We start from the raw sequence: 72089 nt of genomic DNA on the forward strand, positions 1-72089 counted from the left end.
TTCATGGAATAACCGAAAATTCAACCCACCCTAAGCTTTCCGCTGATAGAGTAACTTCCACGCCTTCCATTTGATCCCCCGCCCCCACCAATACGAGTTCAATAGCACCTCAAGTCTGTTACAAATTGATTTTGGGAGCAGGAATATTTGAAGTATATAAGACGGGATGGATTGTGCAACGGCTTTGATTAAAACCTCCTTACCTCCCTGAGAGATTTTGCGCCCCTGCCATCCTCTTATCTTCCTCTGTAATTGATCCACCACATACCAAAAGGTAGCTGATCTATTTCTGCCCACGGCTGAAGGAAGTCCCAGATAATTGTCTTGTCTGTCGGCTTGTACAACTTGCAGGGACATTGCTAATTCGGTTTTCTTTTCTTCAGGAACTTTGGAGCTAAAGGAAATTTTAGATTTAGAGAAGTTTATTTTCTGACCTGAAGCAATCTCGTATTTGTGGAAGATTTCTTTGACCGTCCTGCACTCCTCTAGAGTTGCCCTGAAAAAGAAATAACTATCATCGGCAAACAGGAGGTGAGAAACCATAGGTGCCCCTCGGCTTATTTTACAACCATGAATCTGCCCAGCCACCTCAGCCTGATTAATAAGTGCAGTGAGACCCTCCGTACAGATAATAAACAGATATGGTGACAACGGATCTCCTTGGCGAAGCCCCCTTGACGGTTTAAAACTTGGGAATGCAGCATTTTTATTAATGATTTGATATTCGATCGTTGATACACAATGCATGATCAGCTCTATAAATTGGTCAGGAAAACCCAATTTCATCATAATAGCCTTCAAGAAAACCCATTCAACCCTGTCATATGCTTTAGACATTGATAACATCGGGATATTATCCAAGGGATCAAAGGAGATATTTACCCAAACGATCGCGTATTGAACCGGTCAAAAAAGGCCATGGCGTATCAAGCAAAGACATCCGATGGGCGGATCACCGAGACTCCGCCACACGAGATCCGTAGTCAAACCTACGTTAGATCCGCCATCACCCTTCGATCCGCCAGCTGAACAGCTGAGCCGATTCCTCAATAAAGGCAATTAATGAGCTATTAATAAGCTAACGGACATACTTAAAGGAAACAAGTAACCGCCATTAATGAAACATTAATGGAGACTTTCTAGTTACTAAGGGTTACAACTTCATGACTATATATAGCTTGCATCTCAAGCTATCAAGGTACACATTCTCACAATCCTAGAAACTCTACTTTGTCAATTCAGTTTATTCCTCCATACTCTATACTGACGGAAGCTAATCGGAAATTCTCCACTAGTCATCAATTGGTGCGGTGAACGTGGAGCCCTAACCAAATAAGGGTTTCGTTCACATTGTAAGACATGACGAGTGGAGGGTCAGATCCCACAACAGGGATTGAAACACCATCGGTAACTCCATCAACCAATCCCTTAACAAACGCTGGCTGTGTTGATTCTGAAGCTCCTACGGTGCATGGTGAAGGAAATATATCACCTGACTCATTTCTTGAAATTTGTGCGGGATCCATAGGAAGGGAGTTTGGCCCGGAGATGGAAAGCCGCTTAAGGTCGTACATGTTAATTCCCCCACTTCGACGTACGACACCAACTCCTACGGCTTCCCAATGGCAGAATGTAACCATAGGACCAAACGCTCGTGATTCTTCGTTTTTTCACTCCCAACCTGCAGATTCCACGGTGATTACTTCCGTGGCAGCCAGTGACCCGCCATTGAATCGGCGACTGTTTTCTAACAGAGCAGAGAGGAGTCAGAGGAATGATCAAACTTTTCCTGAGGGATCAGCAAACCCAAGGCTTAACATTGGCGGGTCTCGAGCTCTTAATAACGCCAGGTCTAATCCCCCAGAAGGCGGACTAGAGGGTCGGAGACATAAAAAGCGTAGGAGAACGAATGGCAGGGGACGATCAAAATCTCCATCTCGCTTAAAGCATAGAGCTTCCCGGCGAGGTAGATCTCCTCCGCCCCCAGAGTGTAGGAATAGTAAGCGACCAGTTGAGGAACCTCGTCAAGATAGGCAACACCCGCCTCCAAATCAAAGAGCTAATGGGCAGGCTCCACTAGGAGGACGTGACGGGAATGGTTCGCCATTGGATCCTTCATCTAATTCCAGTTCTTCATCTTCTCCGAGCAGATCCCCGCATAGAGGACGCTCCAGGGAGAATCCCGGGAATATAGCGGATCTAATTAAAGATGAGGTGCGCCGCCATAATGAAGAGAATATGAGACATAATCCATTCGCCAATCGGGATTCGCCCTTTATAGCATGGATCGAAGCTGAGGAAACGGATAGGCATTTTAAAATTCCTAATATCCCAGTCTATACGGGCGTGGACAACCCTGAAGCCCATGCCAGGAAGTACCGTATATTGCTCAGCCTTAACCGAGCCAGTGAAGCGGTATTATGTCGGATGTTTATCACCACGCTTGGCGGACCCGCTTATGATTGGTTCCAATCTTTACCTCCTGGATCAATTGACAGTTGGGATCAGTTGAGTAGAGAGTTTTGTGCAAAATTCGTCGGGTGCATCCCTCCAGTGGTCAAATCGCAGAAGCTTTTTGAATTGAAACAAAAAGCAAATGAACCCCTTCGAGAATATGTAGACAATTTCAACAAATTGTGTATACGAATTGTTGATGTGGATGTCTCCATGGCAGTGGAAGCTCTAGTGAAAAACACCACGTGTAAAAGCTTGCAAGAAGATCTAATCAGAAAGAAACCCAAAGATATGGCAGAATTGATAGAAAGATGCAAGGATTTCATGGAGGTGGATGACATCCGCAGGGAGTCGATATCTCCGCCTAAGAGGGACAAGTGTGAATCTCGTAGACGGGATAAGGAGAAGGACAAACATCCGGACTCGTCATCCAGAGGCAGGCGTAGAGGCTCTAAGAACAAATCGACATACATACCATCGTTTACACCATTAAACGCCTCTAAAAGCGAAGTGCTAATGTGGATAGAAAATAGCCAGCACAAGCAGAGCATTTCATACCCCGAACCAAAAGGGGGGGAGTACACCAACACGGGGAAAAATCCCAAAAATTATTGCAAGTACCACAGGAGGAATGGTCATGATACAGATGCGTGTTGGGAGTTGGCCAGGGAGATAGAAAGGCTTATAGAAAGGGGAAAGCTAGACAGGTTCGTCCAAAATGATAATAAGAAATGAGATAATGATAAGTCAAGGGATGATTAGAAAAAGAAGGCGAAGGGGACCATCAATGTCATAGCAGGCGGACCAGGATATCAACTCGTGCTAAAGAAGTCAAAGACCACCGCTCTGGATAGGGCATCACTCAATCGCCCTTTTATGGACGTAGGCCCGGAGGTTCCCCCTCACGCAGATGCTCTAGTCATTACGATGATGGTAGAAGGATGGGAAATGAAAAGAGTAATGATTGACACTGGAAGTTCGTGCAACGTCATTACAAGAGGAGCATTCGCCAAACTTATGGTCGATCCTGTCCAAGTGGAAACCACTATTGTGGACATCCTAGGAGTAACAGGGCACACAATCCAAACGAAGGGACAGGTAACGTTAGATTGTGAGTTGGCGGACGAAGATCAAATCTGGAAGGGAGATCTGGAGTTCTCCATTATAGATGGTCAATTGGCCTATAATATCATCCTAGGTCGGCCTTTCATCTCCGAAGCAGCGGATCTCATCTCCATCCGCCATCTAACCATTTACATCCCCACGGGTCAGAGGAAATCAAAAAGTTGCTCAGGAGACATATTCGGCATCCTTGATGATTCACCCACAGTCTAAAGATGAGGAAGAAGAGGAACTTGTCACCATGGCTCTGGGTGAAACAGAGATGTACCTTATGGCGGAGGAAAAGCAGGTACGAATTGCTAAAGGGCTAAGAGGTGAGATTAAAGAGGCTATTACAAAGGTTCTCCATGAGTCAGAAGATTTTTTTGCATGGAAGGATGAGATTCTCCCAGGGATTAATCCGGATGTGATCACTCATAAGCTCAATATTGCCGAAGACGCTGTCCCAATAGCACAAAAACGGAGAAATCATGGTCCTGAAAGATAGAAAGTAATAGAAGAGGAGATTGCTAAGCTTAAAAAGGCGGACGCCATCGAAGAAGTACTTTACACACAATGGCTAGTGAATGTGGTGCTAGTCAAACAGGCAAGCGGATCATACCGCATGTGTATTGACTTCACATATCTCAACAAAGCTTGTCCCAAAGACAACTACCCTCTACCGTGTATTGATATTCTAGTAGATGGGACTGCGGGACACGCCATGTATTCCTTCACTGATGTGAAGTCGAGTTATCACCAGATCCCGATGGAGCCTTCCGACAGAATCAAAACTTCGTTCGTGATGCACCAAGCAACCTACTGCTTCAAGGTCATGACCTTTGGGCTTAAAAATGCAGGGGCAACCTATCAACGGATGATGAACAAAATATTCGAAGAAAGCAAAGGTAATAACTTTTCTGTCTACGTGGATGATATGATCATCAAAAGTTCCAATGTAGAAAAACACTCGGATGATATAAGGGAGATCCTAGGTGTACTCCAACATCACAACATTAAATTGAATCTAGAGAAATGTACCTTTGGGGCGACATATGGAAAATTCTTGGGATTCATGATCAGCCAGAAAGGAGTGAGCCCAAATCCGGATAAAGTTAAAGCAGTCCTGGATATGAAAACACCACAGAACATCAGAGAGGTGCAATGTCTGAATGGGCGTATCGTGGCCTTGGGCAGGTTCATCTCATGTTCGGCTCGCAGATGTCAACCCTTCTATGAGGTGATAAAAAAACAAAAGACATTCGAGTGGAATGAGGACTGTAAGCAAGCCTTCGAAGGGATCAAGCGATTTCTCACGGAACCACCTCTGATGAGTCGGCCCTTGAAAAGTGAGAATCTTTACATGTATGTTTCAGTTACAGATAAAGCTGTTTGCATAGTCATGATCATGGAAGAGGATGGACAACAGTATCCAATCTATTATGTGAGTAAAGTGTTAAAAGATGCCGAGACCCGATACTCCAAATTGGATAAAATGGCACTGGCCGTTGTCACCACCTCAATACGTCTCAGGCCCTACTTTCAGGCACATACTGTCATAGTCCGCACAGGCATACCCATGAGGAAAGTATTACAAAAGCCAGAAACTTTGGGAAGATTGATGGAGTGGGCAATTCACTTAGGCGAATTTGATGTTCGTTATGAAAGTTGATCTGCCCTGAAAAGTCAAGTCTTGGCAGACTTTGTGAATGAATTCACTGAAGAAGGGATGAATCTCCCTAAATCTAAGGTCGAAGAATGGACGATGTATACAGATGGGGCTTCTTCGGCGGAAGGCGCAGGTATAGGCATCGTGATCAAAGGTCCCCAATATATAAAACTGCATTACGCGGCAAAATTGGACTTCCTCGCAACCAACAATGCAGTGGAGTACGAGGCTTTAATATTGTTACTATGCCTGTTGAAGGAAATCACTCCCGAGCGGATCGTAATCTACAGTGATTCCAAATTAATGGTCAACCAGGTAATCAAAAATTTTGAGGTGAAAGATGACATTCTGGCCAAATATGTTGAAGAGGTTAAGAAATTGTTGAACCACCTCGAAGCCAAAGAAACCAAGTGGGAACTGATCCATGTTCCCCGAGGATCTAACACTGAGGCTGATCACCTAGCTAAAATGGCTTCAAGCAAGGAGCATTGGGCGGATCTACAGTGCCCGTTCGAGGTTAAGACAGCACCGGCATTCGCCTCAGAAGAGGTATCCTTACTTGCATCTGTCGAAAGTGATTGGAGGTCACCTATTCGCCAGTACCTGATAGATGGCACCCTGCCGCAGGACAAAGAAGAAGCCCGGTGGACGGTAAGGAAGGCCGCCTATTTCTCTGTGATAAATGATGGCTTATACAGAAAGTCTTTTGTCCACCCCTGGTTGAAATGCATCGTGACAGCAGAGGGACAACAGATCCTCAAGGAGTTGCATGATGGCACATGTGGAGCCCATGAGGCGTCTGTCTCCATTTTGAAGAAGCCCAGGTTAGCAGGATTTTACTGGCCCACAACGAAACTTGATGCCCAAAAGTTAATGGAGTCTTATCATAATTGCCAGGTGCATGCAAATGAATCCCACACAGCTAAACACCTTCAAAGGCCCATCATTGAAGGTCGACCCTTTGCAGTTTGGGGAATTGATATCGTTGGTCCCTTTCCTCCTACCAAAAGACAAAGAAAGAATGTAGTGGTGGCTGTGGATCATTTTACTAAATGGATAGAGGCCGAAGCTGTCTCCTCTATCAACGCCGAATGAATGGTGGAGTTCGTCAAAGATAATATCGTTGGAAGGTACGGGGTTCCCCACACGATTATCACTGACAATGGAACGCAATTCAATTGTGGAGAGTTCAAAACTTTCTGTGAAAAGCTGGGAATTCAAAACAGGTTCGCCTCTGTTTACTATCCCCAATCTAATGGGATGACCGAGGTTACAAATTAGACGATCGTTAAAGGAATAAAGAAAAGGTTGGGGGAGTATGACAAAAAATGGGCGGATCAGTTAATGAGCGTCCTATGGGCGTACCGAACCACTCCACGAATGGCCACGGGCGAGACACCATTCGCCCTTTATCACGGCGTGGAAGCTGTAATCCCTGTTGAAATACAGGTCCCTAGTGACAGAGTTGCATTCTATTGCGAGGATGAAAATAGCCGAAGGTTGAAAGAAAGTCTCGATCAAGTGGAGGAGAAAAGAGAGAAGGCGTATGTATGCATGGCAGCCTACAAACAACGGATCGCAGGTTATCATGATAAAAATGCAAAGCTTGTAAATCTGAATGTTGGAGATCTCGTGCTCCGAAAGGCGGATAAAATCTAATCTATGGAAGGAAGAGGAAAGCTGGGGATCACCTGGACAGGTCCATACAGAATAATCACCAAGATTGGATCCGCCACGTTTAAAATTCAAGACATGGAGGGGAACACACTGCCACATACGTGGAACATCCAAAACCTCCGCAAATATTTCACCAGAGAATAGAATGTAATTAATGTCTTGAGTACTCTTTTTCCTTTAGTAAGTTTTTATCCCATGAGGTTTTTCTTATTAAAGGTTTTAATGAGACTCACATGTAAGACCCACTTGCTGTAATAAGGCACATCGCCATTCAATAAAAATCAACTTTTGTCCTATCAATTCTTTTTTAAGTATTTTCTTGTAGCAATATAAATATTCCAGATTAAAAAAGAAGGGGGGGGGGGGCCAACAAACGCATTCCCACACATAGGATAATGCTATCATGGCATAAACTACTTTCTCCTCAAAGATAGGAGAACAATCTCAACGGCGGATCTATCTACCTTAAAGATAGGAAACAAATTGATCCCCATCAGAGATAGAGTTAAAACATTTCTCAGACGTGAGATCTTTACACTCTCGTACACTCTTTCCAAAAAAGAGTCCAAAGTCCTAGTGGCGGATCGATTCACCTCAAAGACAGGAAGCCAATCAATCGCCTAAGGCAGCTTAACTTCCTTTAAAGGAATAAAAGCTCCAAGCCTTCACAAAGGCTCACACTCTGAGGTATGGCTGGCCACCTACTTCAACTCAATCCTAAAACCTATAGATTTACTTGCTGAAAAACATAAAGCGTAAAGTAAAGATAAATGGTTATAGCAAGGATTAAAAATTGTACTTAGTTTTACAAAGAACTAAACATCTAAAGGAGCATCCTCCTTAGCATCTTTTACACCAGATGCGCCCTCTAGTGGGGCTTCCTTCTCCACAGAAACAGTACCCTCCTGAGGAATGGTACAATCAGTTATCAGTTCCTCACTCTTATCACCCACCTTCTGAGACACTTCATCAAGGTCCTCTGGTTCAAGATAGACAAGGGGTTTACTCTCTTCGGTAGAACCATTCATCACTTTGCGAATGTGATCACGGATGAAGTCCTTGACGTTTGGGATTTTGCGATACTTGAGACAAACTTCCACGTCAGGAACCACGTACTCTGGATCTGTAAAATCAATCTCGGGATGAGCAAGTTGAACATACGCCATGATCCGCTCACCATAATAGTAAGCTCGTTCCCCTACCAGGATCTCCGTGTCCAATAAGGCAGCCTTATGCTCTTTAGCATCCTCATCTATCTTCTCCTTCAATCTAAGGATCTCAGCATCCTTACTCTCTTTAAGAGCAACAGCAGAAGCAGCGTTCATGTTGGCAACAGCGACCTCCTTCTCTAACCTTTCTATGGTTGCCTTGTCCGCCACTCCTTGAAGGAGATCCGCTTCCATAGCACGCATGCTAGTGTATACCTATCAAGGCAAAAGCCAATTCAAACAAAAGAATAAACAACAAACTGTCCCTAAAGGAGATCACTCTTTCATCTAAAAATGCAAAAAGGGATAGAAGAAACTTACCGTAAGAAGCTCTGTTTTTCCCATCTGGACATGGGCTGATCCCGAGATCTTATTCTGGCTCTCCCGTACCTCGCCTAGTTGACCAAGAGCTTCGTCCAAATCATTGATGACAGATTCATTCTTTAACGATCCTTTGTCACCATATTTGGCGAACCAGTAACCTCCTAAGTCCGGCTTCACCACCTATACAAGCATTAAAAAGCAGAAAATAAGATCCAAGTAAGAGAAGAGAAAATGATAAGATAGACGCACCTCTTCAAGCCTCGCCATTGGTTTCTCGGCTGTCATGGCATCCGCCAGTAGCTTCCCTCCACTGCTAGACACAGATTTCTTCTTCTTTGGGAGAGGAGGATCAACCATATCACCAGCAGGACGCTTCTCAGAACTCTTACCGGGATCTGCTACCTGCCCCTTCTTTCGAGCCTCCTCCTCCTTCTGTTTCTTGCGTATCTCTACAAGGGCGGGACTGGCCTTAGACAAACCCCTGACAAGGGAACAATAAAATAATCAAGGTTCAAGGAAAAACAAAGTTACCTTCATCAAGTTGTGTAAACTTCACGTAAGTGATCTGGTCCCCTTTCCGGCGGATAAAGGGAATGTCATTCATCATAAAGTCTAAGGCGTCAGCGTATGTCCAGACATCCGCCTTGATACTTTTTAGGAGATCTGCCACTTCCTCGTCACTGTCCGTCAATATACGCATGTCTCCAGCCATATACAAAGGTTTGGCATTCTAAACCGACGGAAATCCTAGTGATTCGCCCTCTCTTATCTTTACAAAGAAAAATCTTTTGTCCCAAAGATGGACATTTGACATCTTACCGCAGAAGGGCGAATAAGTTTTGAATTTAGCGAAAGTGAGGAAAGATTCGGCCTTTCACTTCGTCGGTTTGTGAAGAGACCGAAAGACACGAGGGTTACATACTACCCCTAAGTTTGAAGCTAAATAACAATCCAGAGCTTGATCTAACCAACCATTCGGATGCAGCTGGCAGACAGTGATTCCAAAGTATGCCAAGATGTCCGCCATCATCTTAGGAAGAGGAAGCCGGAACCCTCTTTCTACATGACAACTATACACAGACAAATATCCACTTGGTGGACAGGCGGGTCATTGATGAGCAGCCGCCAATTTAGTCTCGTAATTCTTAATCCATGGATAGCGATCCGCCAAATTCGCTAGATCCGCGGCACTCATACGAGACGGAGTGGACTCCGCACGTGGCGCCTTTTTCCTAGACGGGGCTGAAGAAGAAGCCTCCATCCCAGAAAACTGCCTAAAATCTATTGCCGGAGCAATGCGAGAAACGGCGATGGGAAGGTTCTGAGTCCTACTTAAACGAGTTCTATAGTTACTACACACCGAGTTACACAACTCGGCTAGGTCGCAACTGGGAGTACCTTCGAAAGAATCGGAATTTTCCGAAGAAGTAGTCAAACTAATTACAGTTTTAGAGGAAGTGGTCAAATTAAGGAGTTCGAAGGTAGACTCAGAAGAAGAAGAACTCCTAAACATTCAGAAAACAGAGCGAAAGGATTCACTTACATGAGAGTTAAAGGCTTTGAGGATTATGAACTCCGGAAAAAGCTCTGTAAAAAGCTCGAAGGAAGACGAAAGAGAAAGACGCAAATGAAGTAGAAAGAGAAAAGGGAGAGGGAAGAAGGTGTTTTCTCTTCCCTCGAGCAGCACGCCTATGACACCTGTCACCCAACGAATGGCATTGAATAGCGTGGCCATCAATGCAAATCATCATGACGGTGCGCAAAGAAGCTCAAAAGCCCTAAAGGACTTTAAAAGAACTTTAGGGGGGCTTTTGATAACATCGGGATATTATCCAAGGGATCAAAGGAGATATTTACCCAAACGACTGCGTATTGAACCGGTCAAAAAAGGCCATGGCGTATCAAGAAAAGACATCCGATGGGCGGATCACCGAGACTCCGCCACACGAGATTCGTAGTCAAACCTACGTTAGATCCGCCATCACCCTTCGATCCGCCAGCTGAACAGCTGAGCCGATTCCTCAATAAAGGCAATTAATGAGCTATTAATAAGCTAACAGACATACTTAAAGGAAACCAGTAACCGCCATTAATGAAGCATTAATGGAGACTTTCTAGTTACTAAGGGTTACAACTTCATGACTATATATAGCTTGCATCTCAAGCTATCAAGGTACACATTCTCACAATCCTAAAAACCCTACTTTGTCAATTCAGTTTATTCCTCCATACTCTATATTAATGGAAGCTAATCGGAAATTCTCCACTAGTCATCAGACATATCGACTTTAAACGTAGCATAACCTTTTCGTCCTCCTTTGCCAAGCCTTAAAGCATGGCCCACCTCATAAGCTATCATGATGTTGTCTGTAATGGCTCTTTTCGGGACGAAAGCACTTTGAGAGGGAGATATAATATGGTTGAGAACTCGTTTCAGCCAGTTAGCAATGGTTTTTGTCATAATTTTGACGAGAACATTACAAAGGGCAACTGGACGGAGATCAAATATTGCAGTTGGCGACGACTTCTTTGGGATTAGAACCAGGTTGGTCAAGTTCAGTGAAGTGGGAATAGTACCTGAATTTAGATATGATGCACAAAAAGACGAGACATCAGTCCCCAACGTCTTCCAGTGCTGTTGGAAGAAACCGGAATTGAGTCCGTCCGGGCCAGCAGCTTTATCAGGATGCATTGCAAGGGCGGCTTGTTCAACCTCTTAGCATCTGGTGCATTTCAGCCGGAATACGAGCAGCGACGGCATCAAGGCTTTCCAAATCTCGGGCCCCTTGAGATTGAAATAGCTGATAGAAGTGACTTTGAATATTCTCAGCAAGACCATTCTCCCAACTTCGATAATCACCTGCCTCATTTGTTAAACTTCCAAAATCATTTTTCTTTTTTCTAGTTCTGACAGATGAATGAAAAAAGCGAGAGTTGCAATCCCCTTCGCGCAACCACTTAATTTTGGACCGTTGTTTCCAATATACTTCCTGCTCCAATCAGACTTTTTCAAGTTCCTCACTGGTCTGATTGAATTCCGACATATCTGATTAACCCCTCGCCACTTCTAATTTTGCTTGTAAGAACTTCGCACGGCCACGAAATCTTGTATGAAACTCTCTGCCCGACTTCTGTACCTTTCCACGACATTGCTGTAGCCTTTCAGTAAAGTTTAACTCATTGGTATCTGACCAGCTTGTGGAAATCAACTTTCTACAGTCTTCCTCCAGACCCCAAGAATTCTCGTATCTGAACTGATACAGCCCTCCAGTTGTCGTCTCAGTCGTTCGTAATAATAAAGCCGAGTGATCCGATCGAGTAGTAGATATTGTTAGAATCGACGCCATAGGAAATCTGTCATGCCAAGAGGGGGAAGCCACCCCTCTGTCAAGTTTCTCCTCAATTAATTGCTCTCCTTGACGTTTTCTGAACCAAGTAAACGGATGTCCTTGTGTAAACACCTCAGATAGGCTATAATGATCCAAAGTTCCATTAAACCCCGTAATGAGCTGTATAGGATGTCTTCGCCCACCTCTTTTATCAGATACAAGGGCCATGTCGTTAAAATCTCCTATTAAGACCCATGCAAGGTCAGAGATTCTATACAAATCTTTTAAACACTGCCAGGAAAGCGCCCGCCTTCCTCTCTCCGGGAACCCATAGAACCCCGTAAGGCGCCATTCCCCATTCTGAGCAGACGAGACTCTCACATCAATGAAGTTACTTCCATACTTAATTAAACTGATTGCCATCTCCTGTTTCCAGATTAAAGCCAAACCACCTCCCCCTCTAACGCTATTGATTGCAAAATGTCTATCAAAACCAATTGAATTCTGTAATTGTAAAATTGCATTAGACCCCACCATGGTTTCCATGAGGAAAATAATGGTAGGTTTGTGGACCTGGATGAGCTCCTTGAGCTCACGAACTGTGTCGAGGTTGCCCACTCCTCGACAGTTCCAGCTGAGGCAAATCATGGCTTTCGGCTGGCCCCTTCAATGGAGCCTGCTGATATCTCTATTTCAGTCTGAATGCCTTCCATCTCTACATGTTGAATTGGTTCATTGTCTTGTCGTTTGTGTTTTGGGTCTAAGTAAACCTGACCTTCCTCCTCCATTTTTACTGTTTCCGCACTGCGAGCCTTAGCCTGCAGTCTCAGTGTCTCCAATTTCTCACTAGATTTATCCGGTCCATCATTAATTACCAAGATAGGTGCAGAATGTAACCAAGGGGATGTGTTTTGTTGGAATCGTCGGGGGGGAGCTCGTAAAAAAGCCCCATATAATGTAGGATGGTTAGGGTCTTGGAGAGCCCTATAAGCCGCACAATCTCGTTCACTATGTCCCAAGAGTCCACAATAGAAGCAAAAGTGGGGTAAACGTTCGTATTTGAAGTTCACCCATACCCAACTGGAATTAGAGGTGCCAAGTTTCATTCTGCGTTTGAGTGCCTTATCGAACATCCAAAACCACCTGTACCCTAAGATAGCCAATAAAGGCTTCCACATAATCACGCGGGTCTGTCTTCAGTACCACTCCCAGGTGTTTACCACACGCAACTGCTATCTTTTCTGATCGGAAACCTCAAGTAGGTTGTGCAATTGCACCCAAAAAGCAGTTTCATTAAGCTGTATGTTGAATAACTCTTCCTGCCTCTCCACTCTTCTTAGAACCAATAGTTTATTTTCAAAAGTCCACGGGCCTCCATTCAAGACTGCATTCACATCGAAAACATGGTTGAATTGAAACAGGAATCTGTTACTTTCTAACTCAACAATCGCCATGCCTCCTGCCGGCTTCCAAACTTTTGACAATGTCACCTTCATCCCTTCTGTGTTTATTGGTTTCTCGGTAACAAACCTTCTGACGCAGCTCCAACGCAAATCATAAACCAGGGCCGTCTCCCGCTCAGAGAGTCAATATATTAATGACCTAGATTATTAATCCTTGATTATTTTGTATTTTTTTAAAATCATTGAAATTATTTGCCACATAATGAGAGTTTTTTTAATTATTTTTATCTTTTTTTTGGTAGAAAAGGAAAGAAAAGCAAAGCAAAATAAGCAACTACACCGGGATTAGTCTAAGAAAGCTATTATTTTTATCTAATTATATTCATAATTTATTATTAATTATTAAATGAGTATGATATGCCAGATAAAGTGCAACTGCATAACAATTTATTTATTTATTTATTACTATTATTATTTACTTTTAGAAAATCCGCATAACAGAGTTAAGTTAATTATTATTTTGTTTCAAAAAAAAAAAGTTATTTATTATCTTTATTATAAAAGTTATTTAAAGGGTGTCTAATTCTCGAACTCTTTATTGGCATTTATTTTAGAAAATAGGGTTAAGGTGCAAAAATACCCCTAACGTTTTGGGTCAGGAGCAATTTTACCTCTAATATCTAAAATGGTGCAATTTTACCCCTAACGTTAGAAGCTAAGAGCAATTTTACCCCTAACATTGATAAATTGGATCAATTTGAGAAATAATTCATCAAATTGTTTTCTCGGTCATGAATCTTGTCATTTACACTTCACACGTGCGTCATTTTATAAGTAACAAATCACAAATATATGTTGGGATATGAAAAAAATAAAAAAATATACCGTCTTTTGTACGAATTAGACAAAAAAATAAAAAAAACACCGAATTTATAAATATTAATCTTCAATTTTATTATTAAATTACAAAAAAACATGAAATCCTTTTTTTTAAATACGAATGGATATGTAATTGGTGCAAAATAAAGAACAAAAATATATGTGTTTTTATAATAGTGTCTGAAATTCACTCAAATTATCAACGTTAGGGGTAAAATTGCTCTTGACTACAAATGTTAGGGGTAAAATTACACCATTTTAGACGTTAGTGGTAAAATTGCTTTTGGTCCAAAACGTTAAGAGTATTTTTGCACCTTAACCTTAACCCTAGAAAATAATATTTGCTTTTCCTTTTATGAAATAATTTCAAATTTAAAAGCTTAATGATATGAATAAATTGTATTGTTAAACACACTTTTTTATTATTATTATTTGAAAAGTTAAACACCATCTCTTAAAAGGGAATAATGTCTAAATGTAACTTTATCATTTTAGGAAAGCCTAATACATGAGTTTGTTTCCTTGTCCTATTTGTTTGTTGCTATTGTTAACTGTTTGCGGTTTGCTACTACTGATTACTGATAATAGTAGATATTAGTTGATTATTCTGTAAAAAGCAGCTATTTTGAATTTTTACCAAACACTTTTTATCTTCTATTTAGACTTAAAAAACAGTCTCGAAAATTGAAAAAAAAAGGACATTTAACTAAATTTTTTTGACTATTCTCTGAACTTTTAAAATTTCAAATGACTTTTTTTTTATTATTGTCCTGTTGTGTTCAGTAAATTCTTATTTTTTAATAGAATTTATTGGATGCAGAAATCGGGAGACAAGCTTCGTCATGTGTTATAGTTTTCGCCGCGTGTTAAAAAGAAAAAGCCAAGTAAATAATTAGCACTTTTGAAAGTTCATGGATATTTGAAGTTTTAGGATTATTGAATGCAATTGGACAAGAATAAAAGACTATTGAATGTAACTTCAAGAATATAAGGTTATTGAATGCAATTAGACAATAATAAAAAGTCATTTAGAAATTTTGGAAGTTCGGGAAACAGTCGAAATTTTGAGTCAAGTACATGATGCTACAACAAACTTGATGCAATTTTATTTTTAATGGTGTAAAGCAAGATCAATTTTTTCCTATCTAATAGAAAATTTGAATATACTGATTTGATTTGATAGTTATTTAATTGTCACATCAAATTTTCTAAACCAATTTGTTGATAAACGGAAATACTTTCGTGCATTTTAACAGGTTGTTTATAACTGTTTTAATAAGTTCTATTGTTTTTTTTTATGATTAACTTGCATCTAATAGATTCAATTATTGATATTTTGACAAATTGTCTAAACTATGTTAGTAACCAAATAAATATTTTGAACGTAATTGATGTTTGAAAAGTTCGATCTAACAATTAAATAACGAGTTAAATAATTATAAACCATCATATTTAAATTTTGTATTAGGTACGAATAAAATTGATCTTGTTCGCTAAACGTTAGTAGGGATGACAATAGGTAATTTACCCGCGCGTACCCGACAATGTTTGAGCCTAATAAGATTGTGTGTACCTTTACCTTGTATAAAAGAGTATATGATGGGTATGAGATCAAAACCATTACCCATGATGGGTATGGAACGGGTATGAGAATACCCACAAGATATCCAGTACTCGCTATAAATCTTTACATATTAAAAATATATATTTTTTTTAGATGTGCGATGTGAGATTCAAACTCCAACCTTTTGTTTTTCATCATTAAATGATATCATTAACCTACTTTCTTTTTATTGATTAAGAGCATCTCCAACAACCTCTTAAATTGGCTCTTAAGTTAAAATTTGAGGAGGGAGAATGAAAAATCAGCTCCAACAGTGACTCCTCAAATTACTAAAAGTCTCTCCATCCTCTCTATTAATAGAGAGCCTATCTTCACCTCTTAGTGCCTCTTAATTCATTTTTATTAATATAACAACAATTAATAATTTTAATGATAAAATAATAAATAAGGAGTGAATATAGAGAGTATTGTTGGAGATGATATGTCTTAATGACTTTTAAATCACTAAAAGTCAATTATTTATATTATTTTTAGAGAGTGCACTAAGGGTACGTTTGGTAAGACGTAATGGACTTCGTAATGGAATGCACATTACATCAAAAACCCATTACTATGTTTGGATGCACTCTATAGTTTTATTGGAATGTAATGGGAATTCCATGACTTTAATTTTCTTCAATAAGTTTTGTAATGAGGATTACCAAAGAAATCAATAGGAATTCCCATTACATTCCGATATGTATTCCTAATTCCTTCAATCTAACATTTTCATTTCCTCTATTTTTTACATCACATTATTATTAATTTTTTATTATTACTATTGTTATATATATTTATAAGAGTAAATAGAAATTTATGATTATACATAGCAAAACAAACATGATAATTAGGGGTGTGTATCGGTTCGGTTTAAACCGCATACCGAACTGAGTGAATTCGGTTTTTCGGTTCAGTTTTTTTAACAATTCGGTTCAGCATCGATTTTAATTTTAAGTTTATTTCGGTATTCGATTCGGTTCGTTTAGGTTTGACAGAAAATGTAAAAAAACTGAACCGCACCGAATTACACATATTTTACATTTTTATATATATCTATACACATATATTTGATTATGCAAGTTTAATTTTTTTTATTATTGTTGAGATAATAACCCAATATAGATATATTTTGGAAATATTTCAATTTTTGTTGTTGTTGAGGTAAATTTAATGAGAAAATATAGTGATTTTTATTTGTTATTTTTAACTTAATTCGGTTTGTTTGGTTTAAACCGAACCGAACCGCATATTTCGATTCGGTTTTAATTCGGTTTTACCTATTACTCGGTTCGGTGTTGGTATGAATTATTTTGATCATTTTGGTATTCGGTTTTTTCAGTTCGGTTCGGTTTTGCACCGATGCACAATGGTAATTACATTACATCAATTGTAAAATTTTACTAACCAAACATGGTAATGTAATGGTTATTCCATTCCATTACATTACAACCTTGATTACATTACAATCTTGATTACATTACATTGCATTACAGCGTACCAAACGCACTCTAAGAGTCCCTTGGAGATGCTCTAATATTCAATTTTTGATCAATTTTTAGATGAATGGTTTATTAAATTTATATTTTATTAAATTTGTAATATTTTTTTTGTTTTATATATTGATTCTTAATGGGTAACAGTACCCGCAAATTAAATGGGATGAGTATGAAATGAAAAAAGTATATACGTTAGGATAATGAGACGGATACGGGTAATTAAAAAATAAACTTATTAAGAGTTTGAGATTAACACTACCCTACCCATTGTATTCCTAAACATTAGGAATAAAATTGCAATATTTTACACTTCAGGTATAAATCTGCACTTTTACAAAAGCGCTTGGCAGATTTGGAATTTATCACGTATCTGTTAATAAAAAAAGAAGAAAGTTTCAGATTTTCAAAAATGTCATATATGCTTGTTGCATCGCTCACGTGTTGCAGATAATTTGGGTTTCATCCCTTATTTATTTTCTCATTTTTTTTTAAATTATTGTTTAATTAATTTATATATAATTTTTTAAAATTTTAATTCACACTCTTTTGGCGACTGTGTAAACCAAGGTGTACTGATTGATTCCTGTTTGTTTCCATCTTTGTCTGTCACTTTGAATCTCCCTAAGCAATGTAAGCTTTTTTCCTTTTTTTGTTATTGTTTTGCTTTTCAATCGGAGATGATTTGTTGATTTTGCGTTCTGTTTGATGCATTTTGATCTATAATTGATAAAAAAACGGTGAATGCAGAAGTAAAGTGAATAGATCAGAATGTGGAGGTTAAAGATTGCTGAGGGAGGTGGAAATCCATGGCTGAGAACTGTTAACGATCATGTTGGAAGACAGGTATGGGAGTTTGATCCGAAATTTGGATCTCCTGAAGATCATTTGCAGATTGAAAATGCTCGTGAAAATTTCCACAACAATCGTTTCCATATGAAGCATAGTTCAGATCTAATCATGAGAATTCAGGTTTTGAAATCCTCATTTTCCTTTTTCCTTTTGCCTGTAATCGGATTTTGGTGTTTTGGTTAGTATAATTTTTTTTTTCCGGCTTACTGGAATTGTAGTTTGCCAAGGAAAACCGGTTGGCTGATTTTTTGCCACAAGTGAAACTCAATGATACAGAAGATGTCACTGAAGAAGCAGTCACGATTGCTTTGAAGAAAGCTTTGGATTACTATTCAACTATTCAGGCAGATGACGGCCATTGGCCTGGGGATTATGGAGGTCCTATGTTTCTTATGCCTGGATTGGTATTTTCTCTTTACTAATTACAATTATTTTCTTCACAATCTTTCAAGTCAAGCCAGGCCACCGCCCATACTAGGGATGGTTCTGGCCCCTGTCGTCAAAACACCCTACTACTGATGGTTTTTGCCCCTGTTTTCGACAAATTAAGGTCGGGTGGTTAATTGGCTCATTGAGTTTGTATTTAACCAGGGATAAATTTCTCTAAGTTTATTTAAAACAACCACTCATATATTAACATGTATATATACGGGAAAGAAAATTGAGCGAATTCGATTTAGCAATTTTTTTTACGCACAGTAGGTGTAAAACCAATCCTGTATTCGTCACTGAGTTCTGGTTGTGATTTGTTATGTTCTTCGTTTTATGAGAAGTAATGGTCTGCTATATGTATGTTTGATCGAAAATGATTCAGGTGATAGCTCTATCTGTCACTGGAGCATTAAATGCTGTTTTATCTGAGGAGCATAAGCAGGAGATGCGCCGTTACCTATACAACCACCAGGCATGGTTACTGTTCATGGCTTATATTTGTTCATCAGTTTTCTCTTCTGGTTCCTTTTTGTTTGATTTTGGAAATTTGGGAATTTTGTTCTCCTGATATTGTTTACGGTTGCACCTGGAGCTTTTTATTAATGTGGAAATGTAATTTCAGAATAGAGATGGCGGATGGGGCTTACACATCGAGGGCCCCAGCACGATGTTTGGTAGTGTGCTGTGCTATGTTACTTTAAGGTTGCTGGGTGAAGGGGCTAATGATGGAGAAGGAGCGATGGAGAGAGGGCGTAAATGGATTCTGGACCATGGCAGTGCTACTGCAATCACATCATGGGGGAAAATGTGGCTTTCAGTTTAGTTCTTGAAGCTGAAGCTCGATAGTTTTGAGTTGTATTTTTCAAATTTTCACTTTGTTGTTGGGGTTGTGTTTGATTCCTCAGTCAATCCAAACAGGTGCTTGGAGCATTTGAGTGGTCTGGAAATAATCCTCTCCCCCCAGAGATATGGCTTCTTCCTTATATTGTCCCATTCCATCCAGGTTCTCATCCATTTACTGTCCTTTTAATAATGGTTTAATTTTGTTTTTCCTTTGTATGAGAAGCAAGTAGAATCCTTGATGAGGTTTCTAGTAGTCGTAATGTTTGGACTTATTATTTATTTGGTTTTTTGGAGGCAAGTTGGTTATGTCCATAACTATTCGAGTGGTTTGTGGTGTTCTGCATTTTTTCCCAGTTTTTCACTTTATGAATTTTGGTTAATTAAATTTTGAGAAATATTCATAGAATTAACCTGATAGATACCTTTGTTTCTCGAATTCGATGTAGGGGGAGATCAAACTTGAAGAAGCAATAGTATTTTAGGCAGGACCTATCTTTTTGTGTGCATAATTTCTTTGCTGCTGTTGTCAAATAACTGTCTGAAGAATCATGCATTGTTTCCAAGTATTTGAGTCAAATTGTTCCAACTCATGATCTTGATTTTGATTAGATGTATGAATGTTTGGGAATTAATAGAGAGGACATCAGTCCAAACGCCCAGTTGTAGAAGTGAGCAAGATTCCTGTAGGTGTTCTTTGTTGAAGATAAAATAACATTTTACATGCTCTGCAGGGAGGATGTGGTGTCACTGCCGGATGGTCTATCTACCTATGTCATATTTATATGGGAAGAGGTTTGTTGGCCCAATCACACCAACAGTTTTGTCTTTGAGAAAGGAGTTATTTAGTGTGCCATATCATGAAATAGACTGGAACGATGCACGCAACCAATGTGCAAAGGTTGGTATTTTTAGTCTCTTGATCCTATTAAAGGCCAGTTTCATTCTGTACTTATTCTTACCTTGCACTAATTTTCACTCTGCCTCCAGCATTTGCAGCATATACCAAACACTACTAGTGAATATTTAGGCCTTGGCTGTAAGATTACTTGAGTATTATGCACAGGAAATACTACATGCTCAATTTTTTAGATAAATGGAAAATGCGAGACTACAAAGTTAGTGATAGATTTTCATGCAACATTATCATAGAATTCTGGAATTTTCTCTTAATATAAAACTTTGCCATTGGAATATATATTTTTCTCAATTGTTCTGCTTGTGAAGGAATCAAAATGTGATTCCTCCTAAGATTGTTTGGTTATCGTAAGTGCTGGAATCAAAATCAATATAAAATTTTACAAAATTACATAATATATAAGAGTTGAGAAGAAAATTTGTCATGTTGAAATTTATATTTTATTTACTATATCATTTATTAGACAATACGATATTATTATATTTTTAAATTATAGTAAGAATGCATATAATTGAAGGTTTAATATATCTTTTTGCAATTTAATGTGAAATATTTTATAATTATTTGTGATATTTTTTATATTTTACTGAAGTTATATTTTTATTTTATTTATGTTACTCATTTTAAATCTTAAATTTATATATTTTTAAAATCTAAATACTACTTGATTCAAAAAAAAAATAAAAAAAAATATATAAATACTACTTGTTAGAGTATAAGTCAATGTAATTGTTAGAGTATAAGTCAATGTAATTAATGAATAACATGCCTAAGGCTGCTAAAGGGCTGTTGGGGCATGCTTAGGCTGCTAGTAGGGTCAGTATGTCTCCTTGACTGTAGGAGTAATATCAGGAGCTACTACTTGTATATATATCTGTGTATTGTTCCCAAGTAAAATATCTCAATCTACATGGTATCCCATGTACTCGTAGTGTATTACATGGTTTGTTACATGGTATCAGAGCCTAAGGTCTAAGGTTTCTGAATTCTTTTTTCCGGGTAGTATTTCCCAGGGTTCCATTTCTGTCCTCTCCGCTTCCGATCGTCGTTTCCTCACATTCCAGCCACCTTGTGTCGTCGTCGCTGTAAGAAAAGTCCTCCTTACATGGGATCAGAGCCTTGTTTCGGCTTCTCTCTTGGGTTTCTGGATTAAGATTCCAGAATTTGTTTTCTGCCTTGTGAGCAGAATTTGTGGGTTTGTACTTTTGGGCTGTTTCTTTCAGCATTTATGTCTACCTTGTGAGCAGAGTCTAATTTCACCTCAACGGATTGTCGTTGTTCCTCTTCTGCTGCCGTCGCCTCTCTGTTTCCGACCTGTCTGTCCGGTTAGTTTGCCGGTGAATCTCCTTTTATGCAATTACGTTGCTGGCAGCCTCTTACGGGTTGCTTCGACTTACGGGTTTCTTATGTTTTATCTTGTTTTGAGTTGTATTATCTTAAGATTATATTATAAGTATCTATAGCAAGCTGAGCATGATTAAAATCCATGCTTCAGCTTGAGGGGAGTGTTAGAGTATAAGTCAAAGTAATTAATGAATAACATGCCTAAGGCTGCTCAAGGGCTGTTGGGGCATGCTTAGGCTGCTAGTAGGGTCAGTATGTCTCCTTGACTGTAGGAGTAATATCAGGAGCTACTACTTGTATATATATCTGTGTATTGTTCCCAAGTAAAATATATCAATGTAGCATCTTACTCTACATGGTATCCCATGGATTTCTCTGTATTTTCATGGTCTGTTACATGGTATCAGAGCCTTGTTTCGGCTTCTCTCTTAGGTTTCTGGATTAAGATTCCAGAATTTGTTTTCTGCCTTGTGAGCAGAATTTGTGGGTTTGTAATTTTGGGCTGTTTCTTTCAGCATTTATGTCTGCCTTGTGAGCAGAGTCTAATTTCACCTCAACGGTTTGTCGCTGTTCCTCTTTTGCTGTCGTTGCCTCTCTGTTTCCGACCTGTCTGTCCGGTTAGTTTGCCGGTGAATCTCCTTTTATGCAATTACGTTGCTGGCAGCCTCTTACGGGTTGCTTCGACTGAGTTTTGCTTGTCTGTGTCCTACGAAGTTTGATGTTCCTCTGCCGTCTCTCCTGTTCGATCTGTTCTTCTAGGTTGTATCTCCCGAATTATGTTTTTATATTCCAAAGTATCTTGAGTTTCTTGTTTTGAGTTCTATCGTCTTAAGATTATATTATAAGTATCTATAGCAAGCTGAGCATGATTAAAATCCATGCTTCAGCTTGAGGGGGAGTGTTAGAGTATAAGTCAATGTAATTGTTAGAGTATAAGTCAATGTAATTAATGAATAACATGCCTAAGGCTGCTAAAGGGCTGTTCTGGCATGCTTAGGCTGCTAGTAGGGTCAGTATGTCTCCTTGACTGTAGGAGTAATATCAGGAGCTACTACTTGTATATATATCTGTGTATTGTTCCCAAGTAAAATATATCAATGTAGTCTAGTCTCTCAATCTACATGGTATCCCATGTACTCCTAGTGTATTACATGGTTTGTTACACTACTCATCAAAGCCCTTTTTCACTACAAAATTTTGGATGAAAATTATTATCATTATTTTAGTTTTACAAAAAAAAATATTATCACTATTCAAATTTTAATTGCAATGCATCATCATGTCAGTTGTCAAACTTATCTTTACTATATGTTGCCAAAGAGTTATATCCTGAAGTTTTCGTATTGAATCTCCACGTGGAGTGCATAAGCCCCCTAGAGATAGGGCTACTCAGATCTAGTGGTTAGTCACCGTCAATATTTGCGAGTTGTTGGTTTTCGCGATCTCCTTTCTTTCTTATTCCGTTCCATCCATTATTTACATGTCGAAATGTGAATATTTTAAATTTGAAGTGCCACATTGATTTATTTTTTATTATTTTTTATTTTATTTACCACACTTATTGTTGGACTTGATTCCAAAAAGAATGGAAATATCATTCCCTCGGGGAAGGGGTCATGGGGGTTCCCTTTTTGTGGTTATCACATATTGATTTCATGCTTTATTAGTCTACTGAATTACTTCTTAGTGGTACTATCACAAAGTCACTAATGTCTTTAGAGAACCAAAAGAATGCAGAAAACAAGGCTCTAGGTTACCTCTTCCTAAATCAAAAAAAGTCTATATCTGCAAAAATTGACTTTCTAAAATTGTCTATTAAATCCTCGGAATGTGATCAGTTAATTTTATTTGCTTAGTGCAATTATAGTCAAGTAGAATATGAGCAATGCCAACACAGCCTTGTCATTGCAATGTAGTAACAATGGTTTCACTTCAAGTTGACAGATAGCAAAGGCACATTTTTGCATTAGTTTATGAAGCCGCTGTTTTTTTTTGTGTGGATTATAGCCCACTGCTACACGGCTACAGCAACCAGTTTACTGGTAGTTTGACTGCTCGTGTTTTTATTTCTATTTTGGTGATCCATTTGAATAGTGCATTCATTCATTTAATTGGAGACAAATATTACCTATCTCCTATTATTAATATCTCAGGTTTTATGTGGTATCTTGGTTTTACACTTGATGTGTAACACTGTCTAGTGATTTTGATTATCTATCTAAATTCTTGAGATTTCATATCATTTGACAATTAAGTTGAGTTGCTGAGTAAAAAGTATTGAATTGTATTATATGGGACTCCACAGTTTTCAGAACTTCATACTTGTCTTTAAACCTTGAATAAGATAAGCTTTCAGTAGAGTCTCTTAGTGTCTTATTTAAATTGTTTTTAGGGTATTGATTTATTTCTTGCTGTTTTTAACTGTTTGTTCTTCTGTTTTATGTTTTGCCCGGAGGATATTTTGTCCTTTATCATGAAACTTCTCTTTTCTTATCAGTAAATAAATTAAAAAAGGTTAAGACAATTTGCAATAAAAAAAGTTGTATACTTTTTGCAATATAAAAGTTGTATATTTGTTTCCTGGATTAAAATGAATGGAATTGCTGGTTTCACTTGAGCAGGGGTCAAGCACTTGTAATTATCATATCAGAGATAAGCTCCAAAAGCAGTTCTGATCCATTATGTGATCCTTTTCATGGTGACTAAAGTTATTACTTCTGGTATTGCAGGAAGACCTGTATTATCCACATCCAATGGTGCAAGATGTACTTTGGACAGCTCTTGATAAGTTGGTTGAGCCCATCCTAACACATTGGCCTGGAAAGAAATTGAGAGAAAAGGCTCTTCAGACTGTGATTCAGCATGTACATTATGAGGATGAAAATACTCGTTACATTTGCATTGGACCTGTAAACAAGGTATGGATTTCAAATGCAACAACAAAACTTTGTTGAAAATTGCCTGCACTTAATTTTTAACTGTGGGGAAACATTGATCTGTTGGAGTGACATGCTGTTGTATGCCACCACCCACAACGTTATTAATTTGTCATCCTATGCGTCACAAATTTTCCCTATTGTAATAAAGGTGCCTTTCGTACTTGATAACTGCATGAAGGGAAGTTATACAGCAGATACACGGTTACAAGCCATAATAAAGGCCTGCATTTGCTATATGTGGAATAAATTAGAGGAGGGATAGAAACAATTTCATTCACCTATTCTCAAGGGGTTGGAGGGTTCTCTCTAAATATGCCTTGTTTCTAAGGGAAGAAAAACAGCTAGCAAATCAAATAATTTTCATTGTGTAGTTACACATGCATTCTTTTCATTCCAAACTACAATTACTCTGATAAGTGTTTTTTTTTTCTCTAATCATCAGTTCTCTCTGGTCTACAGGTGTTAAATATGCTCTGCTGTTGGGTGGAAGACCCGAACTCTGAAGCTTTCAAGCTGCATCTTCCAAGAGTACACGATTACCTTTGGCTAGCTGAAGATGGAATGAAAATGCAGGTCTCAATATATTTATTTACCACATAAATGATTGTGTGGGCAATTTCAGGAATTTTAGAGGCAATAATAAGTTAGTTGCTGATATAGTTTTAATTGATATGCAGTCATGTTAGAATTGTTGCTGTCTCTAACTTTCATTATGTACCACCAACTAGATATATAGCTGATTGAAATCTATTATGAGGTTTTATCCGTTGTTATTGTGATTTCATATATTCAGATATATACTGCGCTGTGACACTCAGTTTTTATCATCTATAATAAGCTATAGTAAATATGCTGCAGGGTTATAATGGGAGTCAACTGTGGGACACGGCTTTCGCAGTTCAGGCAATTTTGTCAACTAATCTTGTTCAGGAATATGGCCCAACTTTAAAAAAAGCACACTCGTTTATTAAAAATTCACAGGTCTTTTTTTCTCTCTTCTGAGCGAATTTTTATTTAAAGATGACCTTACTTAATCTTCTAACTAGAAAAATATATAACCTCATTGATCCGTCTTGCTTTCGCAGGTCTTGGATGATTGTCCAGGAGATCTTGATTTTTGGTATCGTCACATATCAAAAGGTGCATGGCCTTTTTCAACAGCAGATCATGGTTGGCCCATCTCAGATTGCACAGCAGAGGGATTAAAAGTAATGATTTTCATAGTAGAAGTGTTCCTGATGCTTAATTTGTTCTAGATAATTTACATATGGTTTGTTTACCAGGCTGCTCTTTTATTATCCAAAATTCCATGTGATATTGTTGGGGATTCAATAGATGTGAACCAGTTATGTGATGCAGTCAATGTTATTCTCTCGTTGCAGGTAATGTATGTTCTGGGCACTCTAAATTTTATATGCAAAAATATGATCTTATACAATAATTGTAGGAAAATTGAGTAGTTAAATGTATTCAGATCGGCATAGCCAACTACCAAAGGCAAAGGGCAGTGCAGAATTTCTTATGGAAATTTTTTATATGCTAACTAATCATGATTTTGCTTTATAGCTTTGTAATATCCTTATTTTAGCATTTCAAGAATAATCTTCCTGGATTCAAGCATCTTTTTCCTGCATTCTGCAGAATGGTGATGGTAGCTTCGCTACATATGAGCTTACAAGATCTTACAAGTGGTTGGAGGTAACTGATTGCTATAACATCAATTTTATCTAACAATAAATACTCTGTTATGAATTGCTCTTTTCTCTTCATTTGACGATGTTTATCAGTGTGGTATATCTATTCTGCATTTGACAATGAATTAATTACTAGAATATACATTATAATGCCCCAAGCTGGCCTATATCGCTTAGACAACTAAATTTTTGCATTGTCAAGAACAGTGCAAATTTGAAGAATCTTAATTAGTTTACTTCTTCTCTGAGGCAAGAGTAGTAATAGTCAAAATAGGATTTGATACATTTTTGTGACAATTGACTATGAGTGGACTTCTGGATTCCTTCATATTTTAGGTTTGAAATTGTATTTCTTGTATTAACAAATGGGTAATATATACAGAGAATACAACATAAATTAGGAAACTAATTCTAATAGAAATTCCTTAAATTCTGTGATTTCAAAGTACATAATTTCAGCTAGTATTCTCCTCAATTAACGTCATTAATTCCCACACTCCCCCTCTAGCTGGTGAATAGGAATTTTCCATGCCCAGTCTGGATACAAAATTCTCAAATATTGAACTACTCTCAGCCCCTTAGTGTGAATGTTAGGGAGTAGTGCCTTTGTTGTCACATACGAAATGCATATCAAAGCATTGTCCAATTCTCCTTGATGAAATGCCTATGCACCTGGAAGTGTTGTCTTATCATGTTGAATTGGGTTGTAGGCTATGCTTATTGCTGATTTACTATTGCAGTAGAGTTCCATAACACGATCCCACTTAAAATTTAAGTGTTCAAAGAAGGTAGCTTGCTTACTCAAAAGAGAGTAACGCTTTAAGGAGGTCAGGAATCTAAGACAAGAACCATTCCAAACACTTGATTAAAGGAAGCGTCAGAGGGATAATTTATATAAGTATGTTTTTAAATAATTTTCAGCCAAAGCAATTCACGTATACCTTGTGCCATTGCACGGAATTCTACTTAGCAGTGGAACGTGATACTACCCCTTGTTTCTTGCTTCTCCATCTTGCACGATTCCCTCCAAGGAAGGTACATTATCCTAATCAAGATCTCCAATCAACAATTGATCCTACGCAGTCACCAATAGTATAAGCTTCAACTGTCATACTTCTATTTCTCTTGAATAATATCCCTTTTCCAGGTGTTCCCTAAGGTGTTGCAAAATTCTATGTGCTTCTTGCAAGTGGACTTCTCTAGGATTATGCATAAATTGACTAACCAAGCTCATTGCGTAAGCCATATCAGGTCTGGTTTGTGCCAAATCAGTAAGTCATCCTGCAAGGTGTTGGTACATTTCTCTATCAATTGGAACATCTTCCTCTGCTTTTCCTAGTTTAAGACCCAGCTCTATTGGTTTCATAGCGGGACTGCATGCAACTTTGTCTGTCTCCTTGAGCAAATCAGCAACTTACTTTTGTTGGGATATAAAAATGCATTATCTGGAATGTGCCACCTTGATACCCAGAAAATACTTCAGCTTCCCTAAGTCTTGATCTCAAACTCCTTAGCCAAACAATCACTCAAGAGTTGTTGCTCCATCTTATCATCCCCAGTTAGGATAATGTCATCAACATAACCAGTAACATTGTCACTCCCCTGTGGCCGAATGCTTAATGAACAATGTGCCCCCTCAGATTTTGGGTTAATTGTATTTCTTGTATTAACGAATGGGTAATCTATATGGAGAATACAAAATAAACTAGGGAACAAATCCAAATAGAAATCCCTTAATTTATGGGATTCTAAAATACATAATTTACAGCTAATATTCTCCTCAATTAATGTCATTAATACCCACAGATTTAGTTGCCAACAATATATTTACAACCAGGGGTGCAAACAAAGCAAGTTCTTAGCTGTTCATGCTCTGGTTGGCCGCTCAGCCAGCTTGAATTTGGCTTGAGCAAAAATGAACCTGAAGAAGCGTTGTTTGAGTTCAATTGAACCCAAATCGGTTAAATCAAATACTTGAGCAGTTGAGCCAATCATCATAAGAACGTGAAAGTCCCTAAATTAATAATCTACACCTCAAAATCAATCTAAATGCCTGGGTGGGGCCCCAATGCTGGCCATCTCCTCATAAAAAGGTCATTTGAAAACAGGAAACCGAGTAGGTGGTTAGCCATCTTGCTCTATAGATAAGAATAAACCTAACCTTTAAAAAAAAATTGTCCTCTTTTGACTATATTTTATTGCTCAAATAATATAAGTTTATTTTAAATATCTTTTATTGTGATGTTATTTATTTGACAAAAGTAACTTCTCATTACAATTATATTTTAATACTACATTTATAGGTTATATCTAGCCATATCCACTATTTAGAAGTCAAATTTTGGTAATAGTAAACGTTTATCAGGTTTTAACTACAATAAGAATAATAGTTGAACACAAAAACTTCTTTGTAGCCCTAATTAAGTGGAGCTCAACTACTTTGAGCAATCCTATTCATAGACATGATGAGTTAATTTGCCAGTGGTTCTTATCAACCCTATATCGAATGAGAATAAGATTTATGCTCATACTTGTTCATGTTCTATTGTTCAAACGTAATAAACACGAGAGAGCTTGTTGTATGTTAGAAATTTGATTATTCTCAAGACATATTTAATTATTTTATACTTTTCTTTGAAGTTTGAACTATATCAGATGAAGTAATTAAAATTTATGACAATGCTTTCATATCATTTTGATTTGTTCTGTTATTTAATCACCTTTTCCTGTCACAATTTTGATTTTTCAGTTAATTAACCCTGCCGAAACTTTTGGTGATATCGTTATTGACTACCCGTAAGTAAACAATTATTTCAGTGAACACTTTTTTTTCTTTGAATATGAATCTCAAACGCTAACTTATGTAATCTGTGAAGTTATGTTGAGTGTACTTCAGCAGCAGTTCAAGCTCTCACTTCATTCAGAAAATTACATCCTGAACACCGACGGGAGGAAATGGAATCTTGCATTAAAAAGGCAACCAAGTTCCTTGAGAATATTCAGGCAGCAGATGGCTCATGGTTTGTTTTTATTCTTTAGAACTACAATTCATTGACCAGTTGATTAAGTTGAGTAACTTTTGGATTGCTGCACAGGTATGGTTCATGGGGTGTTTGCTTCACCTATGGTACATGGTTTGGCGTGAAAGGGCTGGTGGCTGCTGGAAAGAACTTTAACAATTGCTCCAGTATCCGAAAGGCTTGTGAATTTCTACTGTCTAAACAGTGTGCTTCTGGTGGTTGGGGAGAGAGTTATCTTTCATGTCAAACAAAGGTAAAAGGTCATACCTTTTGTAATGTTGTTTTCTAAATTTATGTATGGATTTATCTTTCCAATCTTAGCCATTCAGTTAGCATGTCTTGTTCATGAGTTGTCTTTACAACAACAAAAGGTTTTAATTCTTTCCAAGTAATTTTCTTGGGAATTGTCTAGCTAAGGTCTAAGAATAACTTTTATTTAATCTCTGACACACCTCCACATGTGAATGCCCCTGGGTTTGATGCGTGTGCAACATAGGTCCATCCTACCATGTGTTGAAATTCCACTAATAAATGGAGTTACCATGATTTGAACACTCGATCACTTGGTCTAAGAGGTTCCGATACCATGTTAAGGAACCATTTGATCCAAAAGCTTAAGCTGATAGGTAAGGTCCAAGATTAGATTTTATTATAATCTCATAGGAAGCATGTACTTGGATGCCATACCCCTAGTTGTCTCTAAATCGACTTTTATTTAAGACTATAAGCAATTCTATGTGTAACCCTTTTATATGAGGCTGAACATTCTGGGAATAGGCTAAATTCCTGTCAATTCAAAGCAAGTAAAGAGCAGCAGCAAAAGCTGTCCGTCGAAGCCTAGCCATGAAAATGTTACCCACAGCTTTCTTTATAAACAAATTCACTTCCCTATTCCAATAGGTTATTTTATTGTTAGAGCACCTTTCCGACATAACATTCCACACTTTGCTAGAAAACTCAATCAGAAAACAGATGGGAAACAGATTCAAGCTTTTTTTACACAAACAGCAAACATCATCAGCAACAACTAAAATCTTTCTTCCTCGCTTTGTGATTGGGTGAAAGCCTGACGGAGCAATGCCGCATGGAGAGGATTGTGCCATGAATTCATTGATTCTACACAACTTATTACTACTCTTTTCCCGTTTTGTTTATTTGAATTCTATATACGAAAAGAATAAGAGGAAATTTTATCTCGTGGCTTTAGAAAATCAACATGGTATTACATAGTGTTGTTAAACACGCTTGCCTTGGTGCCCATTCAAGGTGAAGCGATCAGGAGTCGTTTGCAACTCCCTAGTTGAGGGTCTTGGCCCAGGCGTGGGAAGGCGTGCCTCTTGTACTTTTGGACATTTTTAGAATCATAAATACTATTTTGAGAAGGAATTCTATTTAGTTTTTAGTAATTTCGATGTTGTTACCTTACCGTTTAAATACAAATTTGGAAAAGGGAATATAAATTTTAAGGTAGCAACATCATAATTAACGATTTGGCTTTGAAATCAAATATTTAGCCTCTAAAACAAGTTAAATATATTTGAAGGAAGAGGAGGAAAAGGAATTAAGAAATTAGAAATGCAATTAATATAGAGTTAAATTAATGAATTTACATTGTTTAACTAAAAATAAATTCTCTCTCGGAAAACCAGTTTGGCTTTATGCCGGGAAGATCAACTATGGAAGCCATCCATCTAATGAGACAATTAATGGAGCACTATCGAAATAAGAAGAAAGACTTGCATATGGTTTTCATTGACTTGGAGAAAGCATATGATAAGGTACCAAGGGAAGTACTTTGGTGGGCCTTGATAAGGAAAGGCATTTCGCGGAAATATATTGACATCATAAAGGACATGTATGAGGGAGTATGCACGAGTGTACGTACTAGTGTTGGGAAAACTGAAGAGTTTCCTATTACGATTGGAGTGCATCAAGGTTCCGCACTAAGCCCATTTCTTTTTGCCATCGTTATGGATGAACTAACAAGTTCACTTCAAGATGGTATACCATGGTGCATGCTGTTTGCAGATGATATTGTGTTGGTTGATGAGACGAAAGAAGGAGTGGAGATGAAGTTGGAACTATGGAGGCAAACTCTAGAATCTAGAGGCTTTAAGTTGAGTCGAAGTAAGACAGAATATTTGGAGTGTAAGTTTAGCGGCCGTAGGAGTAGGGAGGCAGGGACAATCACCCTAGATGGGAGAGTTGTTCAGGCCTCGGATTGCTTCCGGTATTTAGGATCTATTATCCAAACGGATGGAGAAGTAGATGGAGATGTTGCCCATAGGATTAAAGCTGGTTGGTCGAAGTGGAAGAGTGCTACGGGTTTCCTTTGTGATCCCGGCATGCCTAATAGATTGAAGGGAAAATTCTACCGGACGGCAATTAGACCAGCATTGTTATATGGTACGGAGTGTTGGGCAGTGAAACACTGCCACATCCATAAGATGTCGGTGGCGGAGATGCGTATGTTGAGATGGATGTGTGGTCACACGAGAAAGGACCGGGTGCGTAATGAAATAATTAGGACAAAAGTAGGGGTTACATCTATTGAGAATAAAATGAGAGAAAACCGACTAAGGTGGTTTGGCCATGTGAGACGTAGAGCGCTTGATGCGCCGGCTAGGAGAACCGAAGAGTGGCAAAGGGATGTAGTGGTGAGGGGTAGGGGAAGACCTAAGCAAACTTGGAGGAGGGTGATCGAGAGTGATATGAGTTTATTGGGAATTGAGGAAAATATGGTAGTGGATAGGACGGAGTGGAGGGAGCGAATCTGTGTCGCTGACACGACTTGATTTTCACGGTTTTATATGATGGTTCATGTTAGCCGACCCCGAATCATTTCGGGACTAAGGCTTTGTTGTTGTTGTTGTGGTTGGGGAATAGGTCTTGAAAGTTGAAATGTTCAAAAACACATGTACCAAGATAAAAAGTTTAAATGCTTGGACAGAAAAACTAAACTAAAAATTTTTGGAATACTAGAATGACTTATATTTGGGGAAAAAAACTAATTTGCTAGAATGACTTATATAAGGGAATGAAGGGAGTATCATTTTTCTTTTTCTTTCCATTTTCTCTGTGACAAGGAACAATAGCAAATACTGTTATGAGTTACGCACAAAGTGTACATATATTTTTCCACTCTAATATATGCTACTTATTTTATGTGCAGGTTTATTCCTATCTTGATAGTCAAAGGTCTCATTTGGTAAATACTTCTTGGGCTATGTTGAGCCTGATTGATGCCGGGCAGGTAGATATCAAGTTCTTTTTAGACTGGTTTCTTTTTCGTCCGTTATCCAGAATTTGTTCCATCTCATTTGGGGAGGAAAATATTACCAACACCAACACTGGGTGTTGGCTTATACCCCGCTCAGATTGCACCATGTGGTGCAAAACCTCAAATTGCGCCACATGGCGGAATCTGAGCAGGGGGTTTTAGCAAAACCCGGTGTGACTAATAAAACCTTTATTGGGGAAGTGTCAATTTGGACCCCACATACAAAATAGCACCAATTTAACCCTCAATGTTTATGAAATGGTGTCAATTTAACCTCAACGTTTTTAAAATGGTGTCAATTAAACCCTTACAATCTATCCCTTTCTTCTCAGAGATAATTAGACGAGGCTATAATTACACCGTTTTATAAACATTCGGGGTCAAATTACTACCCCATAACCTTGAGGCCATTTTGGTACCTTATCCCTTAGTTCAATGATGTAATTCATTATATCTTTCTTTTCTAGGAGTGTTTTGACAGAATTTTGTTCCTGCAAAAGGAATATTTTCTCTTCTATGAGGTGTTAGGCTTGCTTCAATTATTTTAATGATATGCATACTGTTAGCATCTAAAAAATATGCATAAAACCTGAAAATTATATTAATTGTATAGTTTACTTGATTTGTTTTGAATTATCCTCAGGGGCGGAACTAGGGGGGGGTTGGCCGGGGCTCGAGCCCCGGCTGGCCACCCGAGAATTGAGAAAAAAAAAAAATTTAGTAACGGTGTCTCGTAATATTTTGGAGAGAATTATATTGACTCTATGTAGTATTATTTCAATATATAAAGGTAGATGAGATGATTAAGTATGTTCGCTTTTATTTCTAAAACAAAAATGATAACATTTTTACAGTTTTAATGCATTGGAGGCTAAAAAAATTTTGCCGAGCCCTAACGGGCTGGACTTTGAAAATTTACCGTCAATTGCACAGTTAATTTTGATTTTTTTTTTTACGTTTTGAATTTTTTTTTATTGATATGTTTGAGTCTCGGGTCATCCGGGGTCCTGTTTCCGCCACTGATTATCCTGACATTTAAAAAGAATTAGATTCACTATATGCTTTTAAAAACATTGCGTAGGCTGAGAGAGACCCGACGCCTTTGCACCGTGCCGCAAGATGCTTGATAAATTCTCAAATGGAGAATGGAGATTTTCCGCAGCAGGTAATTTGCTAGACTTTACATCTGTATTCGGAATGGGGTAGTAGGGCTGTAATCGAGCCGAGTCGAGCTTTGGCCTGCTCATGCTCAACTCGGCCGAAAATGGAGATAGAATCAACATATTGTTCGAGCTCGGTTCATTTAAGAAAATCATCTAATTGTGAGCTGCTCGCGAGCATCTTGTTTATTTGTTCACAAGTTTTGCTTGCTAGCAGCTTGTTAATTCTGTTCATGAACTTTGCTGGCGAACAGCTCATTAATTATGTTCATAAGCTACTTAGTTTTGAAACCTACAAAACTAAATTTTCACACAAAACTACGGAATTTCGCATTTCCCTCTTTATAGAAATGCTATTATTAATAAAAATCGAACCAAGCTTGCTCACGAGTCCGTTCATGATTATAACCGAGCCTGCTCATGAGCTTTCGAACCCAGTTTTGTCGTGCTCAAGTTCACTTATTTTTAAATCAAGTCGAACACGGTAGAGCTTTTATAATGTTGAGCCGTTGATAAACGGCTCTGCTCATTTACAGCCTAGGGTAGAGAGCTTTTTATTTATGCTGCAAGGTTCTTCGTTAATTGTATTATGTAATGGTGATAGTTACCATGCTATTCGTATGTATAACATAGTGATTAACCACCAATGGTTATCTGTCCATCCAACCGTGTTTGCTATTAGAGTGGAAAAATATATTAGAGAACCAATGGTTATCTTGTTCATGGACTGGTCAGGGTTTGAGTCTTGATAAACTGTGAAAATAAATCGTGTTTGAACCGAACGCCTTGTCTTGAGGATCCGTTTAAACCTGCAAAACGAAGGAGGCACAGTTATTGGCTAGGAACACTTCGATGTTTAAGTCAGTTCTTTCAGGGAATTAAAAGCTAGAATTGTCTGATTTTGTAAATAATAAGATCATGTAACCATATCTTGGGGGCACTAGGTCCCTATTTATAGGGAAGGAATAGTCCTAATCCAATCCCTATTTATTGGGAAGGAATAGTCCTAATTAGAATAGAGCTAATCTTCCTAGCTACCTTCTCTGAATATCTCTAACTTAGGATAGAAGTCATTTGTATAAGAAATAATATCATTCTAGAATCCTTGTTAGAATAGGATTCTGTAAACAAAAGCCTAGTTCACCCCAAAAGGTACCTCAAAGTGAGAGGATTGCCTCACGCATATAAGAATGCATATAACTCTCCAAGTAAGCAATGTGTGATGTTTAACACGCCCTCCTCACGCCTAATTCATTTGGTGTGTGACGCTAATGTCAGCGGGGAACTCAACATTGAACCATGGTTGTGAAACCATGTAAACAAAGGCCTAACTCACCACAATAGGTACCTCTAATTGGTGAGGATTGTCTCGCATATTTAAGGAGTTATATAGCTTCCCAACTTAGCATTGTGAGATGTTTAACAAGCCCCCCTCATGCCCAATTCATTTGGTGCGTGATTCTAATATCAGCGGGGGACAACATTAAATACCATGTAAACAAAGGCCTAAGTCACCCAAAAGGTACCTCAAATGGAGATGACTGACTCACACATATAAGGAGGCATATAACTCTCCAATTAAGTAATGTTGGATGTTTAATAGATTCACTGGCTTCAGGATACGATGGAAGCTTCTTTCCATGAGTCACACCTCTCATCCCAGTCTATAGTAGAATTTCTCCTTAAGACTTCACAATATGCCTCCACTCATATGATGCCACATCAACAGTTGAAATGACGTGTCATCATCTGAGTAGACGGGACCAGTATTGGTCCCGTTCCATTGTAGAAATTTTCATTGTTAACCAGTTCAAAAAGAAGTATAAGAAAGGAAAAAAAAAGTACCAAAAATTAAAGTCTTAAAACACTATTAGTCCCTGATCTCTCTAAAATGTTGGTCTGTGCCCCTGATTTATTATTTGGCAACATTTGATCCATCATAAATATTGGTTTTTTGTCCATTGTTTTATTATTTGGTAACATTTGCCCCATGATCTATCCGAAAATGTTGGTCTTTGCTCTCTTACCTATTATTTGTAACGTTTGCCCTGACCTATCAAAATTGATGATATCTCAATTAATGTGAATGGTAAGTTAACATTTTTGTTTAATCTTTACGGATCGGGGTTTGTTAGGCAAGTGAAGGATTTAACATAACTTTTAGTATATCATCCACGTTGGTCGAGATTTCACAAATTTTGATAGGTTAGCGGCCAAATGTTACCAAAATAGTAGGTCGGGGGGTAATTGCACCAATAGTCACTGAAGTTTGCAGTTAGTTTCAAAAAGGTCATCTAACTTCATTTTGTTTCAATAAAATCATTGAACTTTCATTTTTATTTCAATAAAGTCATTTTGGTCATTTCATACAGAAAAAATCACTCTGAATAGTGATATGACAACCATGTTAAAATGATTAACTTTTACGTATGACAGAGCAGCAGTCAGATGATAGCAAAAAAAAAATTATTATTTACTGTCAACTATCACGTGGCAGCAAAATATATATTTATATTTTTTAGCTGTCATGTGGTATACATGTGATTGTCATGTCATTATTCTGATGATGTTTTTCTATCTGAATTGGTTGGAATGACTTTATTGAAATAAAAAGTAAAGTTCAATGACTTAATTGAAAGAAAATGAAGTTCAATGATCTAAATTTCAGTAACCATTGGTGCAAATTAACGGCCAGGGAAAAATACTTATATTTTGGATAGGTAGTAGATAAATGTTAGGAAATAATCGATCAAGAGGCAAAAACCAATATTTTGGAAGCTAGCAGTGATTTAAGCCAAAAGTAAATTGGGTAAAAAGTTTCTATTGTCATTGAAGTAGGGATTTTGTGCATCAGTAACCAATAAAATAGTTTTTTGACCAATAAAGTCACTAAAGTACCAAGTTTGTGTCCATAGAATCACTATGATTAGATCCAGCAATCTGAACCATCGAAAAATCGTCATGGTTGTCACGTCAACAATACCACCTCACCATATGTCTGATTTACGTCATCACATGGCAATTAATTCTTTTTAGAAAAAGAGAAATTAATCAATTTGGGATATGAGTTATGGATTAGAATATTCACAAATTTCATTTTTTTAATTGTCATGTGTCATCATGTGGCTGCTGCTTGGCAACACATGTCAAATATCTTGTGAAGTGTTGCTGATATGTTAGCCACATTAGCTTTCTAGTGGCGTAAATGGTTGGATCCGGCTAAAGTGACTTTAGTGATCATAGGTACACAAAACTTATACTTTATTGATCATAGAAACTTTTTACCCAAAGTAAACTAGTATGAAAGTTGAGGAGTCCAAAAATGCATTTTGTGTATATAATAGCTAGAGATGTTTCAAATTATTTTTGTTATACGTATCAAAGTTTTTTCCAATGTAGTTGTTACGTCACTATTCTAGTGAATTTTTTTTTGTGTGTGAATTGGTTGAAATGACTTTATTGAAATAAAAAGCAAAGTTCAATGATTTTATTAAAACAAAATAAAATCCAGTGACCTTTTTGAAACTGACTAAACTTCAGTGATTATTGGTGCAATTTATCCGGCCAGACAAAATAATAGATCAGGGAAAAAACCAACATTTTAAACAGGGTAGAAAACTAATAGTGATTTAAGACAAAAGTAAACTACTATGTTTCAAATTAGAAAGTTGAGGAGCTCAAAAATGCATTTTGCTAGAAATGTAGCCCGGCCCCCTTTTGTCTCTCTAGTAGATTGGGGGTGCAAGATGGCCCCCCAAATCTATCGGCTGAAAAAAGGAAATTGGTTCAGAAATGGGTAAAATGGGATTGTAAAAAATTGGCTCAAAAAATTTATATCGTGCAAAAAAAATTTAAATTCGCCTCCTCAACGGAGCAGTTCTGTATTCACCAACTATATAAATACTTGTATAATACAAATGTGTACTTATTATGGATGTTATATAGAGAGAGAAATTCAATTATACTCCTGGTGTAATACACCCGTCCAATTAAAGAATGTCACTTGTATATGTTTATTTCTTAACACTTATCATCTTCTATGAATTGGTATCCATCCCTTTTTTGATTTGGTCAGATGTATTACACTCTATGACTATGTTGCACGGACACTTCTAGTTAGTAGCGTTTCGCGTCCGCGTCCATTTCATGTCCGTGTCTATTTTTGTCTGTAGACTATTTTATGAAGGTTATGTTTTAGAAATAACATTTCCCGTATCCGTTTCCGTGCAACATAGATTACACCTGATGTACAGTAGAAATTCTCATGTATTTTGGGGTGTCCTTGTACTCGTGTCACACTTTTTTTTTTTAAATGCCGGAACCTGCACCATACGAGTAACCGTGTCAGTGCTTTCTAGATAAATGCTTGGAAAACTAAAGTTTGTTTGTATGGAAATGAATGCAGGAAATCATGGGAGTGTTCAATAAGAATTGCATGATATCATATGCAGCATACAGAGACATATTTCCCATATGGGCATTAGGAGAATATCGATCCCGAGTACTGAAGCAGCAGGCTTCATAAGAACAAAACAAAACAAGAAATTAAAAAAATCATTATTATCAATACATATACTTTGTTAATGTTACTGTTAGGCCTTTCCTTTTTAATTAGCTTATTTTATTTATTGGGAGATTATAATTATTTAGTTGCAGGCTTGTAAGCTTTATATATGTATACATACCAGTAATGCAAAACCAGCACTTTTTTAATGTAGTCGTTAGGGATGGTAACGGGTACTCAGTACTATCCGTACCCAAAGGTTATGAGACGGGTATGGGATTAAAACCATTACCCTAACGGGTAATGGAACGGGTATGAGAATACCCCGAGAGTACCCGGTACCTGTTACCCATCATAGCTCTTTTATATATTAAATTTTTTTATTATTTTTTAGATGTGAGATTTGAATTCCAATTTGTTTAATTTTTAAGCGGTTGATTTATTAAAAACCATAGAACAATTTTAGTACCTTATCCTTTAAATAAAGGTTTTGGTCCCTGAGTCGAGTAATGATTTTAGTACTGCTGGGTCCTTATTTTGTCAATGGGGAATCTTCTGCTGCGTTCGGACATGATGGGCTGTCCGCTGTATAGGTATTAGGAGAATATCGATGCCGAGTACTGAAGCAACAGGTTTCATAAGAACAAAACAAAACAAGAAATGAAAAAAAGTCATTATTATCAATACATATACTTTGTTAATGTTATTGTTAGGCCTTTCCTTTTTAATTAGCTTATTTTATTTATTGGGAGATTATAATTATTTAGTTACAGGCTTGTAAGCTTTTATATATATATACCAGTAATGCAAAACCAGCAACTGTTCAATGTCGTCGTTGATTAAAACCGAATTTTTTTAATAAAGGTTTAGTACAACATTGATAAGAGTCGGGAGATTAACCGCCTATAGGTGATAGTTAGAATGAGAGCTGGATAACCGAAGAGTTGAAAGGGCTATTTGCGCTTCGACGATCAAGTCAATGAATAGTAAGAGTACTGGAGGAAAGATAAATGTAGTGAGAGAATGTTACCGTCCTTTATTGTGGTGAGTAGGGGTTTTATTTATAGGTTTTGGTCTCTGGGGCGAGTAATGACTTTAGTACTCTTGGGTCCTTATTCTGTCAATGAGGAATCTTCTGCTGCGTTCGGACGCGATGGGCTCTCCGACGTTGAATGGTTTCAGATGCTTCATCATAAGTCCTCTCCTCTTTGGTCGGGTTTAGTGATGCGAGTAAGTCTTGGGCTTATATTTCACTCGAAACAAGCTCTACAATTATGAGATAAGTGTACTCTGTCGTTATCAAGTAATAAATTTGGTTAAGTCTAGGTATCGAATCCACAGGATTTATACCTACAAGTATTAAACTAGGTTTTACAACGTTATTAGGCGATGAATATTTTTGGTTGGTTTGAACTATTTCTAAGCTATATGTGGGACAGTTTTTAACGTACAAATCCTTATGGGAGAATATTGATATCGGGTACTGAAGCAGCATGTTTCATAAGAACAAAACAAAACAAGAAATGGAAAAATCATTATTATCAATATATATACTTTGTTGATGTTACTGTTAGGCCTTTCCTCTTAATTAGCTTATTTTATTTATTGGGAGATTATAATTATTTAGTTACAGGCTTGTAAGCTTTAGAGCAAGTCTAATGGGTGTTACAAGCTTGTTGCTTGTAACACCCAACCATTAGAACAATGGTTACTTTCATAGGTAACATTCACTAGAATTTGTGAGGAAATGGTCAAAGAAAGGTTCTGAGTTACACGCAGGTTTATGTAGCACCTTAAATGGGCGAGTGCACTGCACACATGAGTTTTAGTTGATTTTGTAAATCATAAAGTGTTAGGTAGTGGTAGGTCCCACCCTCTTCCACTGATTTTTTACACCGATATATGTATATTTTATTTTTAACCTTTTGTTTAAAAATCAAACTATATTTATGAATACTTCCTTTCTAGTGGGATGTTTTTATAAGTGTTTGTTGTGCTGAGTTGGCACCTAATTCATGTTACAACCATTACACTTGCTCTTATACACCAATAATGCAAACCAGCACCTTTTCAATATAACTTTTTTTAAATCGAATTTATTAATAAAGGTAAAATACAACATAAGAGGCGGGAGATTAACCGTCTATAGATGATAGTTAATAGTTAGAATGAGAGCTAGATAACCAAACAGCTGAAATGGCTATTTGGTTCACTAACCGGCTAAAAAGAAGGTACTTAGTAGTAACGAAGATTTAATAAGGATTTACAAATTAAGGGTCCGTTTGTTTTAGCTACTCTTATTTGCTGTTGCGGATAGACGGTAGATATTAGTTGATTTTTGTCTAAAAAGCGATTGTTTCGAATTTTTACCAAACGCTTTTTGTCTCTTGTTTAGATTTGAAAAACAAAAAGTAGTTCTGAAAAATGGAAATAAACGGGCACCAAATCATTGAATTGATAAAGAGTTTTTAGATCCTGAATTACAATGATAGACTTGCTAAGAAGACTAGAAAAATATATCTAAATAACACGCTCGAAATAATCATAGGCATCCCTAGGGATATCGAAACTCAAAATAACATCAATATAGGTTTAACGTTTAAAAAATGGTATCAATTTAGACTTCAATGACGGAACGAGACACGTCATTGATATTATTCTACTAAGTTTTGTCAATTATACATGAAGGGGAAATCAGAACATTACGGAGTAATAGAAATAACGTGTCCAATCCGTCATCGATGCCTAAATTGATACATTTTTTAAATGTTAAGCCTTTATTGGTGGTGCTATTTTGTATGTGAAGCCTAAATTGATACTTCTCCAAAAACCATAGACCTATTTTAGTACCTTATCCCATAAATATATAAACGAGCCTCTCAATTGGACCATTTTTATTGTTTTTGGAGAAGTATCAATATATAAACGAGCCTCTCAGTTGGGCTATTTTTATTGTTTACCCTTACAATATTTAAATTAATATAATAAGATGAAGGATAAAGGTTAAGAGCATATCCAAGAGACTCGTAGTGCACTCTCTAAAAATAATATAAATAATTGACTCTTAGTGATTTAAGAGTGGTTAAGATATATCATCTCCAACAATGCTCTTTATATTTACTCCTTATCTATTATTTTATGATTAAGATTATTATTTATTGTTATACTATTACCAATAGTGTGAGGAGAGAGACTCATCAATAATAAATTATTAATAAAAAATGAAGTTAAGAGGCACTAAGAGGTGGAGAGAGACTCTCTATTAATAGAGAGGATGGTAGGACTCTTAGTGATTTGAGGAGCCACTAAGAGGCTGTTGGAGTTGATTTTTTATTCTCCCTTCTCAAATTTTAACTTAAGAGCCAATTTAAGAGGTTGTTGGAGATGCTCTAAATTTGACCCTAACATATTGAGTGAAATGCAGATTTAGCTCTAAAGTACGAAATTGTATAAATTTAATATTAATATTTTCAAAAGAGATCAATTTTAGTCATATGCTATCATAAATTTGTAAATGTTAGTTTGAGTGTTATTTGACTCACATATTAGAAATTTCAAATATTAATTATGTCTAAGTTATTTTGTGTGTTACTAACACAATTAGAAAAAACCTGATAAAATGCTAACAACTATGTCTAACATATATAAATTAGTCATAAGAAATTTTATCAGAGTGTCTAAAATGTTTATTACTTACTACTATAGTTAAAAATATAATAAATTGCTTCAATTTATAGACAATTTTATTTAAAAAGACTGATGTGACAGTTTAAATAATATTCAAATTAGCATTTTCAAATTTTGCTCTTACCAAAAAAGGGAAATTTACATACAATTTCACATTTGAAAAACTATCTACAATTATGTCAAATCCTGATTTTGAATTAGATCAAACTAATAAAATCATTGCTTTTAATCTATTAATTGGAATTTATAAATTAAGAGTTTAGGATATATTGTCTAGAGTTTAGAAGTTTTAAATTATAATGTAAAAGCATATTTTATTTGTTATATATGAAAATAATGACATATTTAGAATTAACTTTGATAAACTGATTTAGTTGTAATTTTGTAGTTAATCATGATATTCGTGTAAAAGAAGAAGGCCTAATATACAAATATCTCCTTGAACTTATCCAAATGTTGTAACTGTCTCCCAACTTTCAATTGTAACAACTTACCCCTCAAACATGTTCAATTGTAAAACATAACCCCTCAAACTTGTCCAATTGTAAAACAGAACCCCAAATTGCTGACGTGGACTGCAATTAAAAAAACACGTGAAATACAAAAGCTTTAATGCTCGTGGAATGTGATAATCAGATCTTTGGACCCCAAAAAAAACAGTATTTAAGTAACCAATAATCCACAATTCTTCAACCTAGCGGTAAATAAAAAATCCTTCATTCTTCTTCTTCTTCTTCTTATTCCTATTTGTTTTTTAGTCATTTCTTGATTCAAAATTTTAAGATATTATGGGGGTGAAAAAGTGTTTATATGGAGAAATAGCTCCATTGAAAATTTCATGCCGTGATACGAATCCGGGGAAACGTTTTCACGGTTGCTTCAAGTACGGGGTAAAAAAAAATCCCAATTTGGAGTTATGTTTTACAATTGGACAAGTTTGAAGGGTAAGTTGTTATAATTAAAAGTTGGGGGGCAGATGCAATATTTGAACTAGTTCAAGGGGTTATTTGTGTATTAGGCCAAAGAAGAAAGATCAAGCGGAGATTAATGGATCATATAAAGATAATGGGCTTTAGGTTCTGATTGTGGAAATTGAAACCCAAAGAGATTTGTATTTGGGGTTTTGAGCCCAAGAGATTCGTATCTGATAGAGAGCTTTTCCGATTCCTCAACAATCGGAGATGGAGAGTGAAGAAGGTGAGATTCTCACTCGACCCTGCAAAACCCTAGCGATGGAGGAGGAAGAAGAAGCGAAACCGAAGGTTGTAGTGATAATGGGGCCCACTGGTTCAGGCAAATCGAAAGTCGCCATTGATTTAGCTTCCCATTTTCCGATTGAAATTATCAACGCTGATTCGATGCAAGTCTACCATGGTCTTGATGTTCTCACCAACAAGGTTCCTCTCCACGAGCAAAATGGTACTCTCTCTCTCTCTCTGTGTGTGTGTGTGTGTGTGTCTAGAATTTGATATGTTTATTTAGCTACTGTTGTTTAATCTGTGGCTTTTATTGTTTGCAGGAGTTCCTCACCATTTGCTTGGGAATATAAGCCCAAATGTTGAATTCACAGCTAAGGATTTTAGGGATTGTGCTATTCCTGTGAGTTGTTTTTCACCTCCGTTCATGCTCTTCTTCATGGTTCTTCAAATCCCTTATTTAAAGTTTTTTGAGCAATGGAATTGAGGAATAAGGTACAAATTTAGCTCGGATGAACTAAGGAGTTCACTTCAAGATGGTGCATGTTGTTTGCAGATGATATTGTGTTGGTTGATGAGACGAAAGAAGACGAAAGAAGGCGTGGAGAGGAAGTTGGAACTATGGAGACAAACTCTTGAAACTAGAGGCTTTAAGCTGAGCCAGCCGAAGTAAGATAGAATATTTGGAGTGTAAGTTTAGCGGCGAAGGCAGGAATTGAGGAATAAGGTACAAATTTAGCTCTATGTCACTGGTGGGAACAGATTTAGACTCCAATGCTTGTACCTCATGTTTACTGCTGGAGAACAGATTTAGACACCAACCTTTTGTAAATGGAACAATTTCAGACTCCATTAATAGCACACCATATAGAAGTCAATTTTCTGTTTACCTGCTGGTTCCATGTTTGCGCCAACTAAGCAACACATTTAGACTACGCGTATGAAATTATGCAAATTTAGGATTAACATTCAGTTCCATGTGGTTGCCGAGCTCAGATATGTGTGTGTTTGTGTTGTATTTTCCGTTAATGGAGTTTGAAATGGCTACATCTACAAAGCCTTAATGCTAACATTGTATGATTTTATATGTGGAGGAGACTAAATATGTTCTCACTTCTCCCTCAATAATCACAGGGCTAATTTTGTAATTTATCCCTTGAATTGAAGATAGTTTTTCTTATGCAATCATTCAAGCATGTGTCAGTGTTGCTGCTTACTCATTTGCAAAAAGTAGAGATTTTTCTTTTTGTCAACTATGATTGCCATTAGCATGTTCTGATTCGATTTTATTGATTCATCAATTTGCAGCTTATTAATGATATCTTGTCCCGCAATTGCTTGCCTGTTATTGTTGGGGGAACCAATTACTACATTCAGGTAGTGCACTCCTTGAATTCTCTCCTGAACTATGACGCTACTAATATTATGGCTCCTAAATTCCATTTCTTGACACAAAAATCCTTAAACTTTACATTTATGTAACATTAAAGTTCAAACCAACTCAAATCCGTAAAAAAAATGAAGTGATGAGGGTAAAATAGAAAAGAGTCAATAACGTAGTCAAACTTGTTCAAGCCATCATTTTGTTAATCTTTTTTTACGGCTTTTTTTATTTGGACTTTAATGTAAATTCAAGGATTTATATGTCAAAAAATGAAGTTTAGGGGCCATGGATGTATTTTTACCCGATTTATGACTGATAATTGGTTTCTTTTCGTAGTTTTGCATTATGTGATGATTCTTAGTCCTGTTTATAATATTTTTCACTCTTGTTCAATATTCTGCATTCAGGCTCTTGTAAGTCCTTTCCTTCTCGACGATACAACAGAAAGTTTGGATGAGAGCCTTGGCAATGAGCATCTTGGTATGCATCAATAATGAACTTTGTTGGCTTAATACATAATTACACATTGATACTTGTAACCTTTTTCTGCGTGGCACCCCGTACTTATACTTGGACCTATCACACACCTAAACTCGTAACTTTTTGCTGTTTGGCACCTTGAACTTGTCAATGTTGAGCTTCTAATTCCATTATTTGCTGATTTGGAAAATTTCAAATAAAATCTATGTTGCATGCTGATCAAATTTGAATTGTGCTAAATCAGAAAATAAGGGGGCTATAGGTCCAAAATTGACAAGTTTAGAGTGCCAAACGATAAAAAATTACAAGTTGAAGTGTGTGATAGGTCCAAGTATAAGTACAAGGTGTGAAACGGAAAAAGTTACAGCTTTAGGTGTATAATTATGTATCAAGCTGAACTTTGTTGCTTTGAAACAATTTACGTTCAGGACGATATTGTTTATATGCTTTATGAATTATGGGTTTGCAGGAGATGAGCACACGCTTGAGTTCGGAAGAAATGATTTCAACAATTATCATTATCTGAAAGAACTTGATCCTGCTGCAGCTAACAGAGTCCATCCACATGACAACAGAAAAGTAGGATTTCTAGCCTCCTTGAAATATATTCAAAATTGTGCATTTCTTATGTTTGTTTGAATAGATGCATTGTGTGCTAGGCTATGTGGAAAGGGGTTTTTTCTTTTTCTGCCTCCACCATCCGGTTGAATAGGTATTTGCCCATAATCTATAGTGATATGGATAAAGAAGTATCAATAATGTACTCAAACTTGTCCAGGTCATCATTTCGTTGATTGTTTAACGCTTTTTTTGTTTTTTTTTTGTTGATTTGGACTTTAATATTACATTAATGTAAAGTTTAAGAAATGAGGTTTAGGATCTTAATGTTAACAACTTTGTAAATTGTAGTTCATGGTCCATGGATATTACCCATTAATTTTATGTTCTTGTAAATTTTTTCTTTTTATTAACAGCTGCTTGTTGGGCTTGTCATTAATATAGTTTTATTATTCTAATCTAATTAAACGCAAATTCAAGTCATGGGTTTTTGATTGACATTCAAAGGAGTAAATATTGCTGATGTAATTATATAACCATACTAATTTCTGGGCACAGATCACTTGTGTTGTAATGAGGGTGTCAAAACGGGTTATTTTATCATAATAGTGTTATATTGTATGACATTATATTCCATATGATTTTATGATTTAAATGAAACAAAATGACCCAGATCATGTTGTCCTGTTAGAAATTGACAGACCTATCTGTCAAGTTATTTTTTGGATGTCCATGTCCATCCATAAACTTAGTTATCTTGTTTGTTTTGCAGATTAATCAATACCTTAATTTGTATGCTCGATCTGGTATTCTTCCTAGCAAGCTTTATCAGGGAAAGGCTGCTGAGGTTGGTAATCCTTAATTCATAATCTCTTGGTTCTTAATTTAATGAAATTCCAACCTAGGATATTGCAATGAGCCCAGTAGCCTTTGCCGGACTTATAAAAAGGACGATTTCTGAGTCTGATTTTTGAACTCTGTCTGAGCTCTAGGTCTATACGGATCTTGGAGATTCTTGGACCGGAAGATACCCAAATAAAAAGACCTGAATTTGATTGAATTGCTGAGTGTTTTTTTTAAGGATTGAACTGTTGAATTTCGTTAGGTACACTTCTGGAGATTTTAATCCCTGGATTGAACCGAAATGATCTCACTCCTAGATGGTAGCATAATTCATTTTTCAACCTTCTTGAGGCTCAAATAGGTCTCATTATCTACATGCCATTCAGTTGTTATCATTTTGATTAGGAATGTCAAAACGGAGTTTGTAATGGTGTTATGTGATCTATATATTCTACATAATTATATAGTCTAAAATATGCCTATGCCCCCTCAACTTTGGTGTTATGGACATGATGACTCCTGAGCTTCAAAATTAGGCATAAAACTCCCTGAATTTGACTTGTACTACCATAAAATTCCAAATTATCATCAACCAATGTAAATACCGGTTGACCTCATGAAATGTTGGTAAGTCACACTCTTTTACTAACATGATGGCCCCTTAACTTTGAGGTTACTAACATGATGACCCGTCAGAGTGATTTACCGGTATTTACACTTGTAAGGGGACTTTTGTGTTAGTATATGTCAAAGTTAAGGGACTTTTATGTCTAGATTTGAAGTTCAGGGCCATCATCATGTTAGTAACGCCAAAGTTGAGGAGCAATGCGTGTAAATTTACCCTTATTATATATGATATAAATGCAATAAAAATTGATAATTGTATCAAACAAGTTGTGTCAAGTGTGCTGTAATCGTGTTGTCGTGTCATACATTGACAACCCTAATATTGAATGTACCAGGGCAGAACTGGGGTCGGATCGACAGTTGCAGATTCAACTACTGTTTCATTTGTGTTGATGCTTCTATCCCCGCACTGGACGAGTACGTCGGACAAAGAGTAGATGTCATGATCAATGCTGGATTACTCACTGAAGTTTATGAAATTTTCAATCCTCATGCTGTTTACACTCGAGGTTTGCGGCAAGCCATTGGCGTAAGGGAGTTTGAGGATTTTCTGAGACTTTACCTCTTGAAAAGAAGGATTAATATGGCAAGTGATTCGATCGATGAATGTTGCGAAATGGTGTCAGAAAACAACGATGAGATGCTAAAACATAATGCGAGGGAGATCTTATTTTCCTCCGATGGTAATGAACTCAAGAATGTTTTAGTTGATGCAATTGAGAAAGTGAAATTGAACACCCGAAGGCTTGTTCGTCGTCAAGTAAGTTCGTGTGTCAGATTTTACATGTTTCAATTATTTTATACCAATTTGTTTTATTTATTTATTTATCTGGATTCTGGTCCGGTCTCAATCAATTATCAATGTGGAATGTTTAATAACAAAAGAATTTTCGTTTTTCAGAAGAGGAGACTTAGTCGGCTTCGAACATTGTATGGATGGAATATACAATATGTTGATTCTACTGAATCCATTTCAAGTACAGTCTTTCTTTATCCATAGTATTTCCAGAACTAAAGGAGAAGGGAAAAAAATTCTGGCTTTGGGGTGAATTTGATTCACCCTGCTGATCTTATTGGCAGACATAATACATTCGGCAATATATAATGCGTGGAAGTCAGATATTCTCCTGACTCCACTGCTCAACGATAAAAGCATGCACCACCCTCCTCTACCCACCTTAGAAACGTTCTTAGCCCACAGTTCTAGAAACAAGTAGATCGAGGAAAAATTCAAGTGACAAATGGAGGATTTGTACCAGTGGTCCGCCTGTATGAACGTTGGGCTGCTCAGTCTGTCTTTCATACAGGCGGCTGGCTTTATATTCGCCTTCTTGAAAGGCGGATTAGAGTTTTAGAATCTCCTGTTTCTCCATCCACCAATTTGAATCGTGGATGAATATATACGCCTGAATGATGGGTGCAGCTAAAAACACCACATTTTCAGAAATACTTTTAACTCTGCTTAAACGAAGAAATAGTTTGCTAATTACCACAAATGTGTCATTTTCCCGATTTGTTTATAAATCAGAAATATATTTTTAGCAGTACATCGTTTTCGTCCCCTGAATCACATGAAATGCTATTTTGTTTTTGTTACAGGCAGATCTGATGAAACATGGGCTGCACAAGTGGTTGGACCAGCTGTGGAAATCATAACTTCTTTTCTTCGGGCTGATTCGAGCTCAGTTTGTGATGGCGTTGGAAAGAAATTGATCGAAAGGAACCTTTGGACCCAATATGTGTGTAAGGTCAGCATCTTGAAGTAATTTGCTGGCTTTTTTAGCACGATTGTTGGGAGTCTGAATTCTTTCTTTTTTCTTTTTATTGGCAGGCTTGTAGTAACCGGGTTCTTAGAGGAGCGCACGAGTGGGAACAGCATAAACAGGGTCGAAGCCATCGAAAACGTGTTTCTTCGATTCGAAAGTCACAAGGAGCGAATCGTTCAGCTGTATCTAATGACTGAGTTCGAGGGTCTGGATCGATGAACTCGAATGCTCTCAACTGCTTCCATTCACAATTTGTGTATAGAATGAAAAGCTAGCTGATCGGAGAAGGTACGAAACAGAAGACTTGCATTTAGTATCATATAATTTATAATTACTTTTTTGTTAATGGAAAATGTGCTCAATAGATGAGAAAAGGGGAACTAATTGAAAGACAATAAGTTTGGGGCCTTATTTTTACAAAGATCGCAGAACGTTATTTCTTTCAATAAAATCACTAAATTTTATATTTTATTTCACTAAAGTGTGTCTATGCAATTTGTGTACCAAAAGATAGGAGTGGCAATTTCTGACACGAAAACATGATTTATAGAGACAACCCCATTGACACGAAAATAATTTTTCTAGTATTTATAACATATAAAACCATATGGATCATATATATAAGATAACCTGATTTTGACACGAAACACGAAATTGCCACCTCTACCAAAAAAAGAACTAATTAGATCTCCTGTCAAACTTATTGAGTGTTTGAATTGCTTTGTCTAATGCCTGATTCCTAATTCGAATTTCTTTCTATCTCCCAAATAATAATTGGTATCGAGGTTTTTTTGTTGTTCGGTTCAAAAGGAGTGTTTCTGATATAAGAGCATGCTTTAAGAAGAAGAATTTAGCTCCAGATTTATAATCAATCACATATGCATCAACGACACTTACTGCTACTGCGATTGAAAGCTTTTTATTATAATTTATCAAGCTCGACCAGTAGAAACATGTTATGGTTTGTGATTTCGGATGGTTTCACATAATGCGATGTCATGGCTTTTAGATCCACCTTGTAAATTGTTTAGTTACGAAAGTTTGGTAGCTTCCAACACTGCCGAGATTGGTTGTAAATGCGATAACACTACTGTGAAAACCATCCGAAATCACAAGCCATAACATGTTTCTACTGGTCGAGCTGATAAATTATAATAAAAAGCTTTCAATAGCAGTAGCACTAAGTGTCGTTGATGCATATGTGATTCAATATAAATCTGGAGCTAAATCCTTCTTATTAAAGGATGCTTCTACATCAGAAGCACTCATTTTCGACAGAACAACGAAAGAATCTCGTCTATCAGCAGATAACAATTTGGGAGATAGAAAGGAAGTCGGATTAGGAAACGAACCATTAGACAAAGCAATCGAAACACTCAATAAGTTCGATGTGAGATCTATTAATACTTCATTTAAAGAGAGCCTTCTTATTTTTATACAAAGGCTGGCAGCGAACTACGAATAAAAGATGACGGAGTACTTGCCAAAATGGGACACTATTTGTGTACCAAACGAATAACTAATAGATCTCCTGTCAAACTTATTGAGTGTTTGAATTGCTTTGTCTAATGTCGATTCCTAATTCGACTTTCTCTCTATCTCCCAAATCATAATTGGTATCAACTGATAATTGAGGTTTTTTTGTTGTTCGGTCCAAAAGGAGTGGTCTTTAAGGCGGAGAATTTAGCTCCAGATTTATAATCAATCACATATGCATCAACGACACTTACTGCTACTGTGATGGAAAGCTTTTTTTATCATGTTATAGTTTGTGATTTTGGATGGTTTTCGCAGTAATGCGATATCATGGCTTTTAGATCCACCTTGTAAATTGTTTCGTAACGAAAGTTTGGTAGCTTCCAACACTGTGGAGATTGGTTGTAAATGTCACAGTTGGGTAGTTGATATATTATGACATTTACAACCAATCTCGGCAGTGTTAGAAGCTGCCAAACTTTCATAACATTTTTACGAAACAATTTACAAAGTGGATATAAAAGCCATGACATCGCATTACTGTGAAAACCATCCGAAATCACAAACCATAGCATGTTTCTACTGGTCGAGCTGATAAGTTATAATAAAAAGCTTTCAATCGCAATAGCAGTAAATGTCGTTGATGCATATGTGATTCAATATAAATCTGGAGCTAAATCCTTCTTCTCAAAGGATGCTCCTACATCAGAAGCACTAATTTTCGACAGAACCTCGTCTATCAGCGGATAACAATTTGGGAGATAGAAAGGAAGTCGGATTATGAAACGAACCATTAGACAAAACAAATCCAGCTATCTGGTACCGGCAGAATATTTAAAACGCTGGTTCAGTTGTTTCCAGTGTTGCAGAACTTAAATCAGACATTATAATTATGCTCTACCATGTATTTGTGCAAATAGTTGGAGAAGAAAATTTTGGGGATATTTCTACTGAAGAAGTTGTGGAAGAGTGGCTTCCGGTGTTGCGTTCTTAGTTTGAAAGCTCGTGATTGTAACTATAAATAAGATTTCAACATTTTATATGTATGTGTTGAGAGAATTGTGTTCTTCCTTTTATAGTTTTACGAGAGTTGAGGTGTAAAAATACCCCTAACGTTTTGGATTAAGAGCAATTTTACTCATAACGTCTAAAATAGTGCAATTTTACCCCTAATGTTGGTAGCGAATAGCACTTTTACTCCTAACATTGATAATTTGGATCAAGGTACTATTATAAAAGATAAATATTTTGTTTTTTTATTTTGCATAAATCCGTTAGTTCTAAAAAAAATATTTCATGTTTTTTATAATTTAATAATAAAATTGGAGATTAATATTTATAAATTCGGTGAATTTTTTGTCCAATTTGCACAAAAACAGTATTTTTTTTTAATATCTATATGTTTGTGATTTGTTACTGATAAAATAATGCACATGTGAAGTGTAGATGACAAGATTCATGACCAAGAAGATAATTTGATGAATTATTTTTCAAATTTATCAACATTAGAGGTAAAATTGCTCTTGGTTTCCAACGTGAGGGTAAAATTGTATCATTTTAGATGTTAAGATTAAAATTGTTCCTGACCCAAAACGTTAAGGGTATTTTTGCACCTTAACGTTTTATGCTTATTTATGATGAAAAAACAGCTCCTAATTATATGGGTGAAAAATTTATGGATTTCTAATTTTATATAAGTGCGTTAAATTAATCAATTCGAGATTGATTAACCACGGATTTCTGAAAAAACATAATGTTTCAGCCGAAAAGAGATTCGACAAGTGCATAAGAAGGTGCATGTTGGGAAAAAAGTTCAAATATGACCTATTATAAAACTTAAGATAGTTTTAGGGGGTGTTTGGTTCACAATGGGTAAGGGAAAATGAATCAAGAAAGGGAAACTAAAGAAAATGAAAGAAATAAGCATTAATTTCCCTATGTGTTTGGATATGTTTAAAAAAAGGAATGCAATTCCACCCCTATTCCCTTTGTGGATGTTTGGTTCAACTAGGGAATCAAATGGATAAACATCAATTATAGAAGCAGAAATAAAGACCCACGCCACCTAACAGAGAACATCATGAATTAGCCATTAACAAAAATCATCAAAACCCAAATCCAAAAATAAATCATCCTACAAATATCATCAAATAGTTTTCAAAGATTATTTTTTTTTATTTTTTTTTGATAAAAGTTTCCAAAGATTATTGGTCATAAGAAAATGCCTTAAAAAATCAAACAACAAAACAAACACATGAAAAAAATATTTTCGAAGCTCCATCAAAAAAAAAAAAAAATAGAAGCCATGGTAGTTATAGCTAATTCATAGCCAGAATTTTACACCCATTTTTAATCACAAATTGCAAAGAAATTGAATCAAAGTTGTGATATTGGTTTTTTTTTTTTATGAAAGAGGCTTTAACTTACTCGTGCCGGCGTGAGAGGCGGCCGGAGAACGAAGAAGAGGCGACCGGATATTGGAGGAGAACAGATTCAGGGATCGTGTTTTCTGTTGTCAAGAAGAGGCATGTTTTCTGTGGGAAAGGGAATCTAATTCCCTACAGGACCTAGGGAATGGGCTTAACCTAAAATGGGGTAAACGCATAATCTAAAACGGGTAAAGGGAATCAATTTTTTTTTATAAACAAACAAGCACAAAGGGAATGAAACCCTCTCATTCCCATTCCCATTCCTAAAGACCCCGAACCAAACGCCCCTTTAGTTACTAGAAAAATGCATAAAACCATGTTGAGCAATGTACCTAATATTAGGAAAGGCTTGATACATCATTTGTCCTCTGAATTTGTTTAAAAAGCTTGATTGGTCTCTTGAGCTTTTAAAGTGTCCCAATAGGCCAAACTCAACTTTTGTAAAATGTTTAGTTAGCTCATTGAATTTGTGCAAAATGTAATCAATTGATCACTCGGTTGTAAAAAAAATAAGTTAAATGCGGAATATGTATTGCGCGTGTCTTAGAAAATGCAAAATGACCAAGATCGGGGCATACGGTTCTAATATTAGAGAAGATAAGTTTTATAGTTGAACAAGTAATAACTTCATTTTTAATATATTTTTGAATTATGTAATAACATTCTAAGATAAGTAGAATACATTTTTTGTATTTAACATACATTTTTACAACCAATTGATCAATTGATTACATTTTAAACAAGTTCAAGGGGCTAACTGAATATTTTATGCAAATTGAAGGAGTCATTAAGGTACTTTAAAAGTTTAGGGGACTAATCAAGTTTTTTGAACAAGTTTAGGGGCAACCTTAGAAGAAAAAAAAAGACATAATTTACAGGTTAAATCACTTGTTGCTGGCTCTTGTGGCGGTGGCGTAATTATTTTGTGTTTGATCGAAGCAAGGAAATCTCCTCTAACTTTTTGTTGGTAATCCATTCGAGTGTTAATGATTTTCAGGCGGCATGGAATAACTCGGGGGAAGGCAGTTGTGGGCCTTCTCCTGTTGAGACTAATGTTCACTGGGTGAGACTTTCTGTGGAGTGGCTCAAACTTAATACTGATGGCTCGAAGATGAGTGATGGATCCATTTCGGCTGGCGGAGTCATTCGTGACTGTCATGGGGATTGGGTGGCTGGATTTGGTCAGAAGATTGGCAAAGGGTCCTCATATGATGGTACATTGAGGTTCATTCTGTTAGCAAACACATACCAAATTGACTAACGGTGTTAAAAGTCAAAAGAAAAAAGAGCTAATTTGGTCTTTCTATTTATTTATTTTATAAATTAACCCACTTTATTATCTAATTATCATAAACAAATTCCGAAATAAAAAAATAAAAAAAAATTATACCATCTTCCTCATCTCTTTAATTTCTTATTTTTTTTTCTTTCTCTCGCTTAATTGGTCTCTCTCTAAAATCAATAGCAGGTATAACATTTGAATGATTCATGGACACTGTAAAATCAGGCATTAGGGCCGGCCCTGGGCCTAGGCTCGGGGTGCGCCAGCCTAGGGTCCAAGGCCGGAAGGGGGCCCAAAAAAATTTAGCTTTATAAATAAATTGATTATGTTTTAACTATAATAAATAAATTCAAACTAGTATAATGGTATTGCCTTGTCTTCCAACTCAAGAGGGTATGGATTTGATTCTTACTTTTATAAAAAATTTTAATATATTTTTAATATATAAATGTTATGGATAGTCAAGAGTAAGAAGACAAGTTTCATTTATTACCTCATTTTAGAATAACTATTTTTAATTTGATTAAATTTAAAAATTTTAAAAAATTCATTTTATTACCTTAAATTGATTAAATTTGAAAATTAAAAATTAATTTATGCAATGATATGAATAAAAATCAATCAGTAAATTTATATTCTATATAAAACAGTATCGATGTAGCTGAGATGTCACTTCCTCCTTTTTTACTGATAAAAAATATAATAAAAAATATAATATATTAACTTTAGTTATATTATTATATTTATTTATAAAAAGATTATTTTATCCGTATTATATCTAAGAGTTCTACAGAATTTAAATTAATCCCTAAAATCTCTCTAATTCTCTGCATATTTATATATAATATAAAACAGTAACGATGGAGCTGATGTGTCACTTCCTCCTTTTTTTACTAATAAAAAATATAATAAAAAATATAATATATTAACTTTAGTTATATTATTATATTTATTTATAAAAAGATTATTTTATCCGTACTATATCTAAGAGTTCTACAGAATTTAAATTAATCTCTAAAATCTCTCTAATTCTCTGCATATCTATATCTAAAAGTTCTACATAATTTAAATTAATTCCTAAAATCTCTTTATTTCTTTGCATATCTATATATAATATAAAACAGTAACGATGGAGGTGAGGTGTCACTTCCTCCTTTTTTATATCACTAATTGTAATTATTAATTATATTTTTGTTAATATTTATATATTAAGATGAATCCGTGCATCGCACGGGTCAAAAACTAGTTTTATATTAAACGGATCTTTACTGCTTGTTTTGACTAGGAGGTCCTTAGTGCTTGTTTTGTCTAGGGTTCTAAATTATCCGGACCGGCCCTGTCAGGCATTTTTGCCATCATTGGTCCAACATTATTTACTATAGCAGAAACCGCATAAGACACCAAGGATCACCTTCTTGAGCACCACCACCACCTGTATGTCGAATGCATTCCATTAATCCAATAATTATTTGTTGAGCTATCTGGTAGCCATCATCAGAGTTTTCAAGCCCAGGGCCTTTCAGTGTACCTGTTCCAAAGCCTTCTCTCTTTTCCAAAGAAATAATGAAAAGCATCCTCAATGTGCCTTTGAACCAGCTCTTCCATGCTCATCCCTGCTTTGGTCATCCGATTACCGCATATCTTTTGACGGAAAAAGTGATCAAGGTCTTCAATACCAGCAGGAACTCCAAGTAAATACAATCTCAGTCGGGATAGAAATGGAGTCAAGTAAATACAAAACATCATGGCAAGATTTGTTGTTGACATCAGTTGATTTTTAGAGAGAGAAAAATTCAGAGAGAAGAGAGAGAAGGAAGAAAAAAAATAAGAAATTAAAGAGATGGAAAAGATGATATAATTGATTTTTATTTTTTATTTTAGGGTTTGTTTGTGATAATTAGATAATAAGGGAAATTTATTTATAAAATATAAATAAATATAAGGATCAAATTAACTCTTTCCTTTTGACTTTTAACACCGTTAGTCAATTTGGTATGTGTTTGCTAACAGAATGAACCTCAAGGTACCATTTTGTAAATTTTTAAACCCCAAGACTGCGATCGAAAACATGTGTAACTACAAGGTTTATTTTTGTACTTTTTCCTATATAAAATTAATACAAATTTATTAATTCATGGGAGATGAAATGAAAAGTCAAGAAGACAACCTTTCAATTGAGGTTTCGTACAGTATTAGATGCTTCCTTTGGCTTTGTGCTAAAAATAGGCTCCTTACGAATGTGGAAAGGCATCATCGTCATCTGTCTTCGTCTGATGGTTGTGGTAGATGTAACCTTACTGCCGAGTCGGTTTGCCATGTTTTGAGGGACTGTACTCGAAGCTCGGTTGTGTGGAGGCGCCTACTTCCTCCGGATATTCAGGACGTGTTTTTCTCCTTGCCAGCGCACATTTGGTTTCATGAGCGTATGGAAGAAAATTTGCTTGCTGCTTTTGAGGATGGGGTGGCTCTGTTTGCTGTTACTTGCCATCATATTTGGAAATGGCGGAACGCTGAGATTTTTGGGGAGAATTTTGCTGTTCTTCCCAAACCGCAGGAGGTGATTGTCCGTAATTTGAAGACCTTCAGGAAGAGTTTTAATAATTTGAACTCGGCGTTATCTGTTCCTTCTGCTTGCGTTCAGTTATTGGGTTGAGTTAGACCTAGGGATGGCTGGGTTAAATTCAACTCAAATGGCTCGTGTAGTTCGATTGGGTGTATTGACGCTGGCGGAGTCTTAAGAGACGCTAATGGAGTGTGACTGGCAAGTTTCTCTCATAATCTGGGTAAGGGGTCCTCCTTTACTGCGGAGCTTTAGGGAATTTTTTCAGGTATGAGATTGGCGGAACAGTGGGGTGTTCGTTTCTTACTTATTGAATCCGATAACCTTGAGGCGATGAGGTTGCTGTCTGATAAGTATAGTGTTTGCTTGGCCAACCGGATTTTGGTTAAGTCTATCAAAAGGTTGTGGAACTCTTTTACGGGGATCCGAATCAGCCATGTCGTCAGGGAGTGCAATCGGGTGGCGGACAGCCTTGCGAAGAGTGGTTTCTCGAGGGTGCTAGGGGTTTCTATGCTCTCCGCCCCTCCGCAGTTCATCTTGCAGCTGCTGCTGGATGATGCAATTGGTGTTTGCTTTCCCAGACTTGTTCCCGGTTAAGGGTGTTAGTTTTGTGTTCTGTTTTGTTTTTTTTCTTTTCTTTCAAAAGAGTTTCAAGAATTTAAGGAGATAATTAATATCAATTAATTCAATATTTATAAATTATTAAAACTAATACACATAATTGAAAAAAGAAATCGAAATTTTATATTTTTTATACTGAAATGTTGACGTGTTAATTCTATTGAGTTTTTTTAAAACTTAACTTAGGTGTTGCTAACATGGAAATAATTAATGTAAATCAATTCAATATTTATAAATTATTAAAACTAATAGTTAACCCCCGTATTTTGTTCTATCAGTTGTTCCTAGTCCGATGTGTCGCTTATGTATCAATTTATTTGATTTTTTCAATTCAACATTTATAAATTATTAAAACTAATATACAAAAACATCCATCATTTAAGGGGTCTGCATTGGTACAAAACCGAACCGAATCGAAAAAACCGAATACCGAAATGATCAAATTAATTCATACCGAATGATGATCATTATATTGCGACAACCTCAGAAGGAGTGAACGTCCTCAACAAACATTGTTTTGAGGGAAACATGACTTTGAAAATATACAGTTCAGAGAGTGGATCCTAAGTATTTTCTCCTCTGCTCGTATTTCTATCATGGTAAACAACTCTACTAAAGGCTACTTTTATTGCTCGAGGGGAGTCCGACATATTATTACATAGTTCACAAAGTTAAGTCTTTCTCGGTGAGAAATAACAACTAACCCCCTTTATTTTGTTCTTAGTATCAGTCCTAGTCCGACGTGTCGCTTATGTGTCAATTTGTTTGACTTTTTCAATGCACGTGCAATACACCTTCCGCATGCAGTTTACTTCTTTACAACCGAGAGACTGACTGGCTATATCTTAAGCAAATTGAGAGAGCTATCGAGACACTTTAAAAATTCAGGAGCTAATCAAACTTTTTAGACAAGTTAAGGGTACAAATGGTGTATTAAAACAAAATATTAAGGTCATGTTTGGAAAATAGAGTTTAGTCGTTAGCTGTTAACTGATTACATTAGTTGTTAGCTGGTTAGCTTTTTGTTTAGCTGATTTGACTCGCTATTTGTGTAAACATATTTAGTAAAACTTAACTGATTACTAATAGTTGTGTGTATAAAATAACAAATAAGAATATTGATATTTTATGACTATTATATTTTTTTAATAATTTATATTTTTATTCACATTTTAAAAAATGTCGTGTGTATATGTTGTAACTTTCATCTTTATAATACATAAAAATATATTTAACAATGAAATTATTTTTAGGTTTTTACTGATAAAAGTGAGATCTTCATCTATGATCCTAAATATTGGGTAAAAACTTTAAACTTGAATTTTGCTAATATCTTGGATATTATATAATATATTATATACTACAATATATACTAATTTATTTATAATTTAACATTTTACAAAAACAAAAATCTAATATTTTTATAATTTTTTCAAAGTTTCTAATAATATTTATTAGTTTAATTATTTTAATCCATATAATTTTGAATATAAATATAATTTTCAAAAATATAATAGTAAATTTAGATTTATTAATTGATATTTAACATAAAAATATAGTTAAATGAATATGTTTATTTATCATGTTATTAGTTTTTTTTAAGGAACGAAATAATATTTGTTTAGATAAAATGTAGTAATTACGGTTAAAAATGTACTTCAAAAGAGATTTAGCAATAAACTAATTGAAAAAATTACTTTTTCAAAATTAACGGTTTGAGTCAACCCTTTAAAAGTGGTCGAAACCTCTAATTTTGGATTTAAATGCACCATTGGAAACTGAACTTATATGACTGTCTCAAAATTGTCACTCAACTTCATTTTGTCTCAATAAATCACTTTTATCTTAATTAGGTCACTCAACTTCATTTTTGCCAATTTCAGTAGTTAAAATGCATTAAAATAAGTGAATTACTATATCCAGCCTCAAATTCCCGCCCCTAGCCCCATGAAAGGATGAAAATACCCTTTTACCAAATGATTCGGAATATCACTCAGACCCAATAGGCCCAACCGGTCCAAGGGCTAAAGGGCGAGAAGCCTCAAAGGCCCAAGGGAACTCACTATAAATAAAAGAAGCCAAGAAAGGAAAAGGGATCGGGTAACATACTCTCTACCTTATTTTTAATAGATTAACAATATTCTCGAGCGACTAACTGTCTTGATCGTCGGAGTGTTCCAGGGACCGCTCCCCGCGCAGAGACGACCCCCCAGGAACTCGGAACTCCCCGAAGAAAGCTCGGATCACTGTTCCGCATGTCCCAATTATTTGGTGCGGTGATCGTGGAATACAAGTGACCTCGGAGCCTCCAACGAGATTCAAACGCCAACTGAGTCCACTCCAACGGAAGCGCCGGAAGTTGGAGCAAATAGCTCTATGACGAACGTGGAATGTGTTGAAACACCTTTCCACATGATTTTGATTTGACAAAATTACTTAAGTAATTGATAAAAAATATATTCTAACACATTAAATTTAAATGCTTTGATTTATTACACTAATGCGTTTGTTCAATGTTGAGTTTAATTGTTTATAAGACATTAAGATTAAAAAGCCCAAAGGCCCATAAATGGAAGTCAAGCCCAAATCAACACATCAAGAACATTCGGCCTAAGAGTTCAAAACGTAGCCGTATCAAGTAAAACGACAACTCAGCGAAAGAAGGATCGAGAAGCCTTTGAAGCAAAAGCTTCAAGCAGAAGCTGCTGAGTTGGACGACAATGCAGTCTGGACAGCGGCAGAACAATATCAACTTCTAGACAAAGTATTTCTACTTTGGGAAAAGTTCAGAAGGCGCAGGAAGCTGTCTCGTGGACTTTTCCTTAATTGTCGAAACATTCTGCCGAAGACTGACAAAGACAGAAGATGCAAGAATCCCATTGGCCAACGACGCTGAGCACGCCCAGAGTGACAACGACAGGAAGCCGTTTCCCTCCAATGGTTATTTCGAAATTCGAAATGACCAGGTGTCTCAAGTGTCACTATATAAAGGCCATCCATTTGCTTCAATCGATGCAGATCTTCAATTAGTCGAAATGCTGACCAAATTCATACTTGAAGTTTCTGTGAGAAAAGCAAAGCAAATACCTTACATCAATTTCCAATCTTTGTGTAAAAGTCTAGAGTGATTTCAATCATCTAAAGTGTCTTAGCAATTGTTGTTTAGGACAAACACTTTATCATTTCTAGAAGAATAGAAAGGAGAGGCTAAGTACTCGGTTATAGTACTCAGCGGTAGATATAGGAGTGAGTAGAGGTATAGAGGAAGGTACTCTTGTTATACTCAGCTTCTATTTGTAAAAGGTTTTGTGCTCTACCTTTAAAGAGCTCAGTAGAGAATTCAAAAAGCTCGGAACGAGTTCCGGGGACTGGACGTAGGCGGAGAGGCCGAACCGGGATAAGTCTGCTGAGTAATATCTTTCTAACCCTTAAACTCCTTTAATATATATTGCTTGCTATAAAACTGACTAAGTAAAGAACTCACGTTGAGTTAAGTTTACTAAGAAGCTGAGTTCATGAATAGACTCTAAGTGATATTTCCTGACTCAAGTAAAGAAGCAGACTTAGTCACAAGTTGACTAAGCTTGTGTCTTGAAACTACTTAGTGACGCTGTGTAAACCTTTTCATAAGAAAAGAAGTTAGCCTTAACGGACAAAATTTTAAATAGTTCCTATCCCCCCCTTGGAACTAACTTGTCACGTTATAAGGGACCAACAAGTGGTATCAGAGCTTAAAAGCTCACTAAGCAAGGTACAACTACCTTGAGCTGATCCCCACTATGGCTGAGAACAGCACTCGGTTTCTTCCAGGAATTCTGACAACTCAGATTTTACCTGAGGGTCTGTCCATAACTCGGCCTCCTCTATTCTTCGGGTCTAACTATACCTTTTGGAAGAATAGAATGAAAAATTTCATTCAGGCAACAAATATGAGTGCATGGCTATCTATAGTCTAAGGCCCATTTGTTCCTGTTGAAATTATTGATGGCCAAACGGTTGTAAAAGCTGAGACTAGATGGACAGAGGATGATCTCAAGAAGCTACAAAATCATGCTTCGGCTATAAACATGCTTCACTGTGCTTTAGATGCTGCAGAATACAACAAGATTTCAGGTTGTGAGTCAGCGCATGAGATTTGGAAGAAGCTGGAGGTCACCTATGAAGGAACCAACAAGGTGAAGGAATCCAAGGTCAACCAGCACATGATGTTGTATGAGCTGTTTGAAATGAATGATGATGAAGGAATCTCTGACATGAACGCAAGGTTCACAAACATAATCAACGAGCTCAAGAGACTTGGAAAGATCTTCACTGAGGAAGAGCAAGTCAAGAAGATTCTTAGGAGTCTTCCTAAAAGCTGGCAAGCAAAGAAAACTGCTGTTGAGGAAGCTCAAGACTTAACCACCTACAAGTATGATGAACTCATTGGCTCGCTGCTGACCCACGAGATATCAATGAAGAACTTCGAGGTGAAGGAAAAGTCTGAAGACAAGAAGCAAAAGTCTCTTGTCATGAAAGCTGACTCCACTGATGGGAGCTCAACAGACGATAAAGAAATGGCTATGTTCACTAGAAAGATGAAAAAGCTATTCAGAAAGAATGACAAATATTCTAAGAAGCCTTACAAGAAGTTTGATAAGTACAAAGCTGAGTCCAGCGACAACAAGTACAAGAAGGACAGCTCAAAGCCCATTACATGCTTTGAATGTCATCAAACTGGCCATATCAAGTCAAGCTGTCCCACGCTGAGGAAAGAAAGAAAGAACAGCAAGAAGGCAATGGTGGCAACTTGGAGCGACAGTGATGAGTCTTCATCATCAGAAGCTGATGCCACTGAGTCAGCAAAGATTTGTTTCATGGCTGACGAACTTGCTGAGCCATGTGTTTCTGAGCATGCTGACCCCTCCATTGCATCTGACGATGAGGAACACTCAACTGAGGTAATATCACTACCCTTGCCCAGAAATGAAATGGTTAATGCCTTGAGTGACCTCTACACACTTGTCAAAAAGCGTAATAAAAAGGTTAGAGCACTCAGCAGGCGATGTGACGAGGTTGAGGAGGTCAAACTGAGTGACCTTCGATATATTCTCCATGACACCTCAATTTTGCATAGTAATGTAGAAATTATGCAAAAGTTTGTCTCTGAGGTCCAATCAGATTCTAAGAAACTGAGAAAGGATGTCACATCAATTCAGAACCAACTTAAGGTTCCGAATAAAAGAAATATTCCTCTGAAGACTGAGTACCGAAGTACTAGTTAGCAGAGATGGAATCCTGAGCGGAATATCCAGTGTGACTTCTGTGGGAAGAAAGGACACACCACAAAGGTGTGCTAGCACGCTCAGCACTGGGGTGCTGACCAGTCAGTGAGACATCCTAAACGGAAGGTCAGCTGTGACTTCTGTGGAAAGAATGGACACACTGTCCAAGTATGTCGTCATAAAATGAAATATGATGCTTTACCTGTTGAACCTAACAAGCAAGGACCCAAAAAGAATTGGGTACCTAAAAGCAACTAGCTATATTGCAGGTAAGCCTGAGGTGTGCTGAGAAGTCAAAGATGTGGTACATTGACAGCGCATGCTCGAGGCATATGATTGGTGATGAAACTCAGTTCATCACGTTTGTGCGTAAACAAGGAGGAAGTGTAAGTTTTGGAGACAACAAGAAGGGTAAGATAGTAGGGTCAGGAACCATTGGTGGTAATCCTACTATTGAGTCAGTCTCCCTAGTCAGCGGACTCAAATATAACTTACTCAGCGTAGCTCAGCTATGTGACAATGGGAGAAAAGTTATATTTGATGACACTGGATGTAAAATATTTGAGGGTAAAACAAATGAGTTAATTTTAACTGCCCCTCGTATTGATAATGTCTTTATGCTGAACTTAGAAAAGAAGTTTTCAAAAACTGTATGCTTAGTGTCAAAGGAAGAAAATTCCTGGCTATGGCACAGGAGACTTGGTCATGTAAGCATGGACCTCCTGGCCAAATTAGCAAGAAAGCAATTGGTTGAGGGACTGCCAGAACTTAAGTTTGAAAAAGATCAATTATGCCACGCTTGCTAAGCTGGAAAACAAACCAAACAATCTTTTCATAGTAAAAACATTGTCTCAACTAAGCGTCCATTAGAGTTACTACACTTGGATCTCTTCGGTCCAGTCCAGCCGCTGAGCTTGGGAGGAAGAAGATTTTCCTTGGTCATTGTAGATGACTTTTCTCGGTACACTTGGATCATCTTGCTGAGTAGCAAGGATGAAACCTTTGAGACGTTTTCAAATTTAGTAAGAAAACTTGAGAATGATAAAGACCTTAAGTTAGCTCACATCCGTAGTGATAATGGTGGAGAATTCAAGAACCAACAGTTTGTTGAATTCTGTGAAGCCAACGGCATTGACCACAATTTTTCTGCTCTTAGAACGCCTCAACAAAATGGGGTTGTTGAAAGGAAGAATAGAACCTTGGTTGAAATAGCCAGGACAATGCTGAGTGAGCATAGGCTTCCAAAGTACTTTTGGGGAGAAGCTGTTAACACAGCGTGCTACATTCTTAATAGGGCTCTAGTTAGACCTATATTAAAGAAGACCCCCTACGAATTTTGGAAAGGACGAAAGCCCAACATTGGATACTTTCGTGCGTTTGGCTGTAAATGTTTTATCTTGAATACCAAAGACAGCCTAGCTAAGTTTGACTCAAAAGCTGATGAGGCTATCTTTTTAGGCTACTCAACAAACAGCAAAGCATACAGAGTTTTCAATAAACGAACTCAGGTCTTAGAAGAGTCAGTACACGTTGAGTTCGATGAAACTAACCCTACAGGAAGAGACATGCAACTAACTGAGTATGATCCACACTCAGCTCCCGCTGACCAAGAAACATCCGCTGAGTCATTGCCTCAAGGGCTGACCAAAGGTAAAAGTGAAACTCAAATTACTTTCACTGACCAATCTACACCTGCAGAGATTGTTGAAACACAACCAGCACAAGACATCAATCTACCAAAGGAGATTAGAATACCAAGAGGTCACTCAGAGAGTGCCATTCTTGATGCCGCTGAGAACACCCTGATGACGAGGAATCAACTCTGGAGACACCTCAACAACGTAGCATTCGTCTCAATCCAGGAACCAGAGAATTTCGCTGAAGCTGAGTATGATGAATTCTGGATGAATGCAATGCAAGAAGAACTTGATCAGTTCAGAAGAAATGAAGTATGGGACTTAGTGCCAAAACCAAGAAGCCAGAAGACCATAGGAACAAGATGGGTCTTTCGCAACAAGCTGGATGAACAGGGGAACGTGGTCAGAAACAAAGCAAGACTTGTAGCTCAGGGCTACAGTCAGCAAGAAGGTATTGACTACGGTGAGACCTTTGCCCCAGTGGCAAGGCTAGAGACTATTAGAATTTTATGTGCATATGCAAGCTATATGAACTTTAAACTGTTTCAAATGGATGTTAAAAGTGCATTCCTTAATGGAGTTATAAACGGGGAAGTTTATGTTAATCAGCCTCCAGGGTTTGAGGATCCTAAATTCCCAAACCACGTTTATAAGCTCAAAAAGGCTCTGTATGGTCTCAAGCAAGCACCACGTGCTTGGTATGAGAGGCTGACCAGTTTCCTGCTGACTAGAAATTATGTCAGAGGTAAAGCTGATACAACCTTATTCATTAAAAGAAAGGGTAAAGATACCATGCTGGCTCAAATATATGTTGATGACATTATTTTTGGTGCCACTAATGAGTCAATGTGCAAGGAATTTAGTAAGCAGATGCAGACTGAGTTTGAAATGTCAATGATGGGAGAACTCAATTTCTTCCTTGGACTTCAAATCAAACAAGGGAAAAATGGCATCTTAATCAGTCAAACTAAGTATGCTAAGGAGATATTGAAGAAGTATGAACTTGAGAATTGTAAGTCAATATCTACCCCAATGGGCACTAACACTGTCCTATGCGCTGATGAGAATGCTAAGTCAGTAGACAGCAGATTGTACCGAGGTATGATTGGTTCTCTACTTGACTTAACTGCTAGTAGGCCGGACATTCAGTTCTCGGTATGTTATTATGCTAGATATCAATCTAACCCTAAGGAATCTCATTACATAGCTGTAAAAAGAATCCTTAGATATTTGCAAGGCTCAGTGAATGCAGGTTTGTGGTATCCTAATACTCATGATTTCACACTCATTGGATACACTGACGCTGACTACGGACGAGACAAGCTTGAACGAAAAAGCACCTCAGGAGGATGCCACTTCCTTGGGAGCTGTCTTGTGTCCTGGTTCAGCAAGAAGCAGGCGTCAGTAGACCTGTCAACCACTGAAGCTGAGTACGTTGCTGCTGGAAGCTGTGTTGCTCAAGTCCTATGGATTAAGCAACAACTTGAAGATTATGGCATTCAGACCAAAACAATTGAAGTCATATGTGACAATAAGAGTGCCATTGACTTATCAAAGAACCCAATCCAGCACAGCAGGATGAAGCATGTCAGCATAAGACATCACTTCATCAGAGATCACGTACTCAAGGGAGAGATCAAGCTGACCTATGTCCCAACGGATGAGCAGCTTGCTGATATCTTCACAAAGCCACTGGCTCATGAGCAATTCTTTAAGTTCTAATTTAGGTGGAACTATAATTGAAGGCGGAACTGGTTCATCTTCACGAATCAAAGGCTCTGGGTCCTTATCTTCTAGTTCCTCACTCATTATAGGTTCTATTATTTCCTCTTTTTGAACAATGTCATTTACACATTCTTCAATTAAATCAAGTTTCATACAAGCGAAATCCTCCATAGGATATTTCATTGCTTGGTTCATATCAAACTCAATCTTATCGTCTCCTATTCGTAAAATTACTTTCCCTTCCGACACATCAACTAGAGCACGTCCCGTGTTCATGAACGGTCTACCAAAGATTAGCGGACAATTTACGTCATATGCAAAATCTAATATAACGAAATCGGTAGGAAAAATAAATTTATCAACTTTAACTAAAACATCCTCAATTATACCATATGGTCTTTTAGTGGTTTGATCCGCTAATTGCAAAACCATATTGGTACGTTTGATATCTTCTTCTAAGCCTAACTTATTAAAAATAGATAATGGCATCAAGTTTATGCTTGCTCCTAAATCACAAAGACAACTTGGGAATTCAATATCTCCCAATTTACACGGAATGGTAAAACATCCGGGATCTTTGACTTTGGTGGGCAAAGTACTTGACACAATTGAACTGCAATCTTCAGTTAGTGAAATGGATGAAATTCCTTCCCAACTGATTTTCTTTGAAATTAAATCTTTGAGGAATTTACCATAATTGGGAATTTGCGTAATCGCATCCATAAACGTCAAATTAATATGCAAATTCTTAAGTTTGTCTAAAAATGTTAAAAGTTGTTTGTCATAGTCCTTATTGCGGACTTTGTGTGGAAAAGGTGGTTTGGGTACAAAAGTTTTTGTACTTGAGTCAATTTGTGCATCTTTTTTATTTAATGTATCTTCTTTGGACTTTGGTAAATCAGTTCCTGGCAAAGTTGAATTTCCGGACCTAAGTAATTTTTCCCTGAACGAAGAGTGATAGCCTTAACATACTCTTTAGGATTTTCTTCCGTATGGCTTGGAAGACTTCCCTCTTTGCGGGATGGAATTGATTTAGCGAGTTGTCCAATTTGAACCTCCAAATTATGAATGCTAGATGATTGGTTTTTAATAAGCTGATCGAATTTATTCTCGATCCATTTAAAACCATCGTCGTGATTACTTATTTTTCCGCTCATAGCATCAATAAATTTGTCGATTTTAGAAGATAAATTGCTAATCGTATCTCTTGATTGATTTTGATAATTAGTTGTACGATTTTGATTAGCATTAGCATTGTTATTATTTTCTCTCCAGATAAAGTTAGGATGATTTCTCCATCCAGGATTATATGTATTGGAGTAAGGGTTATTAGGTTGGTTTTGCCCTTGGACAAAGTTTACCTGTTCAATTTCGCTCATACCTTCATAATCCACATCCGTTTGGATTGGCTTACCATTAGGATCACACGGTGCCATAAACCTATCAATTTTGTGCGATAAGGCAGAAAACTGGGCTTGCAACATCGCGACTGGATCAAAATTCACTATACCTTTAACTGATGACGTAGTTGAGGGTGATGGTTTCGCTATTGGTACGTGTCCACGTTCCGCGGGCCACATACTGCTGTTGATTGCCATTTCCTCCAAAAGTTCTCTTGCTTGGGCAGATGTTTTCTTCATGAATAACCCTCCAGACATAGCATCCAATGAACCTCTAGTTGTAGGATTGCGTCCATTATAAAATGTTTGCATTAAAAGTTCAACGGGCAATTGGTGGTGTGGGCATAAACGTTGAAGTTCTTTAAAACGTTCCCAAGCCTCATAAAGAGTTTCATTATCATTTTGAGAAAAAGATGTTAACTCTTTAATGACTCTTGCGGTTTTTGCTAAAGGAAATTTTTTTGATAAAAATGCTTGGGCTAATTGCTCCCAAGTCTCAAATGATGCGGCTGGCATAGAAGTTAACCACTCTTTGGCTCGATCCTTCAAAGTAAAAGGAAAAAGGCGAAGATTGATTGCTTCTGCAGTCACATTTGGTATTTTAAAAGTGTCACAAATTTCTAAGAAATTTGTCAAATGGGTGTTAGGATTTTCGTTAGGTAACCCGTAAAATGTTACGTTATTTTGTAACATATTAAGCAAAGCTGGCTTAATCTCAAATTGATTTGCATTAATTTGGGGTCTAACTATACTGTTCGTTACACCGGCCACTCCTGGCCTAGCGTAATCCATAAGTGTGGCCATAACTTCTGGCTCGGTAATTCTAGTTTTTATTGGAGTTTTGTTTTTCTTTTCTTTCTTTTTCTTTTTAAGAGTTCTTTTAATTTCTGGGTCAATAGGATCTGGTGACGTGCCTGAACTTCGAGAACTGCGCATGAACCTGAAATTTCGCACGAACCGAAACTACCTTCAAAACAGAATTTGAAAAATAAATATGTTAGTAATTTAAAATAAATAAAATATAAAAGTTTGAATAAGTATAAATAAACCTAGATTCGAAATAAAATATCAAAAATCTAAATTTTTGTCAAAAATTTTGGCGTTCCCCGGCAACGGCGCCAAAAACTTGTTGAGCGATTTCCGCAAGTGCACGGTATACGCTTGTAGTAATAAAAGATATCGATCCCACAGGGAACGCTTTTTAACAAAAAATTATTTTGAATTGGTTAAATATACTTTTAAAATTTATAATAAGGAAAATCGTTAAATCGAATTTGGTTTTGAAATTGCTAGAATGAGAATTAGATTAAAGTATAAAAATGTTAGAAAATACTTCTGATTATGAGTGAATTTGCAAGACAGGAACGTTTAGTACTTTTTAGAAAAGTAAACAAATATATTCGTTTGCATTAAGCAAAGAAAACAACTTTAAACTTTGTATAAATTATGACGATGAAATAAATGACGGAACCTCTAATTTTTAGGCTTTGAACGCAACAATCCTCCTAACTGGTTTAGGTTGCTTCCTTAACCAAATTAAAACTCTACCGAGATAATAACTTGTCTAAGTGTTCAACAAAGTTTCCTTGTAAAGATTTTGAATTAAACTACGTTTTAATGAAAACACCAGCAATCCACTTCGGATCCTTTACCAAAGTGCTGCATAAAAATCTATCGAATAGAACAAACTTTATTAGATGAAATATAAATTGATACAAGTTTACAAAGAACAAGGAGCATGAAAACATTTGACGACTTGCAAGTGAACGGGTTGTCAATCCTTTCCTTGGGTTTCGTTAGAGTTTGTCAGGCTCAGGGGCGGATTCTCTACTCAATCTTCTCGCTGAATCTTCGGAATAGAGACTGGTCTATCTACTACCAAAATGAAAACTAAACATGAACAATGTCTAAACGCTACTGTGTTTGTTATTATTGAATAAACAATGTGTGTACATCATATTGCTTTGAACATAAATGAAATCTAAATTCTGAATCACTTGACTCGGAATTTCTGCATAAGTTCTATACTAATCTCTTTCTTCTACATACTTTCAACTCTCCATCAACTCTTTATTTATAGATGTTGAAGAGTCGTGTTTGAAGTGTCGTGTCCGCTGTGAAGGATCATGTCCGTTGTGAAAGAACGTCTTTATCCGCCCGAACGAACGCGTTTCTTGGAATTTAACATGTGTTCATTGTACTTGGCAGAATTTCTACACTTACCGATAATGGGGGAGCATTTATTTGGTCTTCGGACGAAAGGAAGGAGATTTGGACGAACGCGTGTCGCGACCGAGAATTGTGGATTCTCGGTCGCGGCTTTCATCAAATTCTCTACCGAGAATTCGTTTCCTCAATCGAGAATTGACATTTTCTTCTGTTTCTGACTTCGTCTTTGTCCTCGTTTTGGTGTAATTTGATCTTCGTCGTTTTTAACTCCTTTTGTAAGGTTTTTATTCTGTTTTTGAGCTCTTTTCGTTCCTATTTGGATTTTACCAAATATTTATGTACCTTGCAAGAAAGAAACATATTCGAGAGTAAAAGCATTCTAAATAGGTATAAATAGCACAAATTCGTAGCAATATTGATGTAATTACTAATGATATTTTAGGTATATTTTGGGCTTAACACTTAGTGAATTACCATGCTGAATGATTTATGCTATTGCTTGCTGAGTAGATATATATATATATGCTGAGTGTTTATCTTAAGCTGAGCTACTAAGCATAAGAACTGTTTCTTTGCATAACACTGACTACTCAGAATTTTAAACGCTTGAAATTCTTAACACTGAGTAAGGATCCGTTGCAAAATTTAATGCAAAGCACGCGAATTAAATAGCCACCTAGGATGACGTATGCGCTATAACTAGAAAACACACGCGCCGTATGTGTCATAAATGCCAGAATCTTTGTCGATTGAGAATCTCGAGGTCAAATTGACAACCCAATGCTTTAGATCAACTCAATACCTCTATAAATAGTGGACGAATTCCCACTTTCATCTCTTTACGCTTAGAAAACTTTGGCATTCCAATTACTCTCTTTAAAAATTCCCAAACTTCCCAAAACTTCTATGAGAATATGACGAAAGTTTCTCTGAATATCTCCGGTGCCGGTTTGTCCGATAACCGCTCCGATGAAAATCCCAAATCTTCTACCCAGCGTGACCACACTAAAGTCACTACGCCGAGCAAGAGCTCAAGCTGTCCAAGTTTCCTCTTCGAAGGGAAAACAACAGCAAAAGGACAAGGGCAAGAAAGTAGTGGAACGCACCTACTCTCAGTTTTTTGAGAGTGTGAGGGGATGTAAGATTGACCACTCGCGATGGTTTTCAAAAGGATTCGTCGACGCCGAGCAACCCTTTTGTGAGTGGATCAAGAATAACAGTTGGACCGAGCTATTCTCAGTTCATGATGCTACTTACCCTGAGCTGGTAAAAGAATTCTACGCCAACCTAAAGGTCACCGATGATAACCGGGACTGCCTGGTCACTAAGGTTCAAGAAAAGGACATCTTCATCAACCCTGCGTATCTTGCCTCACTGTTCAAACTGAAAAACGAAGGAGCCATACTTCGTAAATCAGGTGACCAAGATAAAACCAACTATGTTCACAGTTTCTGTAAACCTGCTAGACATGCAGGTGAAATCTCGAGTACCTCCATGGGTCAGCATCAAAAGATGGCTCATTACATTCTGACGAATTTCCTCTTCCCAAAAATCAACTACACCAACTCAGCAACCAACTTTGAGCAGTGTTTTATATGGCACATGCTGACCTACACGCTGATAAACATGCCCGTCTTCATAATCCGTGGGTTTCTACGAAGTACAGGAACCCTTAGGCTAGGCTCCTTTATCACCCGAATCCTCAAGGATCACAATGTGGACATGGTTGCGGAAATCCACACTTGGGGAACCGAGATTACAGCTGCTGCTGTATTCGGTTTGGCATATGATCAACTAATTGTGCCGAAGAAAGGAAAAGGGGAAGCTGTCCAGAACGCTGAGGGGGCGGTGACTCGAAAGGGAAGAACGCAAAGAAAGAGGAAAGTTGTGCAAAGCACCTCTAAAGGAGCTGCCTCTACACCAAAGAAGCTTAAGGTTGTATGCAGAGGAACTAAGCCTCAGATTCAACAAGGTCAGGGTGGACCTAGGTCAGCTGAGAAAAGACCAAGGCAAGCTGAGCCTGAGGAGAGAGTGGAAGCTGATGAGCAACCGCTAAGGAAGAAAAAGAAACTCTCTTTTGAGTTAAGACCCATTGATGCCCTTCCAACTGATGTCGTCGTTCCTCCTAACTCTCATTATGTACAAAGTCAAGACATTGACACTGAGCAACAGTTAGATGACCAGGAAGAACAAGACCAATTGGGTGGTTAGTTTGTAGAGGAAGAACTGGGTGAACAGTTTGAGGAAGAAGAACTGGATGATGAGTCTGATGAAGAAGAAAGTGGCCAGGATGACACTGAGGAAATAGCTGATGATGAGCACTATGAACCAATCAACACTGAGTTGGTTGACGAAGAAGCTGAGCAAACAACACATCATCCCGCTGATCAAGGGGCAACCTCACCTACTGACTCCATTGAGTCCATTCCTGCTGACCCTACTCCTCCAAAGCTAAAGAGGCTGAGAAAGAAGAAAGCATATCGAGCACCCGTCATTGACCTCATGGGTGACTCACCGCTGAGGGATGAGATCTCCGACCTTACAGATGTACACCTTAAGTTCTTCTCAAACCCTCCCGAGTCTTAACCAAACAAGAAAATAAAGCCTCTGTTTCTCAGCCGAAGGAACATGCCGACTTAACCGCTTCCCCAAACCAAAGTAATACCGAGCAAGTGCTTGAAGATTCCGCTCCTCAACACGTTGAGCAAGCTAAGGAATTACCTGCTCAGGTGAACACTGAACTTCCTCAGCTTCCGCAATCTAGTCAGCTTCAGCCTGACCCTGAGCAAGTAACACATTCTGCCGATCCTCCTCTTCCACAACTTAATGTGCAGAATCAAATCCATTCAGTTCCTACTGGA

At 37.1% G+C, this 72089-nt stretch overlaps 2 protein-coding genes, 1 long non-coding RNA gene and 1 other non-coding gene across 6 annotated transcripts; all 4 read left to right on the forward strand.

Moving 5' to 3' along the window:
* Positions 1-17511: 17511 nt before the first annotated feature.
* Positions 17512-38333, forward strand: LOC136201419 (cycloartenol synthase). 2 transcript variants are annotated; one of them, XM_065992082.1, is made up of 19 exons: positions 17512-17773; positions 17891-18112; positions 18211-18396; positions 18807-18896; positions 19047-19241; positions 19343-19427; positions 19999-20165; positions 24257-24445; positions 24926-25039; positions 25325-25447; positions 25552-25674; positions 25750-25848; positions 26108-26164; positions 28910-28956; positions 29037-29180; positions 29256-29433; positions 32353-32433; positions 33542-33625; positions 38026-38333. In XM_065992082.1, the coding sequence occupies exons 2-19, from the start codon at positions 17912-17914 to the stop codon at positions 38143-38145; spliced, it is 2283 nt and encodes a 760-aa protein (XP_065848154.1). In that variant the 5' UTR covers positions 17512-17773; positions 17891-17911; the 3' UTR covers positions 38146-38333. The 2 variants fall into 2 exon arrangements, with proteins under 2 accessions (XP_065848154.1, XP_065848155.1); XM_065992083.1 differs by having other exon boundaries at positions 17546-17773; positions 17894-18112.
* LOC136201420 (uncharacterized) lies at positions 26198-28896 on the forward strand. The gene is made up of 3 exons (XR_010673827.1): positions 26198-26987; positions 27082-27195; positions 27308-28896. It is a non-coding gene; the product is annotated as an uncharacterized lncRNA (long non-coding RNA).
* A 4614-nt stretch (positions 38334-42947) lies between the features above and the next one.
* On the forward strand, positions 42948-51785 carry LOC136235878 (tRNA dimethylallyltransferase 2-like). 2 transcript variants are annotated; one of them, XR_010691971.1, is made up of 11 exons: positions 42948-43230; positions 43331-43410; positions 44316-44384; positions 44799-44871; positions 45341-45450; positions 46202-46276; positions 47240-47659; positions 47801-47876; positions 48499-48647; positions 48731-48953; positions 51062-51785. XR_010691971.1 is itself a non-coding variant. In XM_066025953.1 (10 exons), the coding sequence occupies exons 1-10, from the start codon at positions 42993-42995 to the stop codon at positions 48860-48862; spliced, it is 1422 nt and encodes a 473-aa protein (XP_065882025.1). In that variant the 5' UTR covers positions 42948-42992; the 3' UTR covers positions 48863-51785. The 2 variants fall into 2 exon arrangements, 1 of the variants encoding a protein (XP_065882025.1); XM_066025953.1 differs by having other exon boundaries at positions 48731-51785.
* Positions 51786-67387: 15602 nt separating this feature from the next.
* On the forward strand, positions 67388-67494 carry LOC136201576 (small nucleolar RNA R71). Its single transcript, XR_010673924.1, has one exon. It is a non-coding gene; the product is annotated as a small nucleolar RNA R71 (small nucleolar RNA).
* The last annotated feature ends 4595 nt before the right edge of the window (positions 67495-72089 follow it).

Source organism: Euphorbia lathyris, chromosome 7 (assembly GCF_963576675.1).
Source record: "Euphorbia lathyris chromosome 7, ddEupLath1.1, whole genome shotgun sequence".
Classification (NCBI taxonomy): Eukaryota; Viridiplantae; Streptophyta; class Magnoliopsida; order Malpighiales; family Euphorbiaceae; genus Euphorbia; species Euphorbia lathyris.

Bases quoted from the DNA above. Each gene is read 5' to 3' on its own strand.
- LOC136201419 (XM_065992082.1), top strand. From the start codon at position 17,912: ATGTGGAGGTTAAAGATTGCTGAGGGAGGTGGAAATCCATGGCTGAGA. The intron at 19,242-19,342 runs GTTTAGTTCTTG...CAATCCAAACAG, and splicing joins GGGGGAAAATGTGGCTTTCA to GTGCTTGGAGCATTTGAGTG. The intron at 28,957-29,036 runs GTAAGTAAACAA...TAATCTGTGAAG, and splicing joins GATATCGTTATTGACTACCC to TTATGTTGAGTGTACTTCAG.
- LOC136235878 (XM_066025953.1), top strand. From the start codon at position 42,993: ATGGAGAGTGAAGAAGGTGAGATTCTCACTCGACCCTGCAAAACCCTA. The intron at 43,231-43,330 runs GTACTCTCTCTC...TATTGTTTGCAG, and splicing joins TCCTCTCCACGAGCAAAATG to GAGTTCCTCACCATTTGCTT. The intron at 44,385-44,798 runs GTAGTGCACTCC...TTCTGCATTCAG, and splicing joins GAACCAATTACTACATTCAG to GCTCTTGTAAGTCCTTTCCT.